Raw genomic sequence first — 72,089 nt, 5'->3', positions numbered from 1 at the left:
CTATACAAATCTGTAAATATTTTCCAAAACTAATTTAAATAGTCCCTTATGTATATTTATTTCTGTAAATTTTAGAAATAGAAAATATCCTTCTGTTGAACTCACGTGATAGGGTTACATATGATGAGTAACACCCCCGAGATGGTTGATGAGGTGGCTATTGCAGGTACCGTTCATAGTCGATGGATGTTTTTTCTCAAGTGGTTTATGAAAACTTTGAAGGGATTTGTAAGACAAAGAGCAAGACCAGAAGCAAGCATGGCAGAGAAATGGCTTGTGCAAGAGTCATTAGTATATATCACGAAGTTTCTTGCATCCACGGATCTCGATATGCCGCAAGCTTGGCATAACAAGGATGATGATCGCATCATTGGTGAGGTTCCCCAAGGAAAAGGGATTGAAAGAAAGATGAGTGAAGAGCAAATGGAGAAATTCAATAAGTTTTGTATCCTCTATAGCAAGGAGATGTAGAAGTGGATTGAGAGATATGAAGCGGCCAAAGCAGAAAGAATAAATGCAAGGACGAGATTCAGAGTAATGTACAGGCGATTGCAACCATCTCCACGGGATCTGGCTCTTCTGCCCACTCACATGTCACTTGATTGGCTACAACTGGCTCTACATAAAGCCGAGCGTGATGGAGAGACAATAAACGAGCGCGAGCGAGAGTTATCATCTGGATGTATGATGCATGTAAGTTTCTTACCTCTTGACGTAATTACGTAATTATTTGTGGCAATATACGCTATAAAATAGATGCATCTTTATTGTTTTAATGATGCTCTTTTACAGTACAAAAAATACAGTGCATTATGGTCATATGGACAACATTTTTGCATGGAACACATCGATTCAAAGAGAGTCATGTATGATTGTGGAGTCATGGCTAACTTCACACAAGATAGCTGAGCAAGTGCTTCAGATACCAATCTTCTCTCCTCACAGTTGGATTATTGTGGAACCATACACAAAATCTATTAAGTTGATTTCAGACAATTTAGTATTTTCATTCTTGATATAAAATGGTTTATAACTATTTACAACAGTCCCCATGCGACAGTGAGAAAAGATAGTAGCGGTTTCTTTGTAATAGACTCCACCAAACTTTGGACCGATGAAAGTGATACTTTTGTTCTTCCCGAGAATTGTGAGCAGGTGCACACTAATGATTTAATTAATCGAAGCTTTCATTTTTAAAGATCCATTGATACATGTACTTAAGCATAATTTCATATATATAATTGACAACATTTGGCACCCATCTTCAATATAGGTGGTTTTTCATCCGAATCGTTCTGATCCAAGATGGTGGTACATGATCCAAGTTGCACCATGAAGTAAGCAAAATTTTGAAGATAGATATGTGGATATGGAGATGCCACTACCAATGCCGGATCCAATTGGTCCAGATGAATCTAGCGAAGAAGATGAAGATCACAATATGAGCCAAGAGGAAGATGCGCATAATGACATCGAACGGGAGGAAGATGGAGATCATGATATTGAGAAAGAAGACAATGATCATCAAGAATCACCACACTTTATTGAAGAAGATGATCAAGTACTTTTAGATGAACGTACGATGCTAGAGTACGATGATGATATAGGAGATCAACTCAGTATAGAGTTAGAGATAGACTTATTTGGTGCGTTAGACTTGAAACCGTTGATGTAAATGCTCTTCATTGATTTTTTTCATCTCAAACTTGGACATGAATATATGAGCTTCAAAGGCTTGATGTACATGCTCTCATACTTTTATTCTCTGAAAAGATCAAACATGTATGAAAATTTAAAAAAATTTGCCATTGGAGAAAACTAACTTTTAAGGTCGATATGAGAAAAAAAGCTCTCTGCAAAACGTCACTATAAAAAAGTATCTCAGTGTCGCTATATAGCGACACTTAAAATTCTGATAAACGTCGCCATATAGTGACTTTCGAAATCGTCGCTATATAGCGACATTTGCCTAAAGTCGCTATATAGCGACGCTTCACGAGACGCGGTTCTAATACTGACAATTAGCACCCCGTGCGTGCTAAACATCGGTACTTAAACATCGCAATAGGATCCATGTATAGTAGTGCCTCATGCCTATCTATTGTGAAATGCTTAAGCTTTTCCTCATTGTAGAAACCAAAATGATCAATAATACATGATATGGTAAACTGATGAGACAAGTTCTATTTGTTATCCCATCAACAAATAATATTTTTTCTAGTGAAAGAAAGGCCATGACTTGTCAATTGCCCAACATTGGGATTCCTATGACATACACAAAAAATGGAATTTGTTGCTGTGGGGACAAACTCCTTACTAGAGACTTTCAAGGAATTCAATTGCTTCAAATACATTACATAAGAACACACAATTAAAGATGATTCTTTGCACAACATGATTGATTATTCCCATGACTACTTTAAATCACAAGGCTAAGGGAAGAACCACAATATATCCTCCATAGTGTAGCCATTGTGATTGTGATAAATTCCTCAATTAGACTTTTTAACTCCTTTGATGTAAAAGGAGCTGCTTCATAAAAATGGAGTTAAGAATTGTAAAACCACATGTGATATCTATAATGTATTTATGAGATCATATTCATTTTTTGGTCCCATTTGGCAACTCATTATAGCCACCAAGAATTATTTGATATATTGTTGGTTCTAAGATTTATTGTTGCTCATATTGTTGCACATCATCACTAAGATCAACAACTTTTTGGAATGTATGTCTTGCTCTTTTTCTTTTGTTTAACTTGCAATAATATGATTGAAGGTATGGGGTACTCAAATTCTATCATAGGGCTACCAATAGCCTTATTTGATTTAGTTTAAAAGTTTTTTGTCACCGAGAAAATAGAATTATCAACATACTTCAAAGAGAATATAAGCCTAGATTTATTACTACCACATATTAATTTAAAAAAGTAGAGATTTTCCACAAGGATTCCTCTCAAAAAGTATTCCTAATAAGGCATGTTTAAAGCCAATGTTCATATATGGGTGTGTCCATATTAAACTGGACTACTTTTTTTACTACTAGTAGAGTACTATAATGGATCTTAAGAGATGACCATGATTATTGACCTTGAATTTTCAATTTGAAAACCAAAAATATGATGTTAGACCAATTGCTTATGATATTCCTAAAATTTGCAATAATTTGTGTCAAGTTATTTTGTAGCTATCCTAAATCTATTATAGTAGCACCACTGACTCTTTGTATCAAGATTTTATCCACAAAATAGATAGACATTGATACATCTGCTAGAACAATAAATAAGCATCAAGATAATGGTTGAAATAAGTGTCAATAATGATGATGAGATAAACACTAAAAGTAAAACGTTGCAAAATTTTCCATCTCACTTTAATAAGGTATATATTCTTATTTTTCATAGTCTATTGCATGGAAATTTGGTGTAAAACCTTGATACTTCAGTTTAAATCATAATATATTACATGATTGATATACAAGACAAGAATAGCATAAAAGTTTTCATTGTGTAGTCAATTATTAGATGAATATTTTGAATATATATGGCTGTCTTCTATGTCCTTTTCATCAAAGAATAGATTTGGATCCCCCACATCTAGGTCTATGACATTTTGCATCTCTTCCTCAATGTACTCATCTTAAAAAGCACATTGCCTCCCTCAACGCAACTTGAATCACATACCACCATTTTGCATCCAAGGTATTTTATTGAAAAATAACTTGAGAATAAAATGTTAGTTGCATTAACAGTCAAAATACCTATGCATCAACAATCATTATTAAGTGCATCAACAATCGTAATATCTATGATCCAAGATATTGAATAATGATGGTACAAAAATATATCTATTTGTTCACAATAACGAGGTACCACAAATGTATCTATAAGATCTTCCCAAAATTTGGTTGAGACAATGGAAAAAAAACCATTCAAGTCTTTTCTCTCAGGTACCCTCTACACACTACTTTGAACCAAATTTCAAATCCAATATAAACATGTCACATTGTAAAAATATCTCTTTCATGATATCTTGTATGGTTCCAATGTAACACAACTCACTTTTCACTGTTTGGGTATCCTTGCACTAACTCAACTCTCTTGAGAGACTCTGGACCATCAAATGTGTTATGCTTCACATCAATCTTCTCTATGCAAGAGTGATGCCCATGTGACCAAATTGCAACTGAGAAAAGTATATTAAACATAAAGTTAAAAGAAAAATTAGTATTTCAAAGACATTAACACATACCATTTTTCTCATAATGAGAACCATAAATGGAGGAGACCACTACTTACATGGTCATAGCCCTTGGTGATTTCTCATTCCCTACTACTCACAATATCTCCCCTGTTATAGGCCTCCATTAGTTGTATCTTCAAGGCCATTTAATTTTGCATTAGCTTGACAATAAACATTTTGTCAATGTAGGATATAATTTTTGATGGTAGATGCCAATTCTTAACTCGTGATGAAATTGAGATTGACAATATTCTCCTATTGATTCCTTGAATCTCATGGATCTAGAAGAAATGCTTTGTGAAGTGAAGAGTCAATTGAATGAGACATTGGCAATGTTTATGTAGATACCTTGTAGTACATTAAACAAGAATGCAATGAATTATTGGACCAATTCACTAATTCTTTGGAAGGTGCAATCAAGCTTGAGAAGATGGTTGATGCAGAAGAAATCAAATCATTAGGTTCTCTTGATTTCACAGATGATGGGTTATGTGCAAAGCTTGATGTTGAGCTAAGAAGCTAACTGATGGGTTATGCGAGAATCTTGATGTTGAGATAAAGAAGTTCAATTCAATGAATTGTCAATCAAAGAAACATTTCCCTCATCGCTCTTCCTTTTTTATTTCATGGATGGTGACACTTGCTTTATAAGCATGATGAGGTGGAGCAATGGTTGTAGAGATTGGGACCATGTTAAAATTATTTGATGACCCCCCTCCATATAGGGGCGAGGATATTTTCCTACAAAAGCTAGGGGAAGTGACCATTTTTTGTGTTTATTGGTACAACATCTTAAGTATTGGTTTTACTATCCAATGTGGATCTTCAAGATATTACAACACTTGGGTGTTTGATCCAAGGCATGTGGATAAGGCATCAATATTATGCACTGTGTTTGACCAAGGAAAGCCTTTCCAAATTGAGGGCAAGATAGATCTCAAAGTTGCTACTTGAGGATGAGAAGCCTTATTGGTCTTGCATTCCCACAATGCTTTCCAGTATTCCCAACACAAATTGCTTTGAGACAATGCATGTTTGCCTTTGTCGAGATTGTGGCTAGATACGAATCTCCTTGCCTTCCCTCCACGATCCACCCATGCATATGAATTAGTTTGGGTAGTATTAATAATGGAGAATTATAGGATGGAGGATCAGACGATTGGAATGAAGATGACAATTGGAATGAAGATGCATTTGTGGATTGTTTTTTATTGGTAACTGAATGCTGGGAGGTGCGGATGTTAATGTGGGTATATACTTTACAAGACAATAGGCAATATTGTAGGGGTTGAGTGAAGGATTTGATGGTCTAAGAGGGTATAGACAAGGTGACATATGATCTTGTTGGGGCTTGACAAGGGTGTTGACAAGGTATACTATTGTAGGGCTTGACAAGGGTCTTGACAAGGTGTATATTCTTTTAAGGGCTTAACAAGGTGTACACTCTTGTAGGGGCTGAATGAAGGCTATAATTGTCTACAATGGGCTAGAATGTAGGTATGGAAATGGAAACCTTTCGAGATAAGGATCAGCACAATGATTAAGTGTAGGAAAGTGTCCAGATTAGGAGCTTATGGAATTGACCTAGGCATAGGGATTTCCCACCTTCCATGTCTAGTGTGGAATGTGAATGATAGAATTTAAAGACATGTAATTGTTATTATTTGCAAATTCATGTAATATGAAGTAGCATTAAGAATAAAGAAGAAGGGATATGTTCCCATGGTTGACTTACTCATGTGCCTGCCCTTCCATCTCGATGGTCCCATGTGTGCATTGAATGTGATGTACATAGTCCAAGGGCTACATTTATAAGATTAAATTATGCACATGTTGTCTCTGTGCCAACATGGACTTAGGTAGAGCAGAATGTGTGTGTAGAGTAGCGGCAAAGCTCTGCTTGTACTTGCATAAGGCTAGAAATAACCCCTCTTAGAAATCCAACTTGCAACTCCTACATGCAAGTTCTACATGTGAGTTCTACATGCAAATCCTACATGCAACTCCTACATGTGAGTTCGACATGCAACTCCTACATGCGAGTTCTACATGCAACATGCAACTTGCAACTCCTACATGCAACTTCTATATACAAGTTCTACATGTAGAGAGAGAATGTCTTACAATTCCTACATGCAGAGAGAGAAGCTCTCCAACTTGTATAAATACCCCATTATGGAATGAAGCCCACACTCTTTGGGGCATTGTGTTGAGTTCTACTTTGGTATTCTAAGCAATTGTCTCAAGTGTCCATGCTTCCTTGCACTCCACGTCTAAAAGCATGTCCTAACCTTGCAACTCCTCCTCCCGTCTTCTCCAACCTTGCAACCCATCCTCTCCCTCTCCTCCTTCCTCCTCCTCGTCCCCTCTTCCTTTACTCCTCCCTCCTCCTCCTCTCTCCTCTCTCTTCTTTTCTCCATGCTCTTACACCTTCTTCCTCTCCCACTCCCATGCTCCCCCTAAACCCTTAGTTCCTCAACCCTTAACCTCCATAATCTACGATGGAGATGAGTTTTCCACAATGTACTCTACCGTGAACCTTGGATCCTCCTAACCCTAGGACCTCTTCTAAACTCTGGAACCTCTTTCTAAACCTTGAAACCTCCTTCTAAACCTTGGACCTCCTCCTAAACCTTGGAACCTCCTTCTAAACCCTAGACCTCCTCCTGAACCTTGGAACCTCCTTCTAAACCCTCAACTTTCCTCTAACCCTTAAACTCCTCCTAAACCCCTCAACCTCCAATGAAGGCCAAAGCCTTCATTATCTCAATCACGATGATACACGTTCCTTTTACATATGCATGCACTATGTTTGCTTACCACACTTAAGCCTACGTCTCTTACCAGAATATGACTCAAGGTCCTAAGCTATAGTGTACTATAAACGACAACCTCGATATATCTCTAGGTGACAAAAAGCCTCGGAACCCTACATACTGAGAATACCTTGCTCTTCCCGCAGAAGCTGTGGGAAAGCCATTGAGGAACTAAGGGTTTAGGGGGAGCATAGGAGTGGGAGAGGAAGAAGGTGTAAGAGCATGGAGAAAAGAAGAGAGAGGAGAGAGGAGGAGGAGGGAGGAGGAGGAGGGAAGAGGGAGGAGGAGGAGGGAAGAGGGAGGAGGAGGGAGGAGGGAAGAGGGAGGAGGAGGGAGGAGGAGAGGGAGAGGGGAGGAGGAGAAGGAAGGAGGAGAGGGAGAGGATGGGTTGCAAGGTTGGAGGAGAGGGGAGGAGGAGTTGCAAGGTTAGGACATGCTTTTGGGCATGGAATGCAAGCAAGCATGGACACTTGAGACAATTGCTTGGAATACTAAAGAAGAACTCAAACACACACATTCTGTTCTACCTAAGTCCATGTTGGCACAGAGACAACAACATGCTTCCAAAGGCTGTATCTCACCCTCAAAACATATCTTGATCATATACCAAGCTGCCCTTCTCTTTGTGGTTATGATAAAAAACTTATTTCTTTGACCCCACCAATTGATGGCTTGAACACATTCACAAATTGAACTTAGGCTGGTTTGTACTTCATGGATCAAACATACCACACAAACAAGCTCTTTGACATTACAGACACACAAACATACACACATTCTAGGATGTATTTCAAATCAACCTTGGGTCAATTTGAGAAGTGCCATTATTGTCATTACCACATCCTTGCTGGTTTGAAATCGCAAGGTCGATTTGCAATCCTTGGCTATGTGTGTGTCTATGTCAGTGTGTGGGGCCTATGTGACTTCCCTAATGGTCTTCACATCATTAGAAAGCCTGAGATTGCATGTTAAAGTTTTGAAATCGATCCAAGGTTGATTGGGAGTCTTTCGTCCCATTATTGTCTTCACCACATATTCTCAATTTTGAATGTATGTGTGTGCTCACGCAGATGATGTGTGCAAGCCATCATTGTCATCATCATAGCCATTGTGCTATGAAATCAACCTAAGATCCAAATTTATTCAGTGGAATGCATGTGCTTGTGTGTGTCTATGTTGGGGTGTGGCGTTGTGTGACTTCCTTCGATCGCTTCCATCATTTCAAATCGACCTTAGGTCGATTTGAAAACTTAAAAAAACCACTGCACATTGACCTTGGGTAAATTTGAGCATGTGGATTTGACAAACGTGTAACTCAAAGACTAGATTAAAACAACTTAAAAATTAAAAAAAGGAAGCATGCAACCTAAAAATTCAAAAGTTCTAAATTACAAAGGGTCAAAGGTGGACTAAGATGTATTGAAACCTAATTTTTTCATTGAATTTTATGGGGGTAAAACTTAAATGGGGGAGATCAAATTTAAGGAAACTCGAGCTCGAGATTAAATTTTTAAAGGGGATGGGAGAGTGAAATGAAAGGGGGTCCAAGGGAGGGAGGGAAAAGGGGTGAAAGAGTGAAATGAAAGGGGGTACAAGGGAGGGAGGGAAAAGGGGTGGGAGAGGGAAATGAAAGGGGGTCCAAGGGAGGGAGGGAAAAGGGGTGGGAGAGTGAAATGAAAGGGGTCCAAGGGAGGGAGGGAAAAGGGGATCTAAATTTAAACCTACCCTACTCCCTAGACCTAATCCTTACACTTGGGACCTAAACCTAATCCTTCCCCTCTCGACCGTCATCCTCCTCCCTCCTCTCTCGGCCACCATCGCTCCCCTCCCTCCCTGCCTCCCTCCCTCCTTGCTTGACGCTCCCTCCCTCCCTCCTTGCTCCCTCCCTCTACACTAGATGCTCGGTTGCTTCCATCTACACGCTTGGCTGCTACTTTATTCGTCAAGGAACAACCTGCAAAATCCCAAGACCATAGTCCATCACTGCTCGTTGGCAATCTACAAAGTGGTGTCATAGAGCCAAGTGACCAGCGGGGCGTTCATGCGATCTAAACATGAAAATCCTAGCGTAGCTTACGAGCTCTAATGTCGAGTCTCCAAGATGGTCTTACGCCTATTCAGACGTTCCAAGTCAAAGGGAAGAAGACATTGTGTTGTCTGCTTCTAGACGACTATTCTTGGATTGGGATGCTCGTGTGTATGCACTCGTAGTGAGCTAGAGCATGTCCCTGGGTAGTATCTGCAAGGAGGAGCTGTAGAATACCGCTACTACTAGTAATAGTTTTGAGTCACATGCATTCCAAAGTTTCATCAGCGCAAGAAGATAGCATTCCTGTCTCTCACTGCGTTTTTCATTGAGTAGCTGAACCTAATAGAATGCTTGGAGATATCCTCTGTATGGGATTTCGTAGTGATCTCCATACCATGCCCACAGTCAAAGCTTCCTCGGGCTCATCTATGCCCTCAGCTCCCGTAAGACAGTAAGCTAGTCATCTCTATACGTATTTCCTACCGGGACCTCGCACCCATTGAAGGCTTCCTCATGCTCTGTTGAGCATTCGGCCTGTGACTGCTATCTACCAGCTCTCATGACTGGATCGCTACTAGTGAAGCTAATGAGGTATGAGGTGTGGAGCTATCCATTAGAGCTTTTCAAGCTAGAGGCAGCTATGTAATTGTCTTTCAATGATTGAGCTTGGTGGCCTCCATGGTCCTGAAGGGTTGTTGGCGTGAGTGAGTGACTGTCTTATCTGCGTAGCTCTGCCACTCTCTCTCAATTTTTGTGCACCTTCTCCAATGGATCTTCCTTCTCACGGGGGTGCCTTGGATGCCTTCTCTCGCTCCTTGTGCTGTGCAGTGTCTGAGGACCCGTCCCGAGTCCTTTGAGAGTGTTGGGAAGAGGGACTCCTTGTCCTTCTTGAGGTGGGTGTGAGGGTGGTCCTCCACTATATGTCCTACCCATATTCGTCCGTGTGAGTTCAACACCATCGTGATGGCAGGGGGCTCATGGCTGCGGGCCTTCATTTCCCTATTCTATGAGTTACTGTGCACCCATAGGGGCTCCATTAAATATGTGCTCGCCCATTTCTGCCTTTAGTCCAGGGGGGTAAATTGCATTTTGGATATCTTTCCCCCTAGGCCATCCTTTTTCATACCTATCACCCCATTCAATCATTTTGGGTCTCCTTTTATTGTGCATATCCTCTTCCAGGGCATATATCTAGTTTGTTTTTCATTCAAGTATGCAAGCTTGCCTCTGTAGGTATGAGGTGCATATCCTATGCTCCCAATCAAGGCATTGTGTATCCTAGTTTGCCAGGGTCCAACTCATGGGGCCTCCTAGTTGCTCATCTCTTTTTAATTTTGGAGCTAGGGGAGGAGGGTGTGTGTGTGTGTGTGTGTGTGTGTGTGTGCCCAAATAAACTAGGTATTAGAACATCATAGTTACATTTCGGTAGACAAGTAATCCCTATTTTCCCTGGCTTTTTATCGCTTTACTTAGGAATATAGACGACCATATGCATTCTTAGATAATTAAAAAAACAATTTAGCCACAAGTGAAGTTTAAGTCATAGGTGGAGTAGGGAGCGAATGAGTGCATGGGTTAAGAAGGGATTAGAGGAGGTATGGGACGATCAGTGGGCTTTGTATGTGGCTTGGTTAAAAATAAAGTATAAGGGGAAGATTTCAAGTGGGTAGATAAAAGAATGATTCATAGTTACGGAAGTATTCGTGTGTGTGTGTGTGTGTGCTCGTGTGTAAAGAAATAAGTGTCTGTGTGTGTGAGATATATTTACTAATCAAGATTTTTTGTTTTTTGTGTGTGTGTGTGTGTGGCCCATCCCCAACCTAGAGGGTAAGACCACATGGTGGGGAGTAAGCTCACCATGTGGAGCTTACTCCCCACCTTTTGATAACAAGTGAATAAAATTGGATCTGTATGATAAGTGTCAAATTGAAAAAATAATGCTAATAGTAAATGCGTAAACCACATTTGTAAAATAGATATAAAAGTTAGAAAAAAATAAGGTGGATCATAACATGCCTAGGGATTATCCATGCTAAAGAATTATCCAATGGATGTCAATTAATTGTACATAGATACTAGCCCGACCAAAGGCTAGTTGGGAGATCAAAGTGTATGTTTAGCCATCAATAATTGAGCCATACAATCAATTCCATCAATTGAATAAAATGTTAAAAAAGGAAAACATATAAGCATAAAATGTTTGAGACATCTAAGTTGAAAAATGCAACTAGAGTCTGCAAAAATTTTGATCAATTTAAGAAATTTTAATGATATTGAGTTTGACAAACATAATACTGAAAAAATATGTCAAATCCTCATACAGTAGTCCAAGTTCCGAGGTCGAGGCCTACTTACCTGCCACCATCCAAACAAACTAGGTGTTAGAACATCATAGAGTTACGTTTGGGTAGATAGGTAATGCCTATTTTCCCTGGCTTGTTATCACTTTACCTAGGAATATAGACAACCATATGGATTCTTAGATAATTAAAAAAACAATTTAGCCACAAGTGGAGTTTAACTCATAAGTGGAGTAAGGAGTGAATGAGTGCATGGGTTAAGAAGGGATTAGAGGAGGTATGGGAATTAGACGAGGTATGGTAGAAGACATTGGGTTGCCATGCATGTCTTGTTTGTGGTCCTTCTCTAGTTGCTTCATGGCCAAAGGACTTGAATAAGGTCATCTATGAGAATCACCATCGATTTCTCCCACTTCATCATCCTAGATATGTCGCCCCTTGGAATGAAGTCCCCACACAGTCACTCATTGCACGAGATTAGAAGCAAATTTGGGACCTTTCCATGATTCCTCCTCCACGTGGCATGAGCTGGTAAGGGTTCATAACTATTGTGTGCTATATTAGATGGAAATAAAGATTGCACACTAACACCATATTTTGTTTGGATACTCCATCTTTTATCAACTACCGTATTGGTCCTAATCACCTGCTTGATACCATGCATATCTTCATGAATGTGGCATCTACCATTTGGGAACATTTGGATGGGACATGAGATTCCTTGAGCATAAGAGAGGATCTATGCACCATAGGGAGGATGCATGAAGATTGGCCACAAGAGCGGCCAAATAGGCATGTCGTTTTACCCCTTACACCATGGACGTTATCAAAGAAAGAGATGGTGGCAGTGAAGCGGGCTGTCACTACAAGTCATACTCCCACTGGATGCATGAGGTGTTTGAAGGGGGCCTTCACAAAGAGCAAGAAAGGAGGTGTAGAGAAATTATATGGCTTGAAATCTCATGATTGGCACAAGATGCTCCAAGTAAATATGACTCGGCATAATCTCATTTTCCTTCCAACTTTGTGAGTGCAGAAGCAACTAATAAACCATCGCTCATGTGTTCAGTTCATACTACCTACTAGTATTTCTCATAGTGCATTGAACAACGTGAAGGATTGTATTTACAAGGTGGGCGAGCTTGTGAGATACTTCACACTATAAAAAAAGTGAAGTGTATCAATGCATGATGCAAGGTTTTCATATTGCTAATATGGTGCACTGTTTTCTTTCTAGGTATGTGAGCTCGAAGGAAATAGATCCCACCATGCTTGAGGATGCTCGAGTTATGTTAGTGGAGGTGGTTTGTTTAGTGGAGGAGACCTTTCTAAGTTCTATTCTCACAAGCCAACTATATCTCATAGTGCATTTGGTGGATGAGATTGCTATATGTGGCACTATACATACACGATGGTTTTTCTTCCTTAACTGCTTCGTGAAGACCTTCAAGGGTTTTGTGAGGCAAAATGCAAGGCTCGGAGATAGCATGTCCAAGGGTTGGTTGGTACAAGAGTCACTTGTATTTATTTTGGAGTTTCTTGTTGATGTGGATAGCTCTCTCCCATGACTATGGAGAGATGAAGAAGACCTAAGGATGACCTCTATTGTGCCTCAAGGATAGGAAATTGCTTAATAATCCAGACCTCTACTGCATGCTTAATAGTGATGTGATAAAAATATGGGTGACAAGATATGAGAATGCAATGGCAATAAGACAAGGAGGAAGGGCCCTCTTTCGTATACACCATGGAGCCATACCCTGAGCATCTAAGAGCACTTCCAAAGGATATTCATGCCGATTGACTACTTGATGAAATGGAGAGAGCATAGAGAGACAAGGGGATACATATCACATTGGAAGAATGGGAGTATGCTAGAGGATGCATGCAAACAGGGATTTAAAAAGTACGTTTTTTAAAATAAAAATACGTACTTTTTTACTAAAGATCGGGTCCTAATGCCCTAAATGCAAAAAGATTGAATGTGTATTTTAACACTATATTAGAGAATTTGGGAAAATCCCAATTCCCACGAAATAAAATATAGTCACTTCAAAAGTAAAATTTGATGTTTTTTATTGAAACATTAGCTCCATTGAGGACCCAAGTTTCAATTATGTTGGGGGAGACTAGACCATGCACAATACTTTCCCAATTCCTAGAAACCCAAGCAAAAATCTTCCGTATGTTGCTATGGCAAAAGGCCTTAATAGATGTGAACATGGCTCCATGGCCAAAACATTTGTTGCTTTGCTAGTGAAAGAAAGAAGTTTGTTATTTCGTATGCATCGAAACCACAAACAAAAGCCAATTTATAGATGTTGCGTTAGGAAGATTCATTGGAGTAAATTAAATTGCAGTATTGATATATGTAATAGGATTGTTATAGATCTTTGACATCCATCATATAAATGTGGTCTTAAAAAACAAAATTAAACTTGCAACAACTATCAATTTTTATTTGGTATATTAGATGTATCAAATTAATGTCAAATGCATATGTTTCTATGTTGATAAATTGCAGTATTGACATATATTGACATATGCAATAGGATTATGGTAGAGCTTTGACATCCACCATATAAATGTGGTGTTCAAAAACACCGTTCCATCACAATAGAGCTCATGAAACTCTCCATCACAATAGAGCTCATGAAACTCAGAGACGTCTTGATAAAAACCTTTTTTTAAGTTGCTTTCTTGTACTAAATATAATCAAAACCATTGACACATAGCCAATTTTGCACCACATCGTTTAACATAATCATTAACAATTCCATACTAGTATTCATACTCACAAAGTAGCTCATCTCTGAAGGAGATATCCTTTATGGTTTGCACAGTAATGTAGCCATGGGCACTCAAATTTCCTTGTGACTTTTGAGCCCAACGTGGTAGTTTAGGGATGTATACAAATATAACATTTGTTCTTTCTTTATAATACATTGAGCTATTTATATATCCAGCAATGTTTCCATACAATACATCTCCCACAATACATTTCATATCTGTCAATGGCTCAATGAATGGATCTTCAAACATTCCATAAGTCTTCATCCTTGGGAAAAACTTGAGGAGAGATCTCCAAGTATCATAATCATACTTTGGACCATTATATACCATTAAATCTTGTTTTTTCTTGATGCTCGTATGTATAAAAAGACCATATCCTGCCCCAGGTATTGTTGATTTCTTTACTTCATAATGGATGCCATTCATTTCGAACACGTGCTCAATGGGTATGGGCAATTTATGTTTCCATAAGCCATTGGATGCAGGATCAAAATTTGTAATAAGATAGCTCTTCAACTTTTCAGGACAATCTGCAACACCTATCATATGTTTAAAATCAAAGAATCATTCTTTTAGTGGAGGAATACAAACTCACATCACAAAGCACATAGCATTTTTTGGACAAGGTACTAACTCAATGTCTATTAATTCTTTCACAAAACAAATTGAAACATAATGTTTTGCAAATCGAATCTAACCAAATAGTGTCCAAATATAAATTAGAATGTAGGTACAAATGTTTTAGTTGAGCATTTGTGTTTGCAACTCTAATTAACAAGATCACTCACATTCCCTAAGGGTTGTCTATGCAATAAAATCGAATCAAGTTGGCTAAGAATGCCCTTGCAGCATTGGCAGTGATTCCCCTTTCCTTGCATCCAAGAACCATAGCAAAGCGTTTTGCCTCACTATCTTTCAATGGCCCCATTTTGGCAATTTTTCCTAGCATGCATTCTTCCTCTTCATTCAATGTAACATGTTGAGCATGCACCATACTTCTTGTAGTAGGACAAGTCCCTCTCACTCTAGTTTTAGTTATAGGTGAAGTAATACCTTTCTCTGTGTCTTTTTTTGAACTACAAGTAGACATATGAGATTCGACATTCATCCTTTCGAGAACCTCTTTGTTTTTTTCTTTGAATTCAAGGATCACTAGTTGAAAATAATAGAACATATCATGCCCTTCGACAATCGGAGCTTGACCAAATCTGTTAGAAGAGATGGCACTGCGCACATCTACTGCATCATCTAGCATTTGTAGGTATGGTAATAACTCATGAAGCAAAATAGAATCACCACAATCTATATAAAATTTTGTAGGGAAAATGCAATTTCTGGTGGATTAACACAACCCGTGTAAGGTGAAACATCAATGAACACTGTTCTTGCTGGTTTGCATTCCTCTTTAAAACAACACCACACTCTCATTAATGGTTTAAACTCCGCTTTCACATTCATCCTATTTGGTCGAATTATTCTACTCTTTGTATGCTTGTGGCATGCCATTGCACCCCAAACCATGAAGAAATGTAACTTTCTGTTAACATGATGCTCCAAAGTGTCCAGCATGTGTTGTGCCCTTTTCTCCTCCAGTGGACCAAATGCCAACATGGTAGTGATCGAGCAACCATTGTAGAAACTCTAAACACCAGGATGGAGAACAAGCCAATGCTTCCCATTGTGCAAGCTCATATGTTTATTTGACTTCGAAAAACAATGCTCGAGCAATAACCCTTTCAAATCTATTATCACTACTAGTCTTATTTTTGTTATCACCTCTTTTGACATTATTTCTGAGGGTGACATTATGTCTTCTCCTTTACCTTCTAAGATTTCTTCCTGCACCTTGGCTTCATGCAATGACATTGCATCTTCTCCTTTACCTTCTAAGCTTGCATAAACATTTGTCAATGGAACATTAACTGTAGACATTGCATCCTCAACATTTTCAATCAACCATGTTGAGCTTGGAACTTGCATGCTAATGTTCAAATTAGGCACATAATGAATCATTGGATCAGGTGTCACATGTACAGGCAATGCTTCCAGCGATGTGAAATTGAGATGGCCAATATCTGTTGATAAACAAGGAAATGAAATTCATAAGTAGAAACAAACTGAAGATTGAGATGGAAAACCAAATTGTCAAACTTTAGGTTGTGTGCTCTCAATGCAATTTGTTTGTGTGAAAGGATTCATGTTTTTCTTTTTCAAAACAAAATTGGAATACTAAAAAAAAGAAAGCATTCATGTTCATATGCTTAGTATACCCCCTAAAGTTGTTGAATCTATACCCTTTCAAGTTATTTTAATCCCCAAAACTACATATCCTTACAGTGCCAAAAACCTTTGCGTAATAGATAGAGTGGAGTCCAACATTATCTAGCATTGCTCGAGTGTTCCCACTAAGAAAATATTTGGCCAAGCGACCAAAACATATTTGAGCATTCATATGAAGTGAATAAGGATAGAAACAACAATTTACACTAATTCATCCATCACGATCAAGACTCAACACACTTTTTAACATTTATGAACTCATAAATAAATTTGGATGTGTATCACACTCCGAAGGTATTACAACATGCAAACACATATTTTCATGAAATACAGAAAATTAAACATATTCAAGAATACATATGAATGTTTGAATTATGTCAATGAGATAGAAGAAATTTCCAAGAAATATTAAAAGATCTTTGGAACAAAATTAATACATCATATGGAGAATATAGCAAGATAACATATGGAAAACACGAACACCATATAAAAGGACAATTTCAAGGACTTGTTGCTTCCTCTTCTGTTTCCCAAAACTTTGGAGCGTGTTTTTGTAAATGCTCACGCTGCTCTTCATTGAAGGGTTGAAGCTCTTTTTGTCTTGGTATGATATCAATTTCTTTATGCCCTCCACCTTCAATTATATCATCTTCTTTTGGCACCCCCTCTATTGCCAATATTGGTTCTTGCAAGCCAGCCCATTATCGAATTTCATGATTACTGTAAGCATACGTGCAACATATACTTTCAACCTTTGCCAACTCCTCATTTCATCCTCACATGATCAAAACAAGTAGGATCCAAATGATACCCGGTGCCACCCAATGTCTAAATATTTAGAAAAGGAAGATCTGAAAGTCAAATCATATACTAAAGACCCTACTTTCAAATCACACTTCGAGATTCCTACTTTTACAAGAGTCTTTCTTTCAAATCGTGGTGTTCCGAAATGGAGAAAATGGAGAACATGCATGAATTAGGTACACTTTTGATTTCTTTCGTTTTCTTACTTGGATGATTGAGTAGCCATTGTTGTTTGTGAGCATGTGCTGTTTGGATTTCAAGCAATCGTAGGAGCTATAGAGAGAGCAGCTATAGCATCAAGAGAGGATTTCATCTAGCAGAGGAGTGGAGCTATAGTTGTACTAGGAGAGAGGAGCGTCAAGAGGGGATTTCGTCCAGCAGAGGAGTGGAAGGCGAACAGAGGAGATTTCGTGCAAGAGGAGAGGGGATTTTGTCAAGAGGAGTGGAAGGAGAACTGAGGGGATTTTGTCCAAAGGGGATTTCATGAAGATGAGATCTTGTTTGGAAAGAGCGGCCTGCTAAGGGCTGTGAAGAAGAAATAGATTTGTCCTTTGTGCCTACCCAAGGAGCGTCGTTGATCAAAGGAAACTTGCCACTGAAGGCAAGGGTAGGCCGAAGAAACAGCATGGAGGAAGATGAAACAGTGTGGGGGAGAAGAGCAGCGCACGTCTTATGAAACAGCGCAGAGGAAAGAGCGCGGAGGAAAGGTCGAAACTGTGCAGAGGAAGAGGAAGGAGCACGCCGAAAAAAGCATCGTGGGAGGAAGGAGCAGTGTCACGGAGGGAAGGAGCAGCGTGGTGGAGGAAAGGAGCAGCAGTGCATCTTATGAAATAGCGTGGAGGAAAGAGCGCAGAGGAAAGGCCGAAACTTTGCGGAGGAAGAGGAAGGAGCAGGCCAAAAATAGCATCGTGGGGGGAAGGAGCAGCGTCGCAGAGGGAAGGAGCAGCATGGTGGAGGGAAGGAGCAGCGGCATGGAGGGGAGTAGCAGTGTCGAGGAGGAGAGATCCTGAGAAGCACCTGGAAGTCGTCGAGGAGAAAGGAAGGGGCAAGGTATCCGAAAAAAAGCATGGCCCAAAAAAGCATACTTTGGGAGGGAATCCGCCCAAAAAAAGCATGCTTGGGGGGGAAGGAGCAATCCCCCCAAAAGCATGTAGAGCAAAAAAAAAAAAAAAAAAAAAAGATCTCTTTCTAATTCAACTATTGTGTGTGGAATCTATGGAGAGTTGAATTGGTAATGGAAGTTTAAAACCTACATAGTTAAGTACACATTGTTAGGACAAAATTGGGATGGGGAGCCTCCCGAGACCTCTCATTTTGACATAGTTTTGAACTTTTTTGCTTGCAATTAGCTAAGCAAGGGTGGAGGAGTGTTTTCCAAGAACTACCCCATCTAAGACGTTGTTCTAAAGCTCTCAAACCACCCTACGTACACATTGGAGATCTAGGAGGGGAGAGAACAAGGTGAGCCTAGCACTTGATCCCCTTGCTTGCAATTAGCTAAGCAAGGGTGGAGGAGTGTTTTCCAAGAACTACCCCATCTAAGACGTTGTCCTAAAGCTCTTAAACCACCCTAGGTACACATTGGAGATCTAGGAAGGGAGAGAACAAGGTGAGCCTAGCACTTGATCCCCCATGAAGACGAATTCAATTCCTTCTCATAGGTTTACTTTTTATGCTTGGTTTAAAAGGTTTGTTTAGCTTTGCCTTTTAAAGTTTTGGTTTTTTAATAGTTTTAGATTTTCTAGTTTGCTTTTAAAGTAATAGTATGATTTTAAAGTATAATAGCGTGAATCATGAAAAGCATGTACGATTTTTTTGAAAGTAGGATCTCTAGATTTGAATTTCAAAATTTGAAACTTGAAACTTGAAATTTGAATTTTTTATTTTAAATTTTGAATTTTGGATTTTGAACTTTAAAATTTAAATTTTAAAATCTGGATTTTCAATTTTTAAATTTAACGTTTGAAGATTTGTCCATGTGGCCAAATCTTCCTAGTGATTTGAAAGAAGCTAGCAACATTTGGCAGCACAGCAAAATCTTCCCAAACCCTAATGCTTTGAAAGATTTGGCCACATGGCCAAATCTCCCAGAACCTGGTGATTTGAAAGAAGCATGCAAGAGGAGGTTGCACGGCCAAAACTCTCCATACCCTAGTGCTTTGAAAGAAGCCTACAAGATTTGGCCACACGACCAAATCTCCCCAAGTTTGAAAGAACACCACAAACAAATCTTCTCAGTGCTTTAAAAGAAGTCACCAAGGTCTCGAAGGATTTGGCTGTGCATCCAAATCTTGCTAGCTTCTTTGAAAGCACCAAGGTTTGAGCAGATTTGGCCGTGTGGCCAAATATTATTGCTTCTTTCAAAGCACTACTGTCTTAGGAGATTTGGCCATGTGGCCAAATCTTGTTGGCTCCTTTCAAAGCACCCGGGTAGATTTGACCATGTGGCCAAATCTTGTGGGCTTCTTTCAAAGCACCAAGTTCTAAGTAGATTTGGATGTGTGGATAAATCTTGATGGCTTCTTGAAAGCACCAGCGTCTCGAGAGATTTGGTTGTGTGGACAAATCTTGCTATCTCCCTTTCAAAGCACCATGGTCTGTGAATATTTAGCCATGTAGCCAAATTTTGCTGCCTAAAATTCAAAGCACCAAGGTTTAGGAAGATTTGGTCTTGCAATGAAATCTTGTAAAGCATTTTCATCCTAAGTCACACCATCAGATATCAATATTGAACTATAACAAATGCTATGTACTATGCGGGTACCACATTGAAAGTGGGGGTTAAAGTCAACTTGCTTGTCAGTGGAAAGATTGTTGCCATTGGGACAATATTCTCTACATCACATGATGACATGTGCCAAGGTGTGCCCTTGGGAGAAAACAATGTATCGGTGGTGATCGATATTTGTATGGATGAAAGTACACTTCTTCCATTTCCTACAATGGATGCATTCTTAGTCTATGAGGCTTTGGGTAGTGTTGTTCATTGGAAAGCACGATCAATGAGTTGTGTGGACAATGTCAATGGAGCTATTGTACCAATGAATGATATAACATCAGATACCATTGATGTTGAACCTCTATGTGAATATGATGAGTTTTCCATTCGAGAATCATGGAAGGACAAGAAAGTCTTAATATGGGATGAGCAGAAAACCAAGAGCATTGCAGAGGGTGTTGTTTTATATGTCTACCCATTTAAATTTTGAGATGCTTGGTGAAGGTAATCTAGGTGTGGGAATTGAAAAGTATCATAGTGATGTATCAGGCATCGATACCATCCACTTAATAAAATGGCCCATTGCATAAATAACCTTTTTAGGTGGAACTTCATTAAGAATCGATGACACCATGAATTCTTCAAGTGGTTCTGGGAAAAAGCACATGGAAGATGAGGACCCAATGGAAAAATCCACAAAAAAGAGGCGTTATTGCATGATAAAGAGAAAAGCTAAAAAACATGGCATGCCATTAGCATCATCTAGACTCACAAGGGATGCAATCATAAAAGTATCTATGATTGATTGTTGTAAACAAAATTGTTGTCAATTTGCCGATCGTCAAATGATATCCAAATTACGCATAGAGTATTGGGGCCAAAGTTTGGAGGCTCACACCAATTATGTATATGACACTCTTGGGGTTGCTTGTCGAAAAGATGACAATGGGCAGTTCAAATATGTCTTTTCATTGAATGGTATTCAAGTTTGTTGTAGAGCATGGTATGAAATGCATGGTATTCCAAAAACAACATTTTATCGATACAGGGAGCAATTTGAAATTGGTATACGAAGGTGCATACATGGTAATAAAGGAATCATGCGGAGAGGTTGGGACCACACAGAACTGGGTAGAGCCATAATCCAAGATTTTATGGATAACAATTCTGAGCGTATGTCACACAAAAGTAGAACACTTTAGGATGGATCAAGGGAAACACAGTTGGTGATACCAGATATATACAAGCAGGTTGATATTCTCTATGAAGTTAACATGCAATTAAAGCATAGTTTGGGTTCTAAGGAGATGTCAACTTCCACATTCAACCGCATATGGAACTCTGAATTCAAGCATGTAACTTTGTCAAAAACAAGTGAATTCTCTAAGTGTGGTTTATGTAGTGCAATCAAGGCTCAGCTTGTAGCGACAAAATGCCAAAATGAACGTAATAAGTTGATGGAAGATAGACGAAAACACATGTTACAACAAAAAAGTTGTAGAAATGTGTACTACACTTGGCACAGATTTTCTGAAATGTATCCTCAGACATACTTGTGCATTATCCATGATAAGATGGACCAAAAGAAGACAGCCATCCCTAGATTACGCAATCGTTCAAAGGACACAGACAAGTCCTTTCAGCTCCCAGCGGCTTTGACTGGCATGATAACACATGGACATGGTCAAGGACGTTATGGTAACTTTTCTTTATCCTTGTGGCCGTTGGATCCTAACTTCACAATTGGTTCATTGGATTTGTGTTTGAGAAATCTTGAAAGATTTGATAACCATGCACTTGGAGATTTGGTACATGATAGGATGCCAAGGTCTGACAATGCTCTGCTAAACGCACTAACCTCAAGAGAAGCATTGGATTCTCACTATGTTTCTAATGGCAAGCAACAACTTCATCTTGGAGCAATGGGTGGAACATTCAAAGACCTTGGACTTGGAAGTTCCCATCAAGAAAATCCTTATAAGAAACTACCTGAACACCTATTGTTGTAGTTGGATAATTGTGGTTCTGAAAACAAGAATAGGTACTTGTTTGCATACCTATCATTACTTGTTGCTCGAGGGATTTTCAAGTCAATTCAATTGGGATTCTTGATGGTTGGGCATACACATGAGGATATTGATGCAATGTTTAGCAGGTTTTCAGAGAGGTTAAGAACTAGCCAAACATTGACATTTGCACATCTCATGGATACTTTTAGACAATGTGAGGAGTATTCTCCAACGCCATTTTTGGTAACAGAAGTCCCTGATTTCAAGAGCTATGTTGATGGATGCCTATGCGATGGGAAAGATTCTTTAGTGGGACACTCAAAGCCTCTCCAATTTCGGTTCTTTATGCGAAATGAAGTTCCTATCATGCAATATAAAGTGCATCCATGATCATTAGATTGGCAACCAAGTGAAGGTGGCATTGAGTTGTGGAAGAGACATCCGGATGGTCATCCAATGCTATCAAGTGGAGAGCCACCTTATGTAACCATGTTCAAGTATGTGAAGGATCACTTAGATGTGATAGTTGGTATCAAGGAGTATGTACGCTTTTGGGAAAAATGGGCACACCTGCAAGGTCCAAAAGCATCTTTCACAAAGTTTTAGCGCTTACAAAACAATTGTTTCATGCACTAGAGGAGGTATGGTAGAGGACAATTAGTAGGCTTGGTATATGGAATGGTTAAAAAGAAAGTGTAAAGGGAAGATTTCAAGGGGGTACATAAAATAATAATTCATAATTAGGGAAGTATTCATGTGTGTGTGTGTGTGTGTGTGTGTGTGTTCGTGTGTAAAGAAATAAGTGTCTGTGTGTGTGAGATACATTTACTAATCAAATTTATTGTGTGTGTGTGTGTGTATGGATGTAGACAACCATATGGATTCTTAGATAATTAAAAAAACAATTCAGCCACAAGTGAAGTTTAAGTGACAAGTGGAGTAAGGAGCGAATGAGTGCATGGGTTAAGAAGATTAGAGGAGGTATGGGACGATTAGTGGGCTTGGTATGTGGCATGGTTAAAAAGAAAGTGTAAAGGGAAGATTTCAATGGTTTACATAACAGAATAGTTCATAGTTAGGAAAGTATTCATATGTGTGTGTGTGTGTGTGTTCATGTGTAAAGAAATAAGTGTCTATGTGTGTGAGAAAGTTAAAGAAGGCATCTCTCTCTCTCTCTCTCTCTCTCTTCGAGCTCTCCTGGATGACTGCTTTGCTTATGACGTCAGCTAGGCTTCAGAATGGTGGAAGACAATGGTGTGTACAAAAGAACCTGATTTGGAGGGTTGGAAATTTACCAAACATCCAAATCACGCTCTTTTGTACACATTATTGTTTTGGAGAGAGAGAGTGAGAGAGAGAGAGAGAGAGAGAGAGAGAGAGAGAGAGAGAGATGATGGTGATGATTATATAAGATTCCACTTTAGACCCTTCAAAAATACACAATTTGGTGATGCCTGTATAAGAGTCCTTGTCTGGCTCTTCAAAAATACCCAATTATATTCTCTCTCTCTCTCTCTCTCTAATGAGACTGCTTTACTTTGGAAGTCATCTAGGCTTCAAAATGTGGGAAGGAAAAAGTGCCCTAATGGTGTGTACATAAGAATGAGGTTTGGAGAGTTGGGAATTTCCCTCGCCATCTTTTGTACACATTATCATTTTTGTAAAATAGTTATGAGAGAGAGAGAAAGGGGGGGTTCATATTCCATGAGGAGGGAGTTAAAATGACAAAGAGAGAGAGAGAGGGGGGGGGAGAGAGAGAGAGAGAGAGAGAGAGAGAGAGAGAGAGAGAGAGAGAGAGAGAGTACTCTCTCTCTCTCTCTCTCTCAACGTTAAAATAAGAAACATCAAAGAGTGTACAAATGAATGCAATTTGTAAGGTTGGACAATTCCCAACCCTCCAATTTGCATTCTTTTGGACACTTTTTGGATTGTAGAGTTTTGTCCTAGGGTTCATGTGTGTGTGTGTATGTGTTTGTATGTGTGTGTGTGTGTGTGTGTGTGTGTTTGTGCACTCTGTGTGTGTGTGTGTGTGTGCAAGCATGTGTGCATGCGTGTGTGTGTGTGTGTGTGTGTGTGTGTGTGTGATGTGTGTGTGTGTGATTATAGAGAGAGAGAGAGAGAGAGGCGGGGGGGGGGGAGGTGGTAGGAGAAAGGAAGATAAGGTACATATCTAAATGAAAGTCTTAAATGGGGGCCAAAGCACATGAAAACGAGTGAAGATATGACAGACACGTAGAGGATGATTGATCCAAATAGGATGATTGGGAAAAGGGAGACAAAGAGGATGATTGAGCCAAGGTGATAAACTCTATCAATAGAAGGTGTCCCTCAGTTTTTTTACTGAATTAGCATTCATGTTACCCGCTAAATCTCTCTCTCTCTCTCTCTCTCTCTCTCTCTCTCTCTCACACACACACACACACACACACACACACACACACACACACATACACACACACATGCGCGCGCGCATGCATGCGCACGTGCATACATGCACACACACATTCTAGCTAGTTGACACAAGTATTTAATCACACACAAGAACACATACTCACACACACTCATACTATATACTCTAGCTTTTACACACAATTATATGCTGTCACAAATTAATTTACTAACTTTCTCAAATAGTTATTTTTTACAGTTCAACTTTCTTATAGACAGCTACTATTGGTCTAAGGTGGTGAGTATATGCCTCTAGTAATTGCTTTATGTTGCGACTATATGGCTCTTAACTTAGTCCTTTGTTTGATTACATTTAAAATCATACTTTTATCTAGCTTAGAGTTATTTATGAAGTTTGTACTACAAATAATTGGCTAGGGAAATTTCCAACTTTGATAGATTTGACTAATACTATATACTCTAAAAGTTTACCCGAGGTAAGTTTTTTTTGCTTATTGTCGATGGTTTATGCCTATTAATAAATTTATAATATAAGATCTTAATTGCGGATTAATATAAGCCACTAGTTTGAAGAATAAATCATGGTAGAGATATAAGCAAAGGTCGACATTATATATATTCATGGGAGATATATACTATCCTTAAGCAAAAATTGACATTATTTAATGCTTGATACCACTTGGTTGATCAACCTTACTAACTCTAGTGTGTCACTCTTACTAAACCCCCCCTTTGCGCATGCACTTGCACCTTCCCAATCTAACCCCACCATCTTCGGATTGCCACTTGGCTGTTTACACACCATCCACTGCCCACCTCCCACCGTTTTCTTTAACCACCCTTATTACATGCACTTGCTTACCTTTAACTAGAACGTTATAATTTCTTGTTGCGTATTCAACATAGGCTTCCCTTTTCCTCATAGTATTCTTCCTTATGCTCTTGTTTGCTATCTAACGTGGCTGCTCGACTCCCTCAGGTGACCTTTCTTCTTGCGAACATCCTCTATCCCATTGATATTCTCTCTTCTTGTTCGTTGTCACCCTATGCAATGCTTCATAACCTTGCCTTCGTGTTTTTTGTGGCCTCCCCAACTTTTGATCACCTGAAGAGTTCGCTAGTGCTATTCCCTTTTGTCATCTTCCTCATAGTTCACCTCTTTATCTCTCTATTCTTGTACCACCCTACGTACATTAAGTTCTCTACCTTGCTACCACACTGTCGCTTTGACCCCCCTCTAGATCTACTTATGGCTAAGATCTTCCAGTTTCTATTCACTAAGAAGTTTATGCTTTGTTAGCCTTTATTTTTCATGGTATCCATAGGCACACTTTCTCCTGAGCTCTGTGCTTCCTTCTCTCTTTTCACAACTACTCGCATGTTCATTGTTCTTCCATACTACGGTACATACATCCTCTCATTGATCCTAACAGACGTCTCCATTAGTGTCTCTTATTGTATAGATTTATTTCACCTTACTTCGGACTTCACTTATGCTTTGTGTGCTTCCTCAATTAGCACAGTTGGCAGCTATGTATGTATTCTCTCTAGTTACATGAGCAACTTGGTGTGGCATGGCTTCTACTCGTATTTGTTTTTGCCCATCTTTGCCACCTCTTTAACTAATGTCTGCTATGAAGTGACTGACCAGTTGGAGTATCCTAACATATTTTATTGAGCAGAGCTAGTGTTTGGAGGAATTTGCTAGTTTTATATGTACTTTCATGAACATTGTTCCAAGTTAAGATTTAAATTTTTTCTATAGAGATATAGTTAAAAGAAAATGTTTTGTCTTCTCTCTAATTGTTGGCTAGAAGTCTATAACTGTTTATAAAATCTGATGATCACCCACTCATACAATAAATGATACTCATTTCCCAACTATATAGATGTTTCAAGTGCTTATTAATTGTTTAACCATTTATATTTGGCCTAGAGTAAGCATGTTTTTAATATTAATTATTTGTGACAACAATAACAAGTGTGTGGGGGATGCTTGGATACCTGTCACCCACACAATAATCAATTTGTTCTAACAATGGTTGTTGTTTGGTTGGCTAACAGGTATAGTTCCTCACTCCTCAAATAATTGGTGTTAAAGGCATGGATGTTCGGGCTTCTATTGTAACCTTGGTCTTTTTTATTTATTTACCTTTTTATTAATATATTCAAGGAGGTTTCTTAAATTCTTTCATATGAATTATTATTTTGGCAATTCTATTTTGAATTGATTGTATGGTTCATACTATGATGGAATATTTGAATCTAAACACACACACACACACACATAGAGAGAGAGAGAGAGAGAAAGAGAGAGAGGGAGAGAATCATCTGAGAGATAGAGAGAGAGAGGGAGAGAGAGGGAGAGAGAGAAAGAGAGATTGTACAAAAGAGTGTGATTTGGAGGGTTGGGAAATTCCTGACCTTCCAAATCGTGTTCTTTTGTAGCCATGATTGTTTTTTAACATTTGGAATCCCAAATTTCCTACTAAGTAAAGAAAGAGTGTGCACGCATGCGTGTTCACATGAGAGAGAGAGAGAAAGAGAGAGAGAGAGAGAGAGAGAGAGAGGGGGGGGTGGGTTGTAACAATAGTAAGGTGTTTGTTTACATGTTAGAAAATACATAAGTCTTCTTGGGAGTATGTCTTCCTTTTTTTTTTCTTTCACCATTGGAAAATAAATAAGTCTTCTTGGAACTACACCCTTGTTGTTATAAGAGTCTACTCCAAAGTTCGTACTATTTAATTGGCTTCATGAAAACAAGCGAACTTGAAAACTGCAAGCTATTTGTAATATGTACTAATGTTTGTAATCAGTTTGTAATCCTTTCTTTCCTTATCCTCACCTTTGCGTTCAGTACAACATCTAGCCTTGACCATATTCTACACAAAAATTTAGCTTATGAGCATAATAGTTACGTGATTCAATGAAACCAAACAAAAGCTACAAATATTCACCAATTCTATTAAGTTTAATTCGAGCAACCAAGTCCATAATATATCCTTCTAGAAGTACTTTCCTTTCATGGATACATATAGAAGGGATATTAGACATGTTTGTAGTTGCTGGAAGGTATGCGGGTAGTAACTAGCCATCTCTAGGAAGGAGAGGTAGGAAAAGAGGATAGTGAGGGAAGGGAGGCGAGCAAAGAAATTTACCTGTCAGTGCTCCTACTTCAACATTCTCTTGGATTCAATCCTATCCTGGGTCACTTCATGTGAAATCTTTCACTTTTTGTCAAACCTTTCACTCACTTTATTCCAAATTTGTAAATCAATCTTGTCCTTGATCACTTTCTTTCAATTATTCCACTCACTTTTTTCTAGATTTGTATATCAATCCTATCCTCGATCACTTAATTTCTTTCATATCTTTCTCTCAAATTTTTCAAATTTTGTGCTAGAGTGTACAAAGTGTTGAAGGTAAGAAGACTATACAAAAGAACGTGATTTGGACTTTTGGGAATTTTCCAACCTTCCAAATTGCATTTTCTTGTACAAATTTCTTTGGTTTCACATATTGTAGGAAAGGTATGTCAAGAGATTTGAAGAAAGCATCAAAAAGCAAGAGAGAGAGAGAGATGGGTGGCTATTTTTAGTTTGTATAACTTTATCAAAATTGCTCTTTTAGATTTAAGATAGTAAATTTAAAGACCTATTTTGATTTTTGGTGCAACGTGTAGTGAAACAATCGCTAGTTTTTTCAATGAAAAGGAGATTGCAGGAACAAGATTCCCCTTATAAGGGAGACAAAAGTTCAAGCAAGAAAGAGAGAAGAGATTAAATCGAGCTAGTAAGTGCTAAAGGCATGTCTTTTGTAAAAAAGACAATCCCGTTCAAGGGGAAGACCCTGGGAAGACATTAAAAGAAGACCAAAAGCCTACAGATTTGTTACTTTTTGACTTTCTTGAGAAGTGTGATCCTCAAAAAGATTACCAGATCTTTTATGAGATGTGGAATAAAGAGCTTGATTATGCTACCATTTTGGAGACTCACAAATGTTTTTTAGTAGAAGAGCTAGAAAAATTTCAAAATATTATAGAGAAAGAGAAGGTGTCATATTAGGCAAGTCGTATGTTTATGCATCTGATTACATACAGAAAGCTCAACATTCCCATCAATAGGGGGTTTGATACCTCTCCAAAAACATACAAAGCGGTTCGCAATACTCATCCTAGAGGATGCATGCTCTTGGAGGAGAACCTTGCTTTGCTATGTTTTTAAATCTTTGTTATGAAGGTCATGAAGACATACGAGAGGAGTCTAAGGAAGATCCTGGGGAAGAAACTGGTATTGAAGACAAACAGAAAAATAAAGAAGAGGATTAGGAACTAGAAGAGGAGGATATTAATCTTGAGGAAGAGAGCATTGCCAAAGAGATTGCAGCCTTGGATCTTGTAGCCTTGAAGTCAAAGACAGAAAACAAACCTATCTCTACTAAAGAATTGGATGTTGAGACATGTACTTCAGCTATACCTATCCTTCCCTCCTTCACTATTCAAGGTCCAAGAGTATTATCTACTCCTAGTGGATTCACTCTTAGTACCAAGGGGACATCACCTGATAGCATGAACTACAAGAAAAGCCCCTATATACAATCCATGTACCATAATAAAACACCCCTATTTAAGCTTATAGCGATACCTCCAAAGGTGCACGATGTCCCCCCTTTCCTTAAATCTACATTATTTCTCAATTTTTTAGATTAAACCATAAGAAATTTAGATGATATAGATTAAACCATCTTCAAATATTCACTAATGGGTAAATCTATTCGTGTGCCTACCATGGCCTAAAACTAGCCATAGCTTGAGCTTAGTTCATCCACACTTGGTACATAACCAGTTGTCACTAGTCAAATGTGTATGTGTATGTGTGTGTACTTTTTATGTTTAGGGGGTTTAAACTTGTATTTCCCTAGGTCCATCCCTCTAGCCCCCCAAAATGTCAAGGACCCCCTAGCTTAAATTTAAGATTGGACACAAGTAAAGAGGGACCCCACCCCAAATGTATAAGCTTATGCCTCATCTTTTTTAAAAAACCTATTGTACACTCAAGTGATATCATACATTTCCCGTTCCAAATCCCTCAGGTATATACTCTCAAATATACTTGTCATCTTTGACCTTAGAGAGGCTTACGTCTTGGAATTAATTGCTCAACTATGTACTATAGACAAGTGGAATTGATAATGAGAAATTAATGGTCCTAGAAGATACATTTGACCCCAAGGAGGCACTCTCAATGTGCTTTCAAAAAGCTGCAAATGAGGAGGACATGGATGATGAGACCTTCAATAAGGCCAAAATGCCAAAGGTGGAGGAGCAGAGGAATATTCAACCAAAGGTGAAGGAACAGAGGAATATTCAGCCAAAGGTGAAGGAACAAAGGAAAACATAAAGTATCCTGGAAAGAAGCACTGATTTTTTTACATATAAAATTTTGGAGACGATGAGAATATGAAGGTATGCTACTAGATCTTTTTTATCATGACGTGTGTACATCTTTCTCATTACTTCCTTTTTCATATTGTAGCTCTATATTAGCAAAAAAGGCTATTCTCCTATTTTCAAAGCAATATCATCAACTTTTTAATATCAAAGGATCAAACATGTGCTTCTTCCAAATCTTGCAGGAATCTAGAATTTAAGAGCTTTACTCAATTCACAAGTAGATGATTTTATTTGATAGTGGTTGCATACTGAGGATGTATTTGAAGGTAGTAAGAGGAGCACTATGTACAATCCTTGGAATAATATTTTTGTTGATCTTGAACAATTATAATAATAATGGTCAAAGTCTATGGAGTCACATTTGAAGACTATCGGGAATGACTTAAAATTGTCATAAAGTTGGATGAATATGAAATTGTTAAGGAGAAAAATATTCAGAGAGTGACCATCACACTTATGAATAGGACACTTGATACATCAATAAAAAAAGAAAACTCAAAGCATTTTAGTGTACAATCAGAGAAGCACATTTGGTGGTTGGGTGTATTTGAGATAAGCACGAAATTTTGATTAAAATCATCTTTCATTTTAAAAATATGTTGCTGTTTGATTTAATTCATTATATCTTGATGCTTGAATAGAGTTTCATTTCCCAATGGTAGGTAAAGATAGAGGACCACCAAACCCTATTTTGGGTGTTTCACCATACAAAAATATCAGCATTCCAGGAAATTCTAGCTCAACTGTAGGGGTTGGAGGCCCACCAGAGCTCATCATTAGGAGAACTTTCAGATTCCTACTGACTTGCAGAAATTTTTTTGGCAGAGACTCTAGAAATCCCACCGGAATAGAAAAATCACTCTCTTCTTTTGGTTTTCTATTCATGGTGGGATAGCAGTAAACCATTGGAGATCCAGGTTCAGAGCTGCTGACCCTTCTTGCCCTCACTACCTTTCTGCTTTGGAGACAATACAGCACTGCCTTTGGGATTGCAAACAGGAGAGAATCATATGGAAGGGGATTGCAAGACTTTTCGGCACTTTTATTCGCCTACCTTTCTATATGAACTGGGGATCAGTGGCTTGGCTTACTCTTTCAGGGCCGCAGGTATTTTTTGAGAGACTTGATTCCTCTTGGGCTCTTCACATCCGATGACACCTTGTGGAGTGGTGCTCTCTAGAGGATGTTCCGGCCACTCTTTTCAGGGCTGCTCACTCCTCGGTCGACTCTCCATGGGAGATCCTAGCTAGCATTGCAGCATGGCACATTTGGAGAGCTAGATGCACTGAGGCTTTGGAGGGTTCTCAGGTTCACCCTTCTCAGATCTTGGCCAGTACTTGGACAGATACGATACACACTCTGATGGCCATTTGGGCGACCATGCAGGGATCATCTCGAGCAGCCTCCTCTAGGAGAGTTACTTTTCTCAGAGATTGGAGACTCTCCCTTCTTTGCTAAGACTTCTACAGGGTTGAGATGGCATTTTCAGCCTCAGCCTTGGTTTCTTTCTACCTCATTCCTCTGAGATGTTTTTTATTACATGCTTAGCATGGTGTATTTCCGCATAGAGCTTGCTCTAGCGGGTTTCTTTCTTACTTAATAGAAGTCTCTTTTTTGAAAAAAAATATATATATATCAGCATTTATGAAAAACCAAGTTCAAGGAGGGAAACTTCATGTTGAAGGCAAAGGCGATTTCCAAGTTGATTGGCATATGGCAGGGAACCTCAAGACCCTCAAGTGCATGTTCAATATAAGAAAAGAAGGTAACTCAAAATATCCATTCCTTTAATGTGTTAGATATCAATGCTCCACTCTCGTGTAACTATGCGGGAACCAGCTAACTCTACTTGTAAGCCCCCCATATGAAGGGAAGGCATTTGAGTAGCTCAATTATCTGGTAGGTCCTGGTTTGGACACCAGATGGGGGCCATGTGTGGCCTGATGGCTATTATCTTGTAGGTCCTGGTTTGGACACCAGATGGGGGCCATGTGTAGCCTGATGGCTAGACAGAGTTGGCACACTGTCGATGAGGCTACATGCAAGTGCGGGAAGGCATCCCATGACTAATCGCACTGAGGGTAGATGGAACATTTCTCGGGGCAACCCACTCTCAGGTTGTGGGGCCTGTTTGGAGCCCCAGATGATCCTGGATGGTGGCTCTGGGCCAAATGGAGACCATAGGTTAGTTGCTCTATTTTGCACACCAGTTCTATCATGTGGTCAGTGGCCTATTTCGGGACCAACCCCCAGTTCTATCATGTGGTCAGTGGCCTATTTCGGGACCGACCCCCAGTCGACCGTTTTGGGCAGACTGGGTTGGTCACCCAATTGGCTCTAACCGACTACTTGTGGTGGCTATATAAGAGCAAGCCCGTGAAGCCCATTTCATCACTAGCTACAACAACCCTGATTCCTTAGCATCCAGCCTCCGTCCTCTACTATTTCCAGCTTGCCATCGAAGCTTCTTTCATAGGAGCGCACGGTTGGGAGGCAGTGCCATCTATTGTATCAGTTTTATAGTAATCAAATTTTTGATTCTCCATACTATCTGCTTTTCTCTCTTGCGTACGAGATCCTGTTATCTGTTGAGCATAGACGTGTTGTTTTCTTATAGAATGCAAGGAGATAGCCCCATATCAGGGATCCTAAATGGTGGAGAAGATCTCCTAATAAGGATAAGATTGACCCCAAATTCAAAGTAGTTCAGATGCACGTGCCTATCCATTGATTTTGGGAAGGCCTTGGCTACGCAATGTGAAGGTGTTCAAAAGTGGGATACTAGAGAATTGATTTTGCAGGGAAATGATAAGAAGGTGCGCTACAATATCAGAAGCCACAAAAAGAAAGTTGTCAAGGAGGAGTCTACAACATCAGAGAGTTTGAGCTCTGACTTAACCGATGAAGAAGAAGAGACAGGGTGTAGCTCTGAGGAGACCAAATTAGAGGGTGAGGTGGAAGGAGTGGCCTTTGGTCTTTGTCTTGGTGCTGATCGAGATGAGTCAAGAGGGAACAAGGTGGTGGTACAAGAAAATTCTGTAGAGATCCAAGGGGAGATTTGCAAAATGGGTGTCAGAGCTTCAAGAGTTATCTTTCTCTTTTGTCACTAAAAATACCACTCGGTCCACTATGGCAGATTTTCTCATAGGATGGGAGGATCTAAGAAAAGAAAAGAAATATAAGGAGGACATTAATGATGAAAGGAGGACACCACCAATAGCTTTTGTCTTGTATTTTGATGGGGCATTTAGTCCATCACACCAACAAGGAGCCGAGGGTATGGTCTTGATGAATTTCGAAGGTCAAGAAGTATGGGCAAGAGGACAAGAGTTTCTTAGTATCACAACTAATAATGCAGCCGAGTATAATGCTTTGATTCTTGGTTTGGAGGGTTGTCTTTAAAGTCAAATTAAAGAATTGGAAGTAAGAGGAAATTCTCATCTTATTATAAAGCAAATGCAAGGGCATTATAAGACAAGAAGTCCTCATTTGAAGGAGCTTGATCAGAAGGCTATGGCACTATGTAGTCAATTTGATTTTTGCAAGTTTGTTCATGTAAATAGAAAAGAAAATAAAAGGGACGATGAGTTAGCTACTCAAGCCATTGTAGTACAAGACTGGGGGGTGGTTTCTTTGGTAGACACTGGATGGCTAGAACTACAAGATGTTCAACAATATGTGGAAGAAGGCATGTTTCCTCGAGGGTTAAATCCACAACAGAAGCAGAGATTGGTAAGGAAGGATTGTCCCTATACTGTTGTTGATGACATTCTTTATAAATTGGGAAAAGATAATGTGCTCCATCACGTGGTCCATCCCATGGAGACTAGGAGAATCCTAGAAATGTGTCATGAATGCTCCGTAATTTTGCTTTAGCGAGCATAGCTAGGAGAATTCTTAATGTTGGTTACTTTTGGCACGCCTCCATAAGGATGTATATGAATGGTGTCAAAATTGTACAGTATGCCAAAAGTTTGAAAGGCAACACTCCCTTGAAGCCTATTCTAGCATATGGACCTTTTGAGAGGTGGGGGTTGGACTTTGTGGGACCACTCCCTCACTCATCTCAGGGCAAGCATTATTTATTGGTGGCCATAGATTATGTGACTCGGTGGGCAAAGGCCAAGGCCACAGTCAATAGCAAGGCAAGCACAATTGCAAATTTTCTCTTTGATCAAATTTGTTCATACTTTGATTGTCCTTTGGAAATTCTCATTGATGAAGGAACCTCTTTTAGAAATGAACTGATTGAAGATGTGGTGCATAAGCTAAAGATAAATCATAGCATGTCCACGCCATACTATCCCCAATGTAATGGCTTGGCTGAGAAAACAAATGGATTGTTGCGCAATTCAATGGGAAAGCTTGTAGACACCAAGAAAAAGCATTGGGATAGGCACTTGGCAGAAGTTTTATGGGCTTACAAAACCACACACAAGCTAGCTCTTGGGTTTACACCATTTCAACTACTGTATGGGATAGAAGCCATTTTGCCCATTGAATTGGAGATACATAGTCTTCGCACTTCTGGTGCAAGAATAGAAGGATAGGAGGATGCCTATGCTCAATGCTTGGTACAACTAGAAGCCTTGGATGAATGCAAATTACAGGCCTTACAAAACTTGGAAGCTTCTCAAAAAAGACGAAGGCCCATTTTGACACTAAATTATGCAAAAAGAAAGATATTGCAGATGGAGATTTGGTCATGAGATTTGATAGCCTTTTGGACAAGCAGCTAGACAAAAGGTTTATCGGTTGATGGGATAGACCATATCAAGTCAAGAAGTTCACCAATGGAACCTATCAGCTTGAGGATGTTGACAGCATGGTGATACCTGTGAAGATAGTGGGAGAGAAGGAAGGAGTCTCACTTGCGGCTTTCTCACATACACAATGGGGGAATACACACAAACTTGGAGGCTGAAAACAGTTTTTCTCTTCTTAATTGTGAAAGCCAAAAGAACTCTTGTACAAAGAAATAGGAGAACCCTATATGTTGGTCTCAAACCAAACTCAGCTAACTAAGGTGGCATACTAACTGAGCCACGAACTAGAGTAGATAAGGATAGCTGTCATCCAGCTATTATTCATGGGTGGTGTACGAACTGCAACTAACAAGTCGGTGACATAAATGCACAACGGTCACCCTAGCATATCATGAGTGGAGCTCGATATCTTAACACTCCCCCTCGAGCTCAATCCCAATTCCTACACACCAAGCAGGTCTCTGAACTTGCATAGCTTCTCTGTGCCCAATGCCTTCGTGAATATGTCAGCTACTTGATCCTCTGTGCTGACATAAACTAGATCAATTAGACCTAGTAAAACCTTCTCCCACACATAGTGATTATGCACCTCAATGTGCTTTGTTCTAGCATGATAGACTGGGTTATTTGCCAAGTGTATACTGCTCATGTTGTCACAATAAATGACAATTGGCCCATCTGTAGACTGATGCATATCATAGAGTAGCTTATGCAACCAAGCTACCTCACATGCAACCATTGTTGCACCCCTGTATTCAGCCTCTGTGCTCAACAAGGCAATTGTAGGCTGTTTCTTGCTGCTCCAAGTGACTGCAGCACTCCCAAAAGAGAACATATATCCACTGGTAGATTGTCTATCAGAAATACTACCAGCCCAATCAGCATCAGTGTATCCATGCAACTATATCTGAACCCCAGCCTCATAAAATAGTCCATACTGCAATGTGGACTTCACATACCTAAGTATGCCTCTAGCCGCATCCAAATACAGTTTCCTTGGAGCCTGCATATACTAACTTACCAGTCCAACAGCATAGCTCAAATCTGGCCTGGTAATAGTCATATAAATCAAACTTCCTACTATGCGTCTGTACATAGTAGGGTCTTCCAGAAGCTCACTTGCATCTGCGCTCAGCTTCACATTCTCTTCCAAAGGAACTGAAATAGGCTTATAGCCTGTCATCCCATATTTGGATAGCATGTCCAATCCATACTGCCTCTGCAAGAGCTATATCCCACTTGGTGATCTAATCACTTCAATAGCATTTTCACATGAAGGATATCTTCATCACTATCACCTGTGATGATCAAATCATCAACATAAATGACAAGCAGCATAATACCTTTCTCTATTTTTCTCACATAAAGTGAGAAATCTACCTTGGAAATTTGAAAGCCAATAGTGACAAGATACTATCCTATCTTGTCAGACCATGCTCTAGGTGCTTGCTTCAAGCCATACAAGGCTTTCTTCAACTTGCAAACAAACTCAGGATGAACAACATGAACATAACCTGGTGGTTACTCCATAAAGACCTCTTCTTGCAAATCACCATGCAAGAAGGCATTCTTTACATCCATCTGATGTAAAGACCATCCCTTTGATGCAGCCATAGCAATGATTGCTCTTACAATTGCCATCCTTGCAACTGGATTGAATTTTTCCTCATAATCAATGCCATATGTTTGTGCATACCCCTTGACAACTAATCTTGCCTTGTATCTGTTCACAGAACCATCTGCATTGTGCTTCACCTTATAAACCCACTTACAACCAATTGCATTCTTTTCTTTAGGCAAAGGCACCAATTCCCATGTAGCATTTGCTTCCAAGGCATCCATTTCTTCATCCATGGCTTTCTCCCATTTTTCTTTTCCCATGGCTTGCTCAAAAGAAGTAGGTTCTGGTTCCTGTATCACTTTGACCATATAGGCATAGTGAATGGTTGTAAATCCATCATATTTCAGCCTATCCACAGGATTTCTAGCTCTGGTAGACCTGTGCAAAATAGGCTCACTTCTAGGTGCTCTCAAAACGTCCCTGGTCTTCCTTACTCTAGGTGTAACAACAGAAGGAATACCCAACTCATCATCAATGCTCTATTCTGAGCCACTGGATTCACCATCCACATAAGAGTGACCTACATTCACATCAAACATGGGCTGATCTATCTTCTCTTTTCCTTTTTGTGATACCTACATACCACTATCTACATTGCTTTGAGGAGATTCTCCTGATCTCAATCTGCCTATCCATGGCAAAGTATGTGAACCACTGCTAGAGGACACTACAGGTCCACTAATATTTTGTGATTGTTGCTGTGAATTCTGTGCAGCATTACCATTTTGTGCATCTACATCAATCTTCACATTTACTGGTTTATACCAGTTGCTCATCTCATCAAAAACAACATCTCTACTCACTATAAACTTACGAGTAGAAGGGTTATAGCATCTTTACCCTTTCTGTTGTAGAGAATAACCAATAAAGATGCACTTCTCATCTTTTGGATCCAACTTGGACCTCAACTCATCTGGCACATAAACATAGGCAATGCAACCAAAAATTTTCAAATGAGAAATATCTGGTTTCCTACCAGTATACATCTCCTCTGATCTCATGCCATGTATTGCTGCAGTGGGAGTCCTATTCATTATGTAAACTGTTGTAGCAATTGCTTCAGCCCAATAATAATCTGGTAGGTCTTTTTCATTTAGCATGGCCCAAGATACCTCTCCAATATGCTTGTTTTTCCTTTCTGCAAGTCCATTTTGCTGTGGGTATGACTGCATGAATATTGCTGCTTTATGCCATGCTCCTGCAGGAACCTTGCAAACTCATTTGAGAGGTACTCTCCCCCTCCATCTAACCTTAGGCATTTTATTTGTAGGCCTGTTTCTTTTTCAGCCATTTCTTTAAAAGATTTGAAATGCCCAAACACCACTTTTCTTTTTAATAAAATACACCCAAACTTTTCTGCTGTAGTCATCAATAAAAGTGACAAAGTAATGACAACCTCCAATAGATGTAGCTTTAGTAGTCCACACATCAGAGTGGATTAATTCCAATGGCTTCTTACTCTCTTAAACATGTCTAGGAAATGGTTTCCTTGCTTGTTTTCCAAATTGACAGGCTTCACATACCTTATGCATTTCTGCAACCTTGAATTTTGGCAATCCTGCAACAATATTTTGGGCTTGCATTGATTTAAGTCGTTGTACATTAACATGACCAATGCGTTTATGCTAGATATCAATATCTACAACTACACCCGTCCCATGTGCAAACATTGCTGCACTCAATTCAGGCATGTCCGCATCCAATGTAAACATCCTTCAACCTGCTAGTGGTCGAGGAGAAATACTTCAAGAAGAAAAAGCTTGACGCCCTCAAAATGGTCTGTCACTACGACTGCCACAAGTGCAACAGTCACCTCCAGTTCACATCCATCCACAAGCCTGAAGTGGAGCGACCAGCAAGAGCCTTGCAATGACTCACTCAAGTCAAGCACACGGACCATCACCAATCCATTGTGCCCAATATGCTGCTACACATGGTGGAGCTCCAGGAGACCAACTAGGCTGACTACTTCTGCAACCAAATGTGAGATGATCTCGGCACCCACGGGGACGTTATCAGTAATCCCATGCTATACATGCCAGTCCTCTACTACTTAAAGAGTTAGCATCTGCCAGCCTAGCAAAGAAATTTGCCATCGGCCAAGTATAGACTGAGCCAGAAGAAATGGAGGTGAAGCCCAAGAGACAAGGACAAGCCCAACGTCACTCCTGTAGTTCATGTGCAACCGAACACAAGTTATCTACTCGACCAGTATGAGGACCGCCAGTTGCATGAATTCATGCACTGACAACTGTGTCTCCTGCAGGCAGATCCTCAAAGCAAGGGAAAATGAGTTCAAGAGGAGTCCATTCTCATTGATGACCTCCAACGTGATGAAACAATCAAACTCGGCCTCCATACAGAAGCCAGAGCTATGCCGACCACCCCCATTGTGCCCTACATCTCAGTCTCCACCACCCCTCAAGACACCACATCCTTTGCAATTGGCACCTCTTCTGCTCCATGGGTAGGCCTAGCGAAGGCCTTACAATTTTGCAGTGCACCCCAGTATAGGTCATCAGGTGGCTATAGCCACATGATAGCAGAGCAATTGTCACGTGTGGATCTAATGGAACTAAACCTCTTTGAAGCCATGGCATAGCTCCCACAAGTTGCCTGCACAATTTTACAAAGGAGGCAGGAACAAGCCTCACAACTCTTCGCCAGTCTCATCCAAGCCCAACTCTCTATGCATGAAAGCCAATCAACAATGGTTGTAGCCCCAGCAATAGGCCATGCTGCAAAACATAGAGCCAAAGAATACCAGGCCAAAGTTGAGGAGCTTGAGCTTGCTCTTGCAAGGCTCAAGGACGACTCACCACAAGTGAATACCTGGTCTAGACGTTCATGGACCAGGCTGACAAGGCAGAGTCAAACCTGCGCACAACACTAGAACAACAGGCACAGGCAGAGGAGCAGTAAGCCCCAATCACAGGAGTACCACGAACAACAAATTCAATCTTTACAAGATCTCCTGCCACAAGAGAGGAACCTAACAGTTTTCCTCCAAGAAGAAAACGAATGTTAGCGCTCCACCGACCAATCAGCGGAGTCAGGACTGGAAGACTGGGAGCAACAGGAGTTTTGAATGTATAGGGAGGTCTCCACACAATTAGCCACATACACACTTGCACCACGCACCATCCCCCAAACCCTCCAAATGCAATTTGGCACTCTGCGCACAAAATCTCATCTTCCACCTAGACCTTACTACTCCACTTCCTCCTAATACCCTCCAAACTATCCTTCACCATAACCCCGACCACTGTCGCCCCATCTTAGCCATGTCATACTTCTCCCTTGATCTTCAACCCACTTCTCTATCTCTTCTTCACCCCTCTGATCTCGAGACATTATCTACTCACCCCATCCTCCTCAATTTTCAAGCCTCGTGCCGCATCATCACTAAGTCCCTTAATTATCCTACGGATGATGAAGTGATGCAACTCACAAGCCCGAGGAACTCACACCATGGGTCTGCACACCCGCAAGTCTACATGCAGACATTAATTGGATGCAGACCTATGACTGAGCCTCAAGCCGTACAATCTCAAGGGCACCTTGTGGCATACCAGTCCACAACCTACCACCCCTTAGCATAATAGTACTCTTCAATAGGGTGTTACAGGCTCTCCAAGACTCACTTGAGTCCTTGGTGAGCAATTTTCAAACAATTCAAGTAGCCTACCCAAAGGAAGTCACCGAGGAAGAGGGAAATGAAGCAATCACCCTCTTTAATACCACCCCCCTGCAGAAATTCCACTACCACCTCCTCTAGATCCTGCTCTACCCACCCAATAAGCAGCCCACACTCCTCTCCCTCGGACAACACTACCCAAGTACTTGTCTAACACCTCTAACACCAACATCGCACATCACGAACCCTCCCTGTCCATCTCCTCCAATGCTTCGGTTGACCTTCCTGATGAAGCCTTCAACACACTGCTCAAAGTAGCCAATTTTGTACAAAGAGCTGAGGCATTAACGCCTCCAGGCATAACGGAGCCGGAGCCCATGCCACTTGCAGATGATGATGCTTCGCCATCCCTACCAATTTCCCCCTAAAGATGTCCACTGGCACCTAGACTTACAGTCCTTTCAGGAGCTATCGGATAGCATGCTAATGCACCATTGGAAGTGCTAGCTTGAGGGCTCACACCTCCTCCTCTACGAAATTCTTGAGGTGCGCCCCCTCACACAGTTCATCACATAGTCCTTTGACGATTGGCGTCGCGTGCATCCAAAGCGCACGGGAGGAGGATACAGCCTCACCCCCAATGCTCCAGTGCCCACACGACTGATGTCGATGCCGGTCTGTAGCCACAATGGTGGCTCTCCTTCTTAAAGTTGGAGAAATTTTGGTGCTACTACCATAACGCACCCATCGATCGTAGAGTCCACCAACTCTACATACCCATGGAACGACTTGGGCCACATTTTGAGACCTCGAGCAGAAGGACCCAAATGTGTTGTACAACTTTCCCAAGTACAACTTCCCCAAAGAGATGACTTAGGAGAGATTTTGCTTCCACCTCGAGTCATTCAATGACACATACGGCTCAGTGCCAGATCCTGTCATTGTCGCAGTAGCACATTTCAACTGCCTCCTATTCTTACTCCTCCGTGATCTTCCCGCCCACATTTGCTCCATCGATGACCACCTCCACAATCCAAATAACCATATATTTCAATCCTGACATCGGTCCGACACCATTCTAGGACCTCCGTGTTCGCAATCTCCATGGACATGACCTTTGCACGTACGAGGATATGCATGCCACCCATTATTGGAAGTACCGCCCATACCTCACTCGCCTCACGTCATGACAGCTATGCCATCTTATAGATAATCCTCACCACCAACCTACTCCAGCGCGGCTAACCCAAGGACAGATCAACAATAGGAAAGGGGGCATGTTAACATCCATAGAGTATAGTCTCTGAATGCATAGTAATCAGTGATTAAATGTGATCAGGCCACATGATCTACTGCAACGGACAAGCTCAGAGAGTTTGACTCCCAAATATCCCAAGGCTAGTGATTACAAGCAATGTGTACATGGAAGGAGTATAGCTCAACTCAAGGAGTTTGATCCCCAAATATCCAAAGCCCACCCCAAAGTCCAAGGATTTAAGCATTTCAGGCACAATTGTGTTCCAGCTAACACCAAGATCAAAGAGTGCAGGAAACATACACATTTCAGGTCTATGTCCACGAAAATAGCCATGCCAATGAAAATAACCACCACGAAAGAAGTACAACTCAAACTCAGGAAGTGAGATCCCCAAATATCCCGAGGCAAAAGATTATAGCCAACGTGCAGGGTTACCATTGAGTGTCTCGTGAAAGTTAAGCCTCGCCACTCTAGGTTTTGAGCCTCAGCCATGGGGTTCGAGCCCCAAATGGGTTAAGGTGTGAGGGCGCTTAGGGAGTTTGATCCCCAAATCACCTAAGCCTAGGAGGCACGAGGCTAACACAAGCACTATTTGGGACCCGGTTAGGAACACCTCCTAATGCTAGGCTTGTCCCAAGCGCACTAATATGGTTAACACATCCACTATTTCTGCTAGTAGGGAGAGATGGAAAGAATAGCAATATGCCTTGTCACCCTACGGGCCCAAGAGCCTTTGGTTGTAAAGAGAGGGAGAGTGGTAAAAAGGAAAAGGGTTGGTCCTCCCTTCAAAAGGTGACTTGTATACAAGGCCAAATGGTTGATTTTGGTTTTCATTGTTGTTTGCACAAGTTTGAATACAAGCTCCCTCTTCTCTTCCAAGAGATCCATTGCTCTCTCTTCCAAGTGCTCAAAAGTGTTTTCTATTCGGCCGCTCATTGCACATACATGTTTTATCCATTTCCCAAGGCACAAAGTAAGCTCTTCCTTCCCTCCTAGCTAACCTCTATGGGACTTGGATCGTTGATGAAGTCTGAGCATGGAGGGAGTATTCTCCCTAATCAACATCGGTAGAAGGAGTAGGTGTTTTTCATGATAGTTTGACCCCCCCTGTCAATATTTTGGTCATACCTTTTTGCTCAGTGGTCCAATTTGGACTCGGAATCAAGGAGCATCATACTATGTCTTCATTTATTGTATCAGATTTCAGACTGAAAATCTATGGCTCTCTGTGTGTGACTATTTCTTTTTCAGGCAATTTTTACCCCCTTCTAGTAAAATGCCCATAACTTTTCAGCCGATTCTCTGTTTCTTATGAAACTCATATCAAAGTAAAGCCCATTTCAAGGCACATTACTAGATATATGTGAATCTTTTATATCATGTCTTTGCTAGAAGTTATTGGTCTTTGTGTCTGATGACAGTTTGCAAAGTGTTTTGAGCTACCTGTAGAGGTTCCTATGAAGGAGGTGCAATGTTTTCCCGGAACCTATCCATCCGACCCAATCAGCCCCTTCAAAATCCTCAATATATATCAGTTCATGTCATGTTGAGCTGCAAGATCTTTCAATAATATATCGCTCTTCTCTTTGGTGTAGACCGGCTTGCTGAGATTATGGCCTTCGCTGATCCTTTCCTTCTCCCCATGCTTGAGTACAACATCACTTGGGATGTTACCATCTTCATTCTCATCTAAGGGAGGAAAGTATGGTGTGATCTCTTGGCATAAAAGCTTCTTTTTAATGTCCCTTTCCCAGTGATAAATATCTTTGTCACTCAGTTCGAAAGTAGTAGGAAGTGAAGAGGTGCGTGAAGTTTATTACCCCCAACTTTATGTCGTAGCCCAAGGGAGCTTGGGTGGATGGAAACTTGTATCCTTTAGACCCTACAACCCAAAAGAGTCCTCCTAATCATACAGTGCATGATGTTGTTCGGTTTGTTGGTAAGGGACATGCTGGATTGCTTGATTATTGCCATTGATTGAACCATTCTTAGACATTGGCTATGCAAGCAAGCGAGGTGTAGAGAGCCCAAGCAGAAGAACTTGCACATTTTAGAAATATTACTATTGTGGCAATGCATAATAGTATGTAGGATCTCCAATTGCAAAACAAAGAACTTAGTGACAAAGCACATGCACTGGACTTGGAGTGACATGAATTGGAAGAATCAATCTAGAAGCTTGCTAAAAGCAAAAAAGATTTGGAAAGGTCTGTCTATGGCCAAGTTCAACGTGCTGTGGAGAAGGAATGAGAGAAGTCAATAGAACGAGTACAAAAGTTAAAGGGAACACCTTTGGGACTGAAGGAGGTCATTATGGACACTTCACCCTCAATGGTTTGTGGCCACCTGATCCCGATTCCCAACCTGACAATTGGATCACTCTCATTTTGTTTATGCAACCTAGAGAGGATGGATATGCCTGATCTTGGAGACCTTGTTATACTGATGGATTCCAAGAAGCAATGCTTGCCTTCTGAATGCTCTAGGCTCAAGAAATGCTTTAAACTCCCATTACAGTTTTAAAGGTGTACATCTTTCCACAAGGGGACCTAGCTTGTCTGAAATTGTAGATGCCACGATCACAAATGCAAATCTAGAGATTCTACCAGAGAGTGACCCAAAGTCTGCCACCATAGATGCCATGACAACTTCCATTGTTGCAAGGGCTACAGACACATGTAGAAATTTGTTGCCATCAGCTACACGTGAAAACCCACTTGCTTCAAATGTAAGTGTTTCTGTTGAGCTAACATACCAAAATTTGCCAAAGAACTTGCTACTCTAGCTAGATAATTGTGGGTCTGAGAACAAAAACAGATACTTGTTTGCATACCTTTCTCTTCTTGTAGCAAGGGGCATTTCCAAGACAGTTCAATTGGCCTTCTTGATGGTAGGGCACACACATGAGGACATTGATGCAATGTTCAATAGGTTCTTTGGGAGTTTGCGAGTGGGACAAACATTCAATCTCCCTCATCTAATGGATACATTCAAAAAATGTACATTAGCTTCTCTAGCACCATTTCTTCTTATACAGATTACTAAATTCAAGGATTATGTGGATGGCTACCTATGTGGTGGGCAAGATGTTGTCCCTAAAGGATTTTTTTTAACACCACCAAATACATGATTTTCAAACTCTACCACAAATTCTTTGTTCTAGTTATTATACCCAATGAAATGTTTCAAAACCAATGAATTTGTTCATAATCATTGGAATTTCCAAATACTAGTATATTTCAATATTGGTAAAATTTCCACAATCAATGAAACTTTTCCCAAATTTAATGAAACCTTTCCCAAAATGAAATCCACCTAATTCCAAAATTCCCAAAGTGCAACTTTTGTCTAATATTATCTAATACAGTGTTTTCATAGATTAGGTTAATTTTAATTAGATTAGATTAATTGTAAATATATTAGGTTGATTGGTTGAAAAGGGAATTAATACAAAAAGTAAGAGGAGTGATTAGGGAGAGGCAAGGGATGATGCCATTACTAAAAACATATAGTGATGAGAGAGAGAGAGAGAGAGAGAGAGAGAGAGAGAGAGAAGTGGGGGGGGAGGGAGAGACAAGACACTAAAGTAATTATTTACAAGATTTAATTAAAACTTGGCAATAGGTCAAGCCTTGCACCTACACAACCACATTTTTCCAAGTGCAAAACTTGCCAAGTGGAAGTCATCAAGTCATAGAGGACCAAAAGGACACAAGGAAGGAGCAGCCAGCAAAAGTCATGGTTCTACAGAAGAACTAGGCCAGCCAGCAAAAGTCATCGTTCTATAGAAGAACTAGGCAATGTCTGGTAGTCAAGTCAACATCTAGAGCCAAGAAGAGATCAACAGTATGCTAGCCTACAAAGGCAATGATGGTCAGGAGAAAACCAAGGCCAAACACTACCATGAAGGACAAATGGGTCTAGACTTTACTGATGAGTTGCTAGGAAGGGAATTGAATTGTGAGGATGAGCCATAGAGAAACTAAAGGCCATGAAGTGATTTGCAAGGAAACTAAGTATGGGAGCCAAAAGTAAGTTGGGCAACAAAGTGGCAAGAAATAAGGGTCAAGAGGAGCCAGGATCATGTGAAGAAGAGAACTTGAGCCATGTGGAAGTGACACACATAGTAACAACCAAGCACAAGTAACAAGGTGAGTAAGATAAAGAGAACTACACACCAACTAGAAGGCAATAGCACCTAGATAAACTGAGTCAAGGGGACAAAAAAGGAAGGGATCATGATGAAAGAGAACCTATGAGAAAGGGTTGACTATGAGGAGAGTGAGGGCTATGTGAGGAAGGAGAAGAAGCATGTAAGAAGTCAAAAGTGTAAGGGAGGTGCAATCCTTATGGGGGGTTGTGAGGGTTTGTAGAGGCAGAATATAAAGAGTAGTGAGCATCAATTTCACCCATGTATGGGACTCAAGGGGTTCACCTAATAAACTTTTAGTGTACCACGTGCATTCAAGAGGGGTATTTTAATTTAACTTTTGGAAAATTTTAACAAGTTTACGATAATAGGAGGGGTTTTTAATTCAATTTTAGAAAAAAATCACTTAGTTCATAAGTAAAGAGGGGTGTTTTTATTGGGGGAAATTTTAGTTGAGCGATTTTTTAAATACCCCTTGAATGCACGTGATACATAGGGTTTCTATGTAGTACACACAAAAAGAGTCGATGGTGGGCAGTGCCACGATGGGGGGATGTTAGGGGGCTTAGTTAGGTTAGGTTAGGTAGTGGTTTAGTAATAGAGGGGGAATAGTTAAGAGTGTTAAAAGGTGGTGTTAATAATTAAAAGGGTGTTTAATAATTAAAGGGTGTTTAGTATTCAGGGACATATAGGGTTTGTGATACATATAAAAAGTCCATGTTACTTTTTGTTTAAAGAAAGATAAGAAATAAAGGGGAAGGGTGGATTAGTTTAGTAATGTTAAGAAGAGGTTGAAGCCAACGGGGGTTAGGGGTGGGGGTGGTTAAAGTTTATAAGAGTAATAATAGTAATTGAGGGGGTAGGGGGAAACTATAACTAAAAGATGCCAAAAGATGGTTATGAAATCGTGCATCTAGTGTTAGTATGCTAAAAAGGGGGATGGGGGTGGGTAAAAATGTGTAATTTTAAAAAAAAAATTCCTAAAGGAGGAGGGGGGGTACTTTTAGATAGCATGGGGAGGCAATAAAATGCCGACAAAGCGTGTGGAAGATAAGACCATATTCTCGAATGAAGAAAAGAGGAAAAATATAGAAAAAAAATGGTAGGGGGAAGGGTTTCTCATAATTGTAGGTTAGTCAAAAATTAGGCATGTGTGTGTGTGTGTGTGTGTGTGTGTGTGTGTTTTCAATCCCCAAAAAAAAATTGTGTGAGCACATGTGCGCATGTGTGTGTAGTCTTGACAGTGACTCACGTGTCATGGGGATCTTGAAGGAGTGTTGTTGGATCCTCCACTCCAAGCTACTTCCTTGTGAGATCAATGCAAGCATGAGCCATCCACTTGTGTCATGCATACGGATTGTGGTCGAGGGCATACTTTGTGAGTTGGAGGGACTGGTAGCTTGCAGAATGGGGGGTTGGGGGTGAGGCCAAGCTCTGACTCTCAAACTCGAAAAATTCATTCTCCGGATCCATTGGGAAGAATTAGGACAACTGAGTGATGAGGGAATCAATGGAAGAGGAGGAGTTTGACATATATTGATTGTTGGATTGTTTTTTGGTAGAGGGTAGGGGGCTGGGAGATTTCTGATAGAATTTTGATAGAGTTTGGGGGCAACTTCTATGGCAATGACTCGATGGGATAAGGCTCCTTTATATAGATTTTTCTATCCCCACCATTGGTGGAATGGCATGAGGCAATGGTCGGTGGGATCTTCAGATGGCGATGGTCGATAGGATACTGCTATGGCAATGACCGGCGTGATAATTAGATGGTGACAGTTGGTAAGATACTGCTATGGCAATGATCGAAGGGATACTACTATGGAAATGGCCAGTGTGATAATTGGATGCCGACAATCGACGGGATCTTTTAATGGCGATGGTCGATGAGATACTACTATGGAAATGACCAGTAGGATACTGTCTTAGAAGAGTAAGGAAGGGGAAAGAAGGGGGAAAGTGGGAAGGTGAGAGAGAGAGAGGGGAAGGGGTGAGGTGTGCAGGTGAGGCGTGGGGTGGAATGTGAGGTCAACGTGCAAAAATACAAAAAAAGCAAAAAATGCAGGAGGGACGTATTGGCCCTAATCACCTAGTGTTGACTGTGCATTCTCATAAATGTATGTGCAAGGATGTGACCTGTGTGCTGCTAGTGCATTGGGGTGATATGCCTACCCTACTGACTCACCTAGGCCTAGATTCAATGATCATGTGGAATGTAGTATGGATGAACATTGCGCTACTGCATAGCATTGTAATAGCCATGTAGAGAATGTGTCCAGCTTGTGTCTCACCTTCGATGCTAGAGGTACACTGGTGTTGTGATGATTCCTTGTGGGATGATCCTTTGTTGTGGGATAAGCGAGTTCTTGTGTGACTGCTTTCGGCATAGACACTTGCTCTCGTGAGTCGAGCGGTTCCATTAGTGATGATGTGATCAAAAATACCCTTGACGGTTTGCCTTCGGGTTTGGGGGAAGGTTCTTGTGTAACTACCCTCATTGTAAGGGTCAATTCTTATGTAACTAGTGATTAGGGAGTCATGCCCTGCTTGGATCCTTCCTGGTTGTTGGTTGCTGTTGAAGTAGGGTTGATAGAGAATAGCCATTTGTACTTGTTGCTATTCACGGCTTTCTTGAGTGGGGGACGGTGGTGGCAGAGGAATGGGCAATCGCACCTGGTTGTTGCCGCCATTGTTGGTCCTTTGTTCCTTTCGGGTCAGACTTTCTTCAAAGGGTTAGTGTTTGGAGGGTTAGAGGTGGATGGAGCTTCAAGTCCACCTTCCTATAGAACCTCTCTACCTAGGGCCGACGAGGGTGTAGTAAAATGAGCAAGATATGGTCCACAAAGTGGGATTACTATAGTTCTACCACCATTCGTGAGGGAAACTGTTTTGGCCCGCCAGTCAATTTGACAGTTCATGGTGTAACACCAGGTCCTTCCCAATATGATCTATTCATCAGCTACTTCTATGGGGAGAAAAGTGTATTTCTACTTCCTGGCGAACAACTGTTAGTCTCAAGTTCACAAAACCCAAGGTACTTAAGAGTTGTCCATTGATAGCCCTTACCGAAGCGACGATGAGGTTAAGGGGTACCTGTAGCTTTTCCCATATCTCACAGGAGATGAAGTTGTGGCTCACTCCCAGATCCATGAGTGATCGAATACACAAGCCCGGACCCTTCAATTGAACATGCAACCTAGCTGGTTCGATCATTAGTTCATCCATCAATCCTAGGTATTCAAGCATTGCCTTAATCAACGTTATTTGCTTATGATGTCTGAGCTTAGCATTACATGCCCTAGCTTCTCTGATGGCTTGATGTTTCATCTGGGCTACCTCTACCTTGATTTCTTTTTATGTATGGGATGGATTGAAGGGTAGGCAGGGTGAGTGGCCCATAGTATCTGTTCAATTTGCTCCCGTTAAGGTAGCCTTCCATTTCTACTCCATTGAGGGTGGCTATTTAGCATGCCCATTGTCGAATGATCTCGACCATGTGGTAGGTACCCATGCCTCGGTACTTGAGCTTGCACTTGATATTATAGACACTGTAGAGGAGTGCCAGATCACCCTCTACAAAGTCTTTGTTCTTGAGGTTGCAGTCAAACTACTTTTTGCATCGAGCTTTCTCCACTCGGAGGCAATAGGCTGCACGGCTCCAGTATCCAACACCAACAGCCCCGAACCACCCCAAGGAGATTAGCTTCACCCTCAACGATGAGCTTCCATGCAACGAACAGAGTGGCACAGCAGAATCAGCTCTTGGCTCTTGACACATAGAAGATGCTTCATTTTGTTTCTCCGCCTCTCCCAAATATTGGCCTCTAAGTCAGTGAAACAGGCCGCCATCAACAATTGAGAAAGCAGAACTAGGTAGCAGCGTCTAGAAGAAGCACGATGCCTCTTCAACAACTCCAGCCTCGACCTACGACTCAGCATAGCACAGCATCGCTCCTCCAATCGATCTCCACAGGTTGCGACACAGAGAGATCTCTGCTCAGAATTCTCTCTTCATAAAGTTTCATAAGGTCTCACCACAAAAGCCACCTGTCAGATAAGACTGGTTAACTTCACCCACCATGGTTAGAGTTAGGGTTAGTTATGCCACATCAGCATGCACAGTCAGCAATGCCACCTAAGCACATAGCCCCTGCCAAGCACAGTTTGGAATTCATCATGTGAATCCCTATGCCACATCATCAAGGCCCCCTCTTCTTCAGAAAAACTTTGACAAGGCGTAACTGGCAATCCAGGAGGAATTTGCATGTGCTCCAAAAAGGAAAAATGATTATCTTTTTGAGCTCTACATGCCTATTGGATCAGAATCATTGTTAGCAATTAGACACTGCCATTGAAGCAAAACAAAGCTCATGGTAAGACCTTTGCAACAAATGACAAATCAAAGCATGAATGCACACATCATTGTCATAAGCATGCCAAAAGCACAAGTGCATGAGATGACCATAGCACCCAACATGGCATCCACACATAAAGCGAGGGGTCAGTTTCCCCTCCCGGCGAGTCAGCTGGTGGCGGATTCCTACTCCTTCTTGATTTCGAATGTTGCTTCATCAAGGCACATGGAAGAAAAAAGCATCATCATCAAGCCATGAGTAGAATGATAGGAACAACATGTATTGAGAAACAAAAACCTTGTCAACATTGCCTATATTTTGTAAATCAAACCTGACCACCTGAGAGTAGCCATGTAAGCACCCATGGGAGGATTTGATCTTGTAACTCACATGTGACCACCTTGCAGTAGCCAAAGGATCATGGCACCAAGGGGAGGAGTTGAGAGTTGTGGTGCCATGAGCACATGTCGAGCAAAGGTATGAGTAAAGGGCAAGCTGCCACATGGCATGGAGGAGATATCCCACATGTGAGCAAGCAAATGGATGTAAGTACCCTCACCTATAAAAGGGAGGTTCATTTGAAGTAATATTAATCAAGCACTTTGCACTATCTCAAGATTCTCTTTATGAGTCCAAGCTTAATCTATCTTGGGACCTAATTGACTTGAGGTACATGTCATGAGCCTTCTCTTCATCCTGTTTGCATTTAGGTTGCATCCTCCTTAGATTAGTGTTGTATTAGGATGATGCTGTCTCATGACTAGGAGAGCTCGATCCCTCAATTTCACAACATATTACACATTGCATGGTAATCCTCCTTAGGTTGAAATTTTGTGCTTTAAACTTGAGTCAGTTTATGTTTCTAATACAATGTTTTTCTTTACAGCATATTCTTTACACACATGCACCATGGTTTGTGGAGCAATGGGGCCCTCTATCCATTTGGAATACTCAAGGGATGGAGAAATTGCACTACAGAGCAAAGGCAGCGTACTTCAAGAATACAAGGCATGGGGGTGGTATCACACGAAGCAATGCACTACAGGAAATGTTCGTTTGGTTTTATAGATGTCTAGAGGCCAGGACTCTCAAGCATGATAAGGTAGAGGTCTCAAGTCTCGCAAAAGCGGTTCAACATGTCAAGAAGACAAGGAGATGTGCTGCTGCTTGGAAGTCCTCAATAGGGAGCCAAGGGGTTGTGCTTTGGTTGCAACATAGAGTCAGACTGGGGAGGCGTTGGGTCCTAAGAGAGCCCCAAATGTAAAATGTTTGATGAATAAAGTTAACACTATTTTGAGTCAATTATAGATTCCAAAATTCACAAATTTGTTTGGAAATTGTAGAATTACATGTGCAACATGTGAAGATAGTGGGAGAGAGGGAAGGAGTCTCACTTGCGGCTTTCTCACATGCATAATGGGGGAATACACACATAGGTGGAGGCTGAAAACAGTTTTCCTCTTCTTAGTTGTGTAAGCCAAAAGAACTCAAGTACAAAGAAATAGAAGAACCCTATATGTGGGTCTCAAACCAAACTCAACTAACTAAGGTGGCATACTAACTAAGCCACGAACTAGAGTAGATAAGGATAGCTGTCATCCAGCTATTATTCATGGGCGGTGTACCAACTGCATCTGCAGCTAACAAGTCGGTGACATAAATTCACTACAGTCACCCTGGCATATCGAGCTCGATATCTCAACACTCCCCCTTGAGCTCAATCCCAATTCTTGCACACCAAGCAGGTCTCTGAACTTGCGCAGCTTCTTTGGGCCCAATGCCTTCGTGAGTATCAGCTACGTGATCTTCTGTGCTGACATAAACTAGATCAATAAGACCTAGTAAAACCTTCTCTCACACATAGTGATAATGCACCTCAATGTGCTTTGTTCTAGCATGATAGACTGGGTTATTTGCCAAGTGTATACTGCTCATGTTGTCACAATAAATGACAACTGGCCCATCTGTAGACTGATGCATATCATAAAGTAGCTTATGCAACCAAGCTACCTCAAATGCAGCCATTGCTGCACCCCTGTACTCAGCCTCTGTGCTCGACAAGGCAACTGTAGGCTGTTTCTTGCTACTCCAGGTGACTACATCACTCCCAAAAGAGAACACATATCCACTGGTAGATCATCAATCAGAAGTACTACCAGCCCAATCAGCATCAGTGTATCCATGCAACTGTATCTGAACCCTAGCCTCATAAAATAGTAGATATTGCAATGTGGACTTCACATACCTGAGTATGTGTCTAGCCGCATCCAAATGCGGTTTCCTTGGAGCTTGCATAAACTGACTTACGAATCCAATAGCATAGCTTAAATCTGGCCTGGTAATAGTCATATAAATCAAACTTCCTACTATGCCTCTGTACATAGTAGGGTCTTCCAGAAGCTCACCTGCATCTGTGCTCAGCTTCACATTCTGCTCCAAAGGAACTGAAATAGGCTTACAGCCTGTCATCCCATATTTAGACAACATGTCCAATCCATACTGCCTCTGCAAGAGTTGTATCCCACTTGGTGATCTAATCACCTCAATGCAGCTCTCCCAAATCCTTCATCTCAAACTTCTGCTTCAATAGCATTTTCACATGAAGGAAATCTTCATCACTATCACCTGTGATGATCAAATCATCAACATAAATGACAAGCAGCATAATCCCTTTCTCTGTTTTTCTCACATAGAGTGAGAAATCTGCCTTGGAAATCTGAAAGCCAATAGTGACAAGATACTATCCTATCTTTTCAAACCATGCTCTAGGTGCTTACTTCAAGCCATACAAGGCTTTCTTCAACCTGCAAACAAACTCAGGATGAGTAGCATGAACATAACCTGCTGGCTACTCCATAAAGACCTCTTCTTGCAAATCACCATGCAAGAAGGCATTCTTTACATCCATCTGATGTAAAGACCATCCCTTTGATGCAGCCATAGCAATGACTGCTCTTACAGTTGCCATCCTTGCAACCGGACTGAATGTTTCTTCATAATCAATGCCATATGTCTATGCATACCCCTTGACAACTAATCTTGCCTTGTATCTATTCACAGAACCATCTGCATTGTGCTTGATCTTATAAACCCACTTACAGCCAATTAAATTCTTGTTTTTAGGCAAAGGCACCAATTCCCATGTAGCATTGGCTTCCAAGGTATCCATTTCTTCATCCATGGCTTTCTCCCATTTTTCATTTCCCATGGCTTGCTCAAAAGAAGTGGGTTCTGGTCCCTGTATCACTTTGACCATATAGGCATAGTGAATGGCTATAAATCCATCATATTTCAACCTATCCACAGGATACCTAGCTCTAGTAGACCTGGGCAAAATAGGCTCACTTCCAGGTGCTCTCAAAACATCCTTGGTCTTCCTTACTCTAGGTATAACAATAGAAGGAATACCCAACTCATCATCAATGCTCTGTTCTGAGCCACTGGATTCACCATCCACATAAGAGTGACCTGCATTCACATCAAACATGGGCTGATCTACCTTCTCTTTTCCTTTTCGTGATACCTGCATACCACTATCTGCATTGCTTTGAGGAGATTCTCCTGATCTCAATCTACCTGTCCATGGCGAAGTATGTGAACCACTGCTAGAGGACACTGCAGGTCCACTGATATTTTGTGATTGCTACTGTGAATTCTGTGCAACATTACCATTTTGTGCATCTACATCAATCATCACAGTTATTGGTTTATACCAGCTGCTCATCTCATCAAAAACAACATTTTTGCTCACTGTAAACTTACGAGTAGAAGGGTTATAGTATCTATACCCTTTCTGCTGTAGAGAATAACCAATAAAGATGCACTTCTAAGCTGTTGGATCCAACTTGGACCTCAACTCATCTGGCACATGAACATAGGCAATGCAAGCAAAAATTTTCAAATGAGAAATGTCTGGTTTCCTACCAGTATACATCTCCTCTAGCGTCATGCCATGTATTGCTGCAGTGGGAGTCCTATTCAGTATGTAAACTGCTATAGCAACTGCTTCAGCCCAATAATAATCTGGTAGATCTTTCTCACTTAGCATGGCCCAAGATACCTCTCCAATATGCCTGTTTTTCCTTTCTGCAAGTCCATTTTGCTGTGGGGTATGACTGCATGAATATTGGTACTTTATGCCATGCTCCTACAGGAACCTTGCAAACTTATTTGAGAGGTACTCTCCCCCTCCATCTGACCTTAGGCATTTTATTTGCAGGCCTGTTTCTTTTTCAACCATAGCTTTAAAAGCTTTGAAGTGCCCAAACACTTCACTTTTCTTTTTCATAAAATACACCCAAACTTTTCTGCTGAAGTCATCAATAAAAGTGACAAAATAGTGACAGCCTCCAATAGATGCAGCTTTAGTAGTCCACACATCATAGTGGATTAATTCCAATGGCTTTTTACTCTCTTGAACATGCCTAGGAAATGGTTTCCTTACCTATTTTCCAAATTGATAGGCTTCACAAACCTTATGCATTTCTGCAACCTTGAATTTAGGCAATCCTGCAACAATATTTTGGGCTTGCATTGATTTAAGTCACTGTATATTAACATGACCAATGCGTTTATGCTAGATATCAATATCTGCAATTACACCAATCCCATGTGCAAACATTGCTGCACTCAATTCAGGCATGTCCGCATCCAATGTAAACATCCTACCCTTCTTCTTTCCTTTTGCTATCAAGCGACCGTTATTTTTCATATCCTCAACAAAGCATCCATGAGGATTAAATCTAACCTGCAAGCCCTGCTCAACCATTTGACCAACAGAAACCAGGTTCTTGGTGATGTTCTAGACATGAAATACATCAGACAGGTATTTCTTTTTCCCATCCTGCATAGACAAAGGAATTTTACCAATCTGCACAATAGGATGTGCAGTATCATCATCAATCTCCACAAATCTTGGTTTTTCCATTTTCCTTGCATCCTGCATCCACTCTGCATGACCTGTCATGTGGTTTGACGCACCTGAGTCAACATACCACACATCATTTCGTTCTTCTGCACTTGTCACAGAATTGGTCATGTGCTGCACCATAAATAGATGCTCATTTCTGTCATCACCCTGTCTACTAGAAGATGCATAATTACCTTGCTACAATTTTCCATTCATAATGTCATTCTGCTTTTTTTAGCAGTCCTTAGCCATATGACCCATTTTACCACAGTAGTAGCATTCAACATTGTTGTTTGCATTTTGGCCTCTCTGCCATCCACCACGGCCTCTTTGGCTCCCCCTGCCTCTAGAGTTACCACGTCCTCCTCCATAGGACTGGTTTTCTTGAGTTTGCTGCATATTCTGATTTCTACCACGACCTGCAGATCAGCCTCCTCTACCTCTGCCTCTACCTCTTCCAGCATTTGAGTAGAAGACAGTTTCTTTTGAAGTTCCTCCTGAAGAAGATGCACCCCCATTTCTCTGCTCTTCAGAAATTAGAAGAGCAAACAACTCTTCAAAATCAGGAAATTTTTCACGGACGGCAATGGATGTCCGGAAGTGTGCATAATCCTTTCCTAGACCATTCAAGGTCACAGAAACTAGATCATCATCTTCCACTGGCGACCCAATGGAAGCAAGTGCATCTGCAATTTTCTTCACCTTCATGTGGTATTCATTTATGCTCAAATTCTCTCTCTGCACATTGTGCAACTCCTGTTTGAGCTGCATTTTCTTAGCTTGCGTATTTGTGCTGTACATTTTTGCCAAAGTATCCCATGCCTCCTTTGGCGTACTTGCATCCTGAATATGCACAATCATAGAATCCGAAATACTGATAGACAGCCAATACATAACTTTTCTGGCTCTATCATGCCATTCTTTAAATGCTTGCATTTCATGTTGATTGGGAACATTAGGAAAAACTGGTTCTTCTTCATTTCCTGTAATGAACTCCTAATAGCCTTTTCTCATAAGGAAATTCATCATTCTAAACTTCCATGCTTGGAAGTTATTCTTGTCAAGCTTTTCTGTGACAATCTGTGAAAGAGAATCAGACGCCATTACAGAACACTGCAAAATATTCTGTCACTACGAAAAACACAGCTTTTGCCTCACACGGGCAAATCTACAAAACTGACGAAAGTGGTATTTGACCACACAGTCACTTCCTAGTGACGATTTTGCATTAACAGGCAACAAGCATGATTCTACAACTCCCAATATCTCTGCACACAGGCATACGATGCAATTTCTGCGGTAACTTTTCACCGACCAGCCGAGCAGTGGTCGCACAGCAAAAACAGGGCCTTTTTTTGAGTGCCTGCGAAGAACTTCCGCCTTCCAAACGGGCCCCGAAATGGCCTCGAATCAGAAAAATAAAGTCACCAAGAGCTTCACCCTCCCCCGCAGCATATACTGCCCTCTCGCCACACCGTGAAGGGCGTCTCAATCTGAGACAGTGCACTCTTGCACTTCTGACTGTGCTACCTGTAGAGATTTGCTCCCAAACTCGAAATAGGAAAGTAGCACTGGTCCTCTTACTAGGACACCACAAACTTGGTTTGCTTTCTTGAGCTCCTTACCACAAACAAGGCTCTGATACCATGGTGAAGATAGTGGGAGAGAGGGAAGGAGTCTCGCTTGTGGCTTTCTCACATGCACAATGGGGGAATATACACACAGGGGGAGGCTAAAAACAGTTTTCCTCTTCTTAGTTGTGTAAGCCAAAAGAACTCAAGTACAAAGAAATAGAAGAATTCTATATGTGGGTCTCAAACCAAACTCAACTAACTAAGGTGGCATACTAACTGAGCCACGAACTAGAGTAGATAAGGATAGCTGTCATCCAGCTATTATTCGTGGGCGGTGTACCAACAACCGCATCTGCAGCGCATCTGCAGCTAACAAGTCGGCGACATAAATTCACAACAGTCACCCTAGCATATCACAAGTGGAGCTCGATATCTCAACACGACATGGCAAGGCAGAGGGGTGAGCGAGTTGGGAGGGAGGGTGGTGAAGATTATGTATTACCGAACTGGCGACAAAAGACTGGGTGGGAGGGGTGCACTCAAAAAACCCTAATTTAAAAGAAAAACCTTGAAGTGCTTTAAAAAAGACTATATAAAGCACTTCAAAACCCTAAAAGCCCTCATTTCTATGGCATGAGTTAAACAAACTGCTAGACCCACTGGACGCCATTTAGATGCTACTCGTGCTCCTCCTCACAACTCCATGGCCTCCAAACACACTGTAAGCCCCAGTGGCCAAGAGGGCAATGATCAGCAGGGATTTGAAGGCGAATCTCATCATCAGGAGTCCAAGTAACGCGAGTCCCCACCATTCAACTCTGATGGGGGATCCCAGGGATCTCAGCACCATGAGGAATCTCAGCATGATGAAGGATCCAAGCACGATTAGGGGTCCTCTCAGTCCTTCCACACAATTAACCATGGAAGTAGAGAGGTCTCCCAAGAGGGGCAAAATAGTCCAATCAATCATTGATCAAGTGCCCCTCCCTCCTCTGTGGGGTCCTGGCATGGAGCATCTAGACCAACAAGGGGAGCAAGAAAGGCAAAGAGAGGAGATGGAGAGATTACATGGGCCACAACAAGAGGAAGTATTTGGCGGGCTCGCAGATATAATGAACCTTGGCCCCAATCCTCCAACCAAGCAAACCGCACGGAAGAGCACCATCAACCCTCTGTGCCTCGATATTATCACATATGAGGAGCCTCTAGTACGAGCTAAGCAAGAGTCTCACCCTACTATCTCACAGCCTATTGAAAAGGAAAAGAGACCAAGGACAAAGAAGATCCCTAGGCGCAACAAGCCACCTCGAAGTTCAAAGCGGACAAGCGGCCATGGGGCCATGTCCAGAGGCCAGTGCAAGGTCCCCCAAAGATTAAGAGGTGCAAAAAATCAGGCGTGAAGGCACTTCAGGAGATCTGCAAGTTCCAAACCACTGTGGACAATCTCATTCCCCGTGCACCCTTCCAACGTGTTGTACGTGAAATAGCACAGCATTACAAGGATGATGTGCATTTCACTTCAGGTGCTATGGGAGCAATTCAGGAGGCAATCGAGCTAATGATAGTAGGTCTTTTTGAAGATGCGAACTTATGTGCTATCCATGCCAAAAGAGTAAGATCTTGCACTCGCCAAGCGCATCCACTCCAATCCCTCCCTTAGGCCCTAGATGTTGTTTAGCTTCATTTGGTGTAACCTGAATCATTTTGTAAATCTCTGCCCTTTGAGGCCAATGAATAAAATATATTTTATGTTCTATTACTGTTCCCATGTTATTATACATGATGTTACATGATTCTTTTCATCAGTTTATGCAAGTTCAGTGTGAATTTGAGTGGTCAAATGATGTTTTTTCACCATGGTGCAGAAGGCAAATGTGTTTGGCATCATGCGGGGAGCTCAAAAATGCCAAAACCTGCTATGGCGCATATGAGTCCTGTTTAACCAAGACACGCCATAGCAGGTTTTGGCATTTCTGAGCTCCCCGCATGATGCTGAACACATTTGCCTTTTGTCGCGCGGTGAGATTCTTACTGGATTGCTCAGAAATGACCATTATAGCGCAAATATTTATCTCTGATAGCATGCTTTTGAACAGAATAGTGAATGAAAATATTAATTCCAACAACAATTAAAGTTACAAAATACAATGACAGTATAAAATAAATTTTGTAAAAGAACACAAAATGGGCACTATATAAAAAGTATATCTGTATTCATATAAAATAAAATTTCTATACAATAAGGCTTCAAAGCCTTTCTGTCTTCTCTAAAACACTGAGAACATCATGCTTTGAATTCCCAAATACACTCCTAGCTCTAAACCTAGTCAATAGAGAGTCAACGCTATTGTCGTTTTGCTGGCCAAGGACATGGCTGCTGTTGTCAATGTCATATCTTGACAATTGGTTCCAAAGGCATTGAGGGCAGCCATGCGGTTCACCAAAATGACCTTGTTAGCATTGTGATTAATGTCAGCATGACCAATCACTCGTGACAAGGCCTTGCACTTCAGGAGGTCATCAATGCCATGTGGAGAAAACTTTTTGTGGATAACCACAAAGAGCCCTTTTGCTTGGCCAATGTAATGTGCCAGTGAGTGATCTCGGTCGAAGCTACTGCGAACAAGGCGTTGCCGAGATGAGAATAGGTCGACCTCAAATGCCTCCTACAACAGTCCAACATTACATTAGAATTCCGTTAAAGCAAAAGTATAACAAGAGAGAAGAAATTCAAAGCTCATAGTTTCTTACCACTATGGAGTCATCATGCTCAATCCCTTCCTCTTTGTTAATGAGGATGGATCCAGAGGCCTCCTGCTGTCTGGAGCGAGATGTGGAGGCTTCTTCTAGAACATCAGGTAGGTCGGAGTAGATTGATGTCTCTACATCTTTGATTTGGGCCAGTGTTAAAGCAAGAACCTCTTCTATTGAATCATCTGCTCCCAAAAACCCAGGTTCTTACATAGTCGTGTCCACCTCATATCCACACAAGACACCAAGAGCTTCATCCTCCCGAAGACCAAACATAACCTCTAAGTCATGGAGAAAGAGGTATTGTTCTCCATCGACAAGAAGGGGAGCAACAAACCATATCACTGTTGCCGGATCAACAGAGGTGGTGCCCGAGGTGGATGGAATTTGAGAAGCAGAATGGGGTTCAAGAGGTTGCTAGAGCACTTCCAGGGCCAATGCAGCTTCCCGCTCCTCAACTTCTTCATCTATGGGCTCTTCATTGTAGATGTTGGGCTCATCTACAGGTGCGATGGCTAGGGCTATTTGAGGGTTTCAAAGGATTTTTGGCATTCCTCAATCCACTCAAAGAATACTAATAGCTTGTATAAGGGGTGGGTTATGTTTGCATAGAACAAGATGAACCTTCTATAGTACCTCGTGTGGCCAGTAAATCATTGTACTCCCTTGGCATTGGTTGGGGTTGGTAATTCCAAAATGAGTTTGATTTTGTTGTGATCCGTGGAGATTCCATTCTGGCACACTATGTGGCCAAGAATTACGCCATGTTTGACCAAGAATTGGCACTTAAGGGGATTCAGGGATATGCGGTACAGTTGGCAATTTTCCAGGATGAGTCTTAGGTATTTCACGTGATCATACCATGTAGAGCTCACGCATATGTCATCCAAGTAGACTTCCACAAAGTCCCTCAATTATTCCTTGAATACTGTGATCATCATCCATTGGAAGGTGGCAGGCGCATTGGTTAACCCAAATATCATTACCCTAGCCGCATACACACCCCACTCGTTGTTGCGAAGGCTATTTTATGTTGATCCTACGGGGCGATGGACACTTGGTTGTATCCAAAGAATCCATCTAGGAAGCTATAGGTTTCCTTTCTGGCTACCCTTTCCAAGACATGTTCCGTGAATGGCAAGGGGTAGTGGTCGCCTGGGGGGTCCACTAGGGTTTATCGTATGGTACCACGTGAGTGTGAGGGAGGGGGGTTATATAAGGGAAGAAAGGTACATTTTATAAGGTAAGGTCCCGTAAATAGGGGGTAGAAAAGGGGAATTTTCATATATTTATTGCATGCAGGTGACGTCTCCTTATTACTACTAGTGAATCCCCCGTGAGTGGTTGCACTTGGTGGCGGCATTAACTTTTTCCAAGTCCACGCATACTCAAATCTTTCCATTATTCTTCAAGACTGTCACAATGGGTGACACCCAATCAATATGCTCGATCTCATAGATGAATCTTGCATCTAAGAGTTTTTGGATTTCCTCCCTCACTATGAGCACGTACTTGGGATTCATACGATAGGTACATTGATGTATAGTCCTCGAATAATTAGCATGGGTATTCTATGCCGCACAATTTTAGCGACGGGCACCCCTTTCATATCAATGTATTTCTAGGCCATGCAGTCTGTGTATTCTCGTAGGAGAGCTATTAGAGAGTTCTCCTCATGGGGGGAGAGATCATTGGTGTGACAATGAATATAGGTTGGGGGTCCTGCCCTTCCAGTTACCTCCTTAACCGGGGGGCTGGACCGTCATATCCTTGGGAGCACCTGTCTTCCTGAGATCTCTTGGCCTGTTGATATAAGATCTTGCGATTCTCGATCGTGCACTAGGCCTTGTAGTTGGCTAGTACCTATCGTAGGTCTTCTTTTTCTTCACCTTCCTCCTCTATTTCTTCAAGAGGAGTGATCCTCTTGGCCTTAGTCGAGCTTTTGGATAACGAGAGTTTGGGACCTGAAGGGGGCTCTTTCATTGCACTTATAGAGCCGACTGGGGAGGTTACCTTGCTCACCCTGGCTCCCCAATTGGAAGAGAACTCATGGTGAGCAATCATGGTGCCAATGTATGCTAGCCAATGGAGGTCTGATTTAACCCTTATTATCCCTTTGCTCACCTCGCGAGGTTTGAGCATGTTAAACATTCTAAGGGGAACCACCAAGGTCATTTTCTCAAGCTCGGGGGTTGTGATTTGGAACCCTATTCTCTTTGGAACATCAATGTTGGCCAGGATGTGCATCCAGTTCTGAGAAAATTCCAGCTCGATAAGAGCTGCATACCAAAATTCATCGGATACTTTTTCATCCTCTTCCCTTTCATAGTGTTGGAACAGCTTCAGGGATGTTGTCTAGACGGTTGTGTCAGATTCCACAGCAAAAAGGTGTCCTAACAATGGGTGGGCCTTGTAAGTGCTTAAGTCCACTCGCATGATTTGTTCCTCATGCCGCAGATAGATGTTATTAATACGCCAGTAGTGTACGAGTCCGAACATTCGTAAGAAGGGTCTGCCTAGGATGGCTTCATAACCTGGCTATTGCTGGGTGAATTCCACTACGGAACCGTCTTGAATGAGCACCTGGTCAAACCCATCACCTACTCGTATGGCCTTCTTGGACCAGGTCTGCGGATGTTGAGAAACCTCAAGGCCTTGCAATAGGGTCCCTTTATCCTTCTTTGCATGTTTCCTCATTGCCCTACCTATGGCTTTGGCTTGCATCCTTGTGATGACTTTTAAGGGTACCGTTGCCACCTGGCCTTGTTCGATACTGATGAGCAAGTTAAGGCTGGTGCTGTTAGGCAGGGTGACTGGGGTTGTTGGTCTTCTCAAGGGATAGTCTTTGAACAAATGCTTTCCGCACCCCACACACAAGGGTGTAGGACCTGTCGTGGGAGGAGCGGATGGGGTAAGATCCCTATAGGGGTAGTCCTTTAAGAAATGCTACCCCTGACACTTGAAGCATGACATCGGAGGGTTTGAAGTACCTTTGTAGGGTAACTCACTTGCCCTGTGCGTGACCTGGCAGGTATAGCATTGGATAGGGGGCCTTCAAGCAACAGAGGTTAGGTCTCTATTCCTTGTGTTCAAGGGAGCGGTCTAGAACATGGGGACTTGCTAATCCTCTTACAGGAGGTAGTGACTTAGGGTGCCACTTCCTTCCTCGTAGGGGTAGTAGTTGAGGGAATCGCGGCTTGGATCCGCCGTCTCCTCCCAAAATCATTAGGCACTTCCTCTACCAATACTTGATTGATGGAAGCTATATGAGGTAGGGGAGGTTGAGGACCCAGTATGGGTGGCGGTAATATGGCGGCGGGCGTGGGGATAACTGAAGGCATGGATCGGCGGGATAATATTATAGTGATAGAGGTGAGGGTAGCACTAAGGCCACGAGTCAACGACTGTCAGTCCGGCAGGATAGCTAACTTTGACATGCATTAATTCGGGCGGCGGGTTAGATCATGGTCAGAAGTTAGGTCATGGGGATAGGCGCTATGGCCACAGGTCAACCGTGTTTGACCGATGGAATAGGGCTATGGCGACGGTCGGCGGGATAGCGCTAAGCCGTCGACCCGTGGGGATAGGAATGCACTATGTCACCGACTGGTTTTTTGATGATTTTTGACAGATTTGGAGTTTCTGTTCAGGTTTTTTTGTGCTAGGGGGATGCTACACTACCTAGTCTACCTTTTGAGTGCCAAAATGAAAGATTTCTTGAGGGGTGACTGTTAACACATAAAACAACTTTGAAATTCAGCTTGATTCTTCATTCTTGGTTATTTTTTGTGAGATTTGACAATATACACACCTTAGCAATCTGAGAAACTACCTTCCTATGATTTCAAAACTCTAGCAAACCTAAAAAACAAGCTTCCTAACCTAAAGAGTGCTCTACAACATGAAATGATAGCTTTCCTTTTCTTTTCCATCCAACTCATACCTCCTTTCTCCTTCCTCAGCTAAAACTCCACTAACAAAGCTCCAAGTTAAGCTTGAAGCCTTATTCAATGGGTGGATTACGAAAGAAAGCAAGTGCAAATGCAAAAGCATACCTTGAACTCCCTAGCAACGGTGCCAAAAATAGGTAGTCTCGACGGTGACTCACGTGTCGTGGGGATCTTGAAGGAATGCCGTTGGAGCCTCCACCCCAAGCTACTTCCTTGTGAGAGCAATGCAAGCACGAGCCGTCCACTTGTGTCATGCAAGCAACTTTCAGATTGTTGCAGTGTGTTTCCATGAGAGAAAGATGGAAGGGGGAGAGGAGAGGAGAGGGAAGAAGGGAGGGAGAAGGAGAAGGGAAAGAGAGAGTGAAGGGGGATTGAGTGGCAAACACAAAGTCATTGCGAAGGATACAGGAGAACACCCAAAGACACTCTTGACGAGAGGAGGGAGCTTGTATTCCAAACTTGTGCATACAACAATCAAGACCAAAGTCAACCATTTTGGTCTTTTATGGATGTCACCTTTTGAAGGGAGGGCCAACCCTTTTCCTTTTAGCACTCTCCCTTTCTTTACATTTTAAAGGCTCTTGGGCCCATAGTGTGCCAAGGCATCTTTGCTATCCTTTCCATCTCTCCCCTACTGTTCCACTCTTGTGTGTCGGAAATAGCACTTGTGTTAACCATATAAGAGCGCTTGAGACAATACCGAAATTAGGAGGTGCTCCTACCAAGATTTTTAGGAAAAACCTGGCATTAGGAGGTGCTCCTAACCAGGTCCCAAATAGTACTTGTGTTAGCCTCGCGCCTCCAAGCCCTAAGCTATTTGGGGCTCAAACCCCCTGTACGAGGATCAAAACCTAGGGTGGCGAGGTCGATCTTGGGCTACTTGCGGCTTGACCCTCGTGAGACGCCCATTCATTGGGCGTGAAACTGTCCGAGGGTGTGAAATGTCCCTCAAAACGGTACAAGGAAAAATATCACCGCATTATAGCATTATAGAAAAGCTTTGGTTGTGACACGTGGCAGTGGCTGTGCACCGTGCAAATTGCTCCTTCTTTTTCTTTGAATATAATCGTTGCCCAAACATTTCTGTTGTAGCTTGGAGCAAACTTCTCTTCTCGTAAGTCCGCTGTCGTTAATCTTTCTAAGCGATCTAGATAGAAGTTATCTTGATCTTGTGCTTTAAGATATTTTGTTGGCTCCCTGTTTGCCATTCACTTTTGACCTTTGGCCTCTGATTTCGGAGCCTGCTTGCTTTGTTTCTCCCCCCGCACCTGATCATTAGCACTTGAATCCTCTTCTTAACTTCGGGCAAGCCCGGATTTTTTGGAAATTCATGCTTCCGAGGACGACGAAGTTTCCTGCGTTGAGCATTCTTTTCCTACCGTTGTTGTTATATATCTTAGTTGATATCGCTTAGTTACAACAATTTCCACTGAGTCGAGGCAGTCCCAACAATTAATTCGAGAAAAGTTGGTCTGAATGGGTTTACTTTTCCCGGAAACAAGGAGAGAGAATCCATCTTGAATTATTCCACAAATACCACCTTAACTCCGACCATGTTGTTTCTTCTTAGCTTTTTCAATTCTCTACATAGAAGCCTGTGATAACAACATTTGCATGTCACGTCACACATGATGTACTATACTCTTAAACCCATCCAGTGAAGAAGGCATTTATGCCGGATACAGATGTGGTGAATTGCTGTCAGATATTGTTTGCAACTACTGCGCTTGACGTATATGTAGACGCTCCATCGATGCACATTCTGCTACTCTAGTTCCACAAGTGCTCTTGGGTGGTCAGCCCATCGGCAGGCCAGGTGAAATTGCTCTGATTTGTATCACAATGCTCAACTGGAAAACAGGAAAAGGTCTCATCACCTTTGCAGTGTGTACAAGTCTGCCTATGACACTTAGGACTCTTAGGGCAGTAGGCTAGAACTAACTGTACAAAACGTCCTAATTAGCAGCACTGGCCCCTTTAGGTCACATTAGCCCTACTAACTAACCAACCATGGCAAACCCCTAGGAGTAATGTCAACTCACATTAGTGGTGTTCTAACAGAGAGGCAGATAAGAAATATGCAAGGATTAGGGTCGTTTTTGGTTCAACGTGAAGTGATTGTAAGGAAGGCAGCCTGCTAAAGAACAATTATGAGAAAGAGGCCAAAAAATCAAATCGTAATCTGTTTAGTGAGTTAATCTTTTTTTCGTGTCCATTCCCCTATTCCAAAATGGTAGGAGGTTCAATTTTCATGGTGAAATTTGACTGTTATGTGAGTGGACTTTTTTGGTTTCTCAGATTTGCGCATTTGCTATGATTTTTGATGCTATGTCTTAGCTTTGTACGATAGCGGCTCCCTTGTGCAAATTTGGGTTGCCTATATGGTTTCCTTTTGAACCAACTTATTGACAGAATTAATGCTAGCATACGAGGTCTGTCCAGTGTGTGACAGCTTTGGCTATATTTTTGGCGCATAGCTCTCTGGTCCTAAGGGACTTTGGGTTTTCTTGATTGATACTATGAGCACATATGTTGATTTCAATGGGTTTCTTTATTTTAATGTGTCAAATAGACCTTCGTGCAATGTGTCTTAGTAAAAAAAGAATTCTGAGATGGAGTCTTCTTGCTGCACAATACCCATTTGACAGGTGAAGATGGCTCAAAGAATTCGTTTACCACCAGCTGCTGTCTTTGATGCACCTCGAAGCCATACAGCAGAGGCCTTTCGTTCTCGGTCTCTAGAACAGAAGATTGTAGCACAACATGATGAGATTCAGAGTCTTTTACTAGAAAATCAGCGGCTTGCAGCAACTCATGTGGCTTTGAAGCAGAAATTGGCTGCAGAAAAGGAGGACTTGAAGCAGATTCGACAAGCTATTGTAGAATTGCAAGCCGATAAAGACCTGAGAATCAGAATTTTTGGAGAGAAAAGTGCCAAGATAGAGGTAGAATTACTTGCTCGTGAGCCATTGAAAGTCGAACTTTATAGGCAACGTGGGCAGATGCAAAATCTTCAGTTATTGCATCAAGACCTTTTATCTCAGGTTCAACGACTGTCACAAGAACTACAAAGGGTTCGAGCTGATGCACTGGTTTCCAAGGAGGTTAAGTTAAGAACAGACGGTCTGCGAACAGAGCTTGAACGAGTGAGGTGAAAAATATTCTGACCTTTGTGGCTGTAATGTTGTTAGCTCAGGTGTTACTACTATTTACTGTTTCCTCGTATGTTAAGGCTACCAGCAGATACTGAAATTTGTTTTTGGTAACTTGACCAACTATTCACAGAGGGGCAGTGGAGCATGAAAAGAAAGCAAAGGCACAACTCTTTGAGCAGAGTTTAGCCGTAGAAAAGAATGTTATTTCCATGGCCAGAGAGCGGGAAACATTACAAGTGCAACTCACAAATGCAGAAAGAAGAGCTCATCCAGTTTGGCGTACTGTTATATGATCTGATTGGATCAACTGAGTCGACATTTTTCCTTCTTCCTTCCCTGCTTGTTAAAAACTAACGGAAAATATCAAGGTCTTAACTCACTTGTAAAGCAGTAAAATCAAACTCGTTACATATATTGCATGATGAAATTTGAAACCAAAGGTTCCCTTGGCCAGCTTTTTATGAAGAAAGATCCAAAGGACACGAGTCCTTGTATCATGACAAGGAAGTCTCCCTCTCTCTCTTCCAATTGCCCCGCCAAAAAGAAACCTTCTAGTTAGTGTGGATGTATGAACTCAGATCGTAATTTATCGTAATTTATTCGGGGGTCAAAACGTTTAAATGAGCTCCATTGGGATTTGGAGGTACAATAATTTGTAAGTGGACGTATATGGATTAAATGTCTCTTAGTGGTTTGGTTATTGCCACATGGGTATGCTTTTGCATGCAAAATTCAAAATGTCACGTGTACAACATCCAAGACACGAGTGGAGGGAGGAGAATGTACTGAACTTAAAGCCTATGTATGTATTTTAGTTACTTTCAATTTATCATGTGATGTGTATGTATTGCATAGATTTTCAATATATCAGGTGCAAAGAATCTAATAGATATTTTAAAAGGATTTTAAAGAAATCTATCAGGATATGGAGATACAAGGACGATCTTTCATTTTCATACGTCCCAATAGGCACCATGTGATAATCCACTGTATGCTCAGTTATAAATGACTAGTCCATTAACAATCGGCATCAACCAAGGTTTGTGTAGCATCGTCTTTAAGCTACCTTTAGGTTGTCAAAGGAAGCAAGAAAACTCTTGAAGATGATAATGTTTATTTGGCCTCGTCTTGCTTTAAATACTTACACTTATAGCCTCACAATCTTCCTTTGTAACTCTTCTAAGGCAATTTTTTAAAAGAGAACTTTCATTATAGTTTCTTGTATATTCTGTTGGAATAGCATGACATGCCTCTTGGATTCTAGACTTGGTGTCATGATTTGTCACCTCTTAACACTCTTTCTTTTTTAGCCTAGTAGCTTTCTTTTTCTATCGGACATGACGTCGTCGTCCATTTCACATTGCATTTCTCTTGCATCTTCATTAGTAAAGTCAAATGTTGAATGGCCTTAAGAGCTATTTGATGATTTGTAATACCTTGGAAATGGCAATCCTTTAGACAAGTTTATTGAAGCCAATACTTTGAATCCAAAAGCATTTGATTGAGTATGGCATTCAATCGGTTCCATTTCGGTGCGAACATCAAGTCTATCTTTTAACACAAATAGGCGTTGGTTCGTTATTCATGCTCTCATTCTTCTTTTTCATTCATTTATATATGTGTTTGAGTATTGTACATAACTGGGGTAAAGGCACAGTGATCTTTAACCCTCACAACCTCCCACTTAAAGGACAATGTGCCTTTAAGGGAGAACAACCAATGAGCATACTATCCAATGCCCATCAATACACGACAATACTCAAACCGTTGACTAGGTAGACTTTTCGTCAGCATATCTGCAGGGTTATCATCTGCATGAACCTTGACAAGCTCTATGCGCTTGTCTTCAAGTACCTCCCTGATGAAATGGTACCTGACCTCAATGTGTTTGGTCTTTGCATGAAAGACCGGATTCCGTGCTAGCTGAATAGCACTCATGGAATCACTATGCAATGTCGGTACACCTGTATGAATCCCCAAATCTCCTACTAGCCGATCAAGCCATATAGCCTCCTTGCAACCCTCTGTGGTTGCAACATACTCAGCCTCTGTGGTAGACAAAGCAATGCACTTCTGTGCGCGAGACATCCACGACATTGCACCACCTGCAAAGGTGAACACATAACCAGAAGTGGATCTCCTACTATCCACATGCCCTGCATAGTCTGAATCTGTATACCCAAGTACACGCATGTCTCCTTTACCAAAGCAAATGCACATCTCCTTGGTACCCTTCAAGTACCTCATGATGCACTTAATTGCCTCCCAATGCCTCTTTCCTGGATTAGCCATATATCGGCTAACAACTCCCACTGCAAATGCAACGTCTAGTCTAGTAGCTATCATAGCATACATAAGACTCCCAACCGCTGATGCATAAGGAACCTTGGCCATCATGGCCCTTTCCTCATCTGATTTGGGACTATCTGTATGACTCAGTTTCACATATGGAAGCAATGGAGTACTCACTGCCTTCCCCCCCTCCATATTGAAACGCTGCAATACTTTTGTAACATACTCTTTTTGTGAAAGCCAAAGGAGTTTCCTACTCCGATCACGTGTGATGCGCATACCAAGAATATGACCTGCAAATCCCAAATCCTTCATATTAAAGGCCTCATGCAACTTGGCCTTTAATGCATCTAGCTCATAAGTATTCTTGCTAGCCAATAGCATATCATCCACATATAGTGCCAAGATTATCAGGCTATTATCCTTAGCCCTTTTAGTGTAGAGGCAGTGATCAATTTCACTCCTTCTAAAACCCTGGGACCGAATGAAAGCATCAAACTTCTGATACCATTCTCTAGGTGCTTGCTTAAGACCATAAAGACTCTTCTTTAGCTTGCAAACTAAATGCTCTTTGCCCTTTTCTTCAAAGCCTTCTGGCTGCACCATGTAAATTTCCTCATGCAAATCCCCGTGCAAGAAAGCTGTCTTGACATCCATCTGCATAAGCTCCATATCCTCTGATGCCACTAGTCCAAGCATGCATCTAAGTGTGGTCATCTTCACAATCGGAGAGAATATCTCATCAAAGTCCACACCCTTCTCTTGCTTGAACCCTTTCGCGACCAAACGGGCCTTGTACCTAGGCATATCATCACCTGTGACCTTCATTTTGTAGACCCATTTACATGGCAATGCTTTCTTTCCATGTGGCAAAGAAACCAAGTCCCAAGTCTTATTCTTCATAAGTGAACTCATCCTCTGATTGCATAGCATACTCCCACTTGCGTTGATCCTTGCGCATCATAGCCTCTCTGTAGTAAGAAGGCTCCCCACACAGTAAGCATCACATAGTCTACCCCTGGAACAAACCTATCAGGCGGTCTAGACACTCTAGATGACCTTCTCAAGGGCATTTCAGCTTGCTGTCCCACCTGCATTTCAGCCACATTTGGCTCATCATTTCCACCAATAGATGATCCATCATCTACCCTTGATTGTATACCTGTGGGAGTACTTGGTGGTACCATTTCTTGCACATTTGGTGCATGGACAGCTTGCTGTCTATCAACATATGCAGGTGGATTCACATCTTGGAAAGTGATTCTCCTCATTCCCACATCCCTCATGGGTGCCTTATGCATCTTTTTCTCATTGAAGACTACATCATGGCTGCATATGATCTTCTTTGCTTCTGGATCCCAGAGATGATAGCCCATCTCTCCACTTTCACCATAACCCAGAAAGATGCATTTCCTAGACTTAGGATCTAGCTTCTTTCGAAGCTCTTTTGGCACATGTGCATATGCCTCGCACCCAAATATACGCAAATGAGAGTAAGAGGGCTTCTTGTCACTCCATGCTTCTTCAGGAATACCGCCATCCAAACTCTTACTAGGTGATCTATTGATCACATGCACTGCAGCCTTCATTGCCTCAGCCCAAAAACCACCAGAAAGACTTGCATTGGAAAGCATGCATTGCAACCTTTCTTGAATGGTACGGTTCATCTTTTTTGCAACTGGATTTTGCTCTGGACTACGAGGGGATGTGAGCTCCCTCTTAATCCCACGTGTATCACAGAAATGTTGAAAGTCATGAGAGAGATACTCTCCACCATTATCAGTCCGTAGGCATTTAAGTGTTCTACCTGGCTGATTCTCAACCAAGGCCAGCCATTTCTAAAATACCTAGAACACATCACTCTTCCGAGCTATAGCATAAGCCCACACTTTCCTAGTTGCATCATCAATGAATGTCACATAGTATTCAGCCCCGCCTAATGACCGTGTAGGCATGGGACCACATACGTCTGAATGCACCAAATCAAGCATTTCAAACTCTTTCTTTCCCCTTCTTTTATGGGCTGATTTAGTTTGCTTACCATAGAGACAATGCTCACAAAATTCAAAATCAGAGAAACTCAAATGCGGTACATAACCCAAACGGCATAAGAATTTCATTCCATTCTGGCTCATGTGCCCCAACCTGCAATGCCACAAAGAAGTGCTTGGCTGCTCGGTTATTGCAACAACATGATCAAATACCCCTGATACATGTAAGGGATACAAAGTCCCATACTTGGCACCCCTAGCCAAAAGCATAGAGCCCTTCTGAATTTTCCAACTCTGAAAGCCAAAAGTGGTGTGAAAACCAGCATCATCTAGGTGACCCACTGAAATAAGACTCTTGGTCAACTTAGGCACATGTCTCACATGTTTCAAAACAAATGCAGACCCATTTGCAAAAGAAAACTTTATGTCACCTGCTCCCACTATGTCACATGCATAGTCATTTCCAAGATGCACACAACCTGTCTTTCCACTGTCATAAGTGGAGAACCATTCCTTATGGGGAGTAACATGGAATGAAGCACCAGAATCCAAAATCCAATCCTGGGAATATGCATCATCTGAAGTGGTAAGCAACTCTGCAGATAAACTAGACATGAAGAGAATGTCATTGTCACCATCATGTGTGACTACATTGATCTCCTCGATCTTCACTTTTCCTTTGTCCTCCCTTGGACTCTCTTCCTTTTGATTTGCACCCCAATTTGCATTCTTTTTCTTATCCTTTTGCTCTCTTTTCAGCTTGTAACAATCCTTTTTCATATGGCCCTTCTTGCCACAGTGGTAACACTCAATGTTCCGTGCCCTGGATTTGCTACAAGACTTCCCTCTTTCTTGGGACTTCCCCCTGAACTGTGATTTGCCCCTTTGCACATTTAAGGCTGCATCCTGCTTGTTGCCATCCATAGACTTGCGTCTAATCTCCTCGGCCAACAAGCTACCCACAACATCATCAAATTTCAGTACTCCACTAGGTGCAGAGTTACTGACAGCTGTACGGAAGGTATCCCATGAGGATGGCAATGAACATAAGAGAAATATTGCCTTAGTCTCCGCATCAAAATTCATTTTTTGAGCCTGAAGCTGGCTGAAAATAATATTGAATTCATTCAAGTGAGAAGCAATGGAGACTCCTTCCTTCATCTGTAGCTCAAACAACCTCTTCATGAGGTAAACTTTATTGGAGGCAGTTTCCTTCTCATAAGTGGCACACAGTTTCTTCCACAAATCTTTCGTAGTCTGCTCATTTACTACTGTGAAATAAACTGACTCTGCAAGATGAAGTCTAATAGTAGACTTTGCTAATGCATCCAACTCATTCCAATCATCCTCATACATATTTGCAGGCTTAGCTTCAATCCCTGCCAAGGGTTTAATCTGCTTCTTTTGAATAAGCACATCCCTTATTTGTTCTTTCCACAAAGAAAAGTTTGTCCCATCAAACTTTTTAATGCTGAAAAACTCCTTTTCAAACATGGAAGAGGATGCCATGATGCAAATGAAACAAAATCCCAATGCTAGTGCCTGCAAGAGAGAATCACACCAAATACCAGGTGCACCCAAATGTGTATGCCACAATAGAGTGAAATATCACCAAAACTCAAACCTCAAAGCATCAAAAGATGCATCTGACTCATGTGCATATACTATGCATCCATATGAGCAAATCTGGCCCAAAAGAAAATGCCAATAAGTGCCAAATGACTCAAGCATGAACACCGTCCACTGGCATATGCATCAATAATGTCTCATCCAAGAGAGCATAGCACTATCAGTGCATCACGTGCAATGTGTCAAAGCTGTCCCTCAG

At 41.4% G+C, this 72,089-nt stretch overlaps 1 protein-coding gene and 1 pseudogene across 1 annotated transcript; both read left to right on the top strand.

The window, feature by feature from the left end:
• The first annotated feature begins 12,044 nt into the window (after positions 1-12,044).
• LOC147902719 (uncharacterized) lies at positions 12,045-29,799 on the top strand (annotated as a pseudogene).
• Positions 29,800-63,815: 34,016 nt separating this feature from the next.
• On the top strand, positions 63,816-66,640 carry LOC147902718 (protein FLX-like 2). The gene is made up of 3 exons (XM_087373548.1): positions 63,816-63,937; positions 65,472-65,974; positions 66,109-66,640. The coding sequence occupies exons 2-3, from the start codon at positions 65,478-65,480 to the stop codon at positions 66,269-66,271; spliced, it is 660 nt and encodes a 219-aa protein (XP_087229674.1). The 5' UTR covers positions 63,816-63,937; positions 65,472-65,477; the 3' UTR covers positions 66,272-66,640.
• The last annotated feature ends 5,449 nt before the right edge of the window (positions 66,641-72,089 follow it).

Source organism: Dipteris shenzhenensis, chromosome 4 (genome assembly GCF_047967505.1).
Source record: "Dipteris shenzhenensis isolate YYH24624 ecotype China chromosome 4, Dip_SZ_1.0, whole genome shotgun sequence".
Classification (NCBI taxonomy): Eukaryota; Viridiplantae; Streptophyta; class Polypodiopsida; order Gleicheniales; family Dipteridaceae; genus Dipteris; species Dipteris shenzhenensis.
The sequence above is the reverse complement of the archived record's forward strand: the minus strand, read 5'-3'. Positions and strand labels throughout refer to the sequence as shown.

What these genes read in the sequence shown, in the direction of transcription:
- LOC147902718 (XM_087373548.1), top strand. Translation starts at nt 65,478, where the DNA reads ATGGCTCAAAGAATTCGTTTACCACCAGCTGCTGTCTTTGATGCACCT. An exon ending in ACAGAGCTTGAACGAGTGAG is followed by an intron (nt 65,975 to 66,108) that starts GTGAAAAATATT and finishes AACTATTCACAG; the next exon opens with AGGGGCAGTGGAGCATGAAA.